The sequence below is a fragment of the Hyaena hyaena genome, unplaced genomic scaffold (genome assembly GCF_003009895.1).
Source record: "Hyaena hyaena isolate Hyena2069 unplaced genomic scaffold, ASM300989v1 scaffold_371, whole genome shotgun sequence".
NCBI lineage: Eukaryota > Metazoa > Chordata > Mammalia > Carnivora > Hyaenidae > Hyaena > Hyaena hyaena.
Window position 1 is genome coordinate 670665 of NW_024081003.1, and position 72089 is coordinate 742753.

General features: G+C 38.7%; 1 protein-coding gene and 1 pseudogene across 2 annotated transcripts; one reads left to right on the forward strand and one right to left on the reverse strand.

The window, feature by feature from the left end:
• Positions 1-19513: 19513 nt before the first annotated feature.
• CDK1 (cyclin dependent kinase 1) lies at positions 19514-39242 on the reverse strand. Of its 2 annotated transcripts, none has more exons than XM_039250509.1 (8): positions 39166-39242; positions 36897-36958; positions 30147-30303; positions 29186-29309; positions 27051-27221; positions 25296-25459; positions 25031-25172; positions 19514-21940 (listed from the first exon to the last, which is right to left on the reverse strand). In XM_039250509.1, the coding sequence occupies exons 2-8, from the start codon at positions 36931-36933 to the stop codon at positions 21842-21844; spliced, it is 894 nt and encodes a 297-aa protein (XP_039106440.1). In that variant the 5' UTR covers positions 36934-36958; positions 39166-39242; the 3' UTR covers positions 19514-21841. The 2 variants fall into 2 exon arrangements, with proteins under 2 accessions (XP_039106440.1, XP_039106439.1); XM_039250508.1 differs by having other exon boundaries at positions 39152-39242.
• A 1621-nt stretch (positions 39243-40863) lies between these two features.
• On the forward strand, positions 40864-40955 carry LOC120244145 (annotated as a pseudogene).
• Positions 40956-72089: the final 31134 nt, after the last annotated feature.

The window sequence follows — 72089 nt, forward strand, 5'->3', positions numbered from 1 at the left end:
TTTTATTGATATATAATTGACTTACAATATTATATTAGTTTCTTTGTGTACAGCCTAGTGATTCAACACTTGTATAATTGTGAAATGATCCCCATACTAAGTCTAGTTACCATATGTCACCAAAGTTAATACACTATTATTGATTATATTCCCATGTTGTACATTATATCTCCAGGACTTATTTTATAATGGGAAGCCTATACTTCTTTATCTCCTTCATCCGCTTTGCCCTTCTTCCCAACTCTCCTCCCTTCTGGAAACTACCAGTCTGTTCTCTGTCTCTGTATGAGTCTGGGTTTTGTTTTGTTTGGTTTGTTTTTTTTTAGATTTCACTTATAAATGAAATCATGGTATTTGTCTTTCTCTGTATAGCCTAATTCACTTAGTACAATAACTTCAAGTTCCATCCATGTTGTTCGAATGGCAATATTTCATTTTTTTTGTGTGGCTAAGTAATATTCCATCCTGTCTATTGCATATAATGCTACAATGAACATAGGAGCATATGCATCTTTTCAAATCAGTGTTTCCATTTTCTCCCAATACCAGATACCAGTTCAGATAGATGAACAAAAGTGAAATTGCTGGGTCACATGATAGTTCTATTTTTAATTTTTTAAGGAACCACCACACTATTTTCCACAGTGGCTGCACCAACTTACATTCCTGCCGACAATGTATGAGAGTTCCCTTTCTTCCTCCACATCCTAGCCAATGTTGGTTATCTCCTGTGTTTTGATACTAGCCATTCTGACAGGTGTGAAGTGATGTCTCATTGCGGTTTTGATTTGTACTGCCCTACGGATTAATGATGTTGAGCCTCTTTTCATATATCTTGTCCATCTCTATGTCTTTCTTGGAAAAATGTCTCTATAGAGCCTCTGACCATAGTTAAATCAGATTGGGTTTTTTGTTAATTGAGTTGTACGAACTTTTTATATATTTTGGACATGAGCCCCTTATTAAATATATGATTTACAAATATCTTCTCCAATTCATTATGCTGCTTTTTTGTTTGATTGATGGTTTCCTTCACAGGACAGAAGCTTTGTAGCTTGATGTAGTCCCATTTGTTTATTTTCGCTTTTGTTGCTCTTGCCTTTGGAGTTATAGCCCAAAAACAAAACATTATTAAAGACCAATGTCAAGAAGCTTACCATCTATATTTTATTCTAGGTGCTTTATGGTTTCAGGTCTTATGTTTGGGTCTTTAGTCCATTTTGAGTAAATTTTTGTGTATGGTGTAAGATAATGGTCATTGTTTTGCCTGTACCTTTCCAGTTTTCCATCACCATTTATTGAAGAGATTGTTCCTTCCCCGTTATATTTTTTCTTCCTTTGTTGTAAATTGACCATATATACATGGGCTTATTTCTGGTCTCTCCATTATGTTCCACTGATCTATGTGTCTGTTTTTATACCAGTACCATACTGTTTTGATTCATATAGTTTGTAATATAGTTTGAAATCAGGGAACGTGAAGCCTCTGGCTTTGTTCTTCTTTCTCAAGATTGCTTTAGCTATTTGAAGTCTTTTGATTTCTATACAAATTTTAGATTTGTCCTAGCTCTGTGAAAAATGCCAATGAATTTTGATAGGAAATGCATTGAATCTGCAGATTGCTTTGGGTAGTATGGACATTTAAAAAATTAATTGTTCTAACCCATAAGCATAATATCTTCCCATTTATTTGTATCTCCTTCAGGGGGCACCTGGGTGGCTTAGTTGGTTAAGCGGCCAACTTCCGCTCAGGTCATGATCTCATGGCTTGGCTTGTAAGTTCAAGTCCCACGTCAGCATCTGTGCTGACAGCTAGCTCAGAGCCTGGAGCCTGCTTCAGATTCTGTGTCTCCCTCTCTCTCTGACCCTCCCCTGCTCATGCTCTGTCATTCTCTGTCTCTCAAAAATAAACAAACATTAAAAAAATTTTTAAATAAAAAATAATAATAAAAAAATAATGATATTTGTATCTCCTTCAATATCTTTCATATATGTCTTATAGTTTCAGTGTACAGGTCTTTCACCTCCTTGGTTATATTTATTCCTAGGTATTTTATTCTTTTGATGCAATTGTAAATGGTATTTTTAAAAATTTCTCTTTCTCATAGTTACTTGTTAGAAACAGAACAGATTTTTGTATATTAATTTTGTATCCTGAAACTTTACTGAACTCATTTACTAGTTCTAACAGTTGTTTAGTAGTCTTAGGGTTTTAGTATCATGTCATCTGCAAATAGTGACAGTTTTACTTCTTCCTTTCCAATCTGGATGCCTTTTATTTCTTTTACTTGCCCAATTCCTGTGGCTACGACTTCTAATAGTAGGTTGAGTAATAGTAGCTAGAGTGGACATTTTTGTCTTGTTCCTGTTCTTAGAGGAAAAGCTTTCAGCTTTTCACCATTGAGTATGATATTAGCTGTGAGGTTTGCCATATATAGACTTCACTATGTTTAGGTACATATCCTCTATACCCACTTTATTGAGAGGTTGTTTTTTTTTTTTATCATAAATGGCAGTTGAATTTTGTCAAATGATTTTTCCTGCATTTATTGAGATGATCATATGGTTTTTATCTTCTATTCTGTTAATATGGTGTATCATGTTGATTGATTTGCAAATGTTGAATCATCTTGCATCCCTGGAATAAATCCCACTTGATCATGGTGTATTTTTAATGTTTTATTGACTTTGGTCTGTCAATATTTTATCGAGGACTTTTGTATCTATATTCATCAGAGATATTGACCTATATGTTTTTGGGTTTTTTTAAATGGTATCCGTGTAGGGTTTTAGTATCAATATAACACTGGCCTCATAAAATAGGTTTGGAAGTGTTCCATCCTCCTCAATTTTTTGGAAGAGTTTAAGAAGGATGTGTTAAATTTTCTTTGAGTATGTGGTAGAATTCAGCGACATAATCACATCTTTAACTATCCACCTTTTTATGCTTAATATTTCCTCCTGATTTCCAAATAATGAAAAAAAATGGATTTGGTGCACACCAGGCAATTTGATTAAATGCTCACAGCAATCCTGGGATGTAAAAATTATGACTATCCTCATTTTCTAAATGAAGAGAAAAGGTTCAGATTAGTTAAATGTTATTCAGCATTACCTAAGCTAAAAAGTAGAAAGGCTGAACTCCTACCACAGATTGATCAGACACTAAAGTTACTTCTTTTTGTCTGTATCTGACAACTTTCAGTTCTCTCTACACTATTGTCACTGCCCACTTAGGGCTCCGTTTTTATTTGGTTCTCTTTCTGGTCCTTTTCCTTGGCATATTAAACCTCATTCATTCCTCTGGGTACAGTGTCTACAAATTGTAGTGGTTCTCAAGCCTAGTTGCACATTAGACACTTGGGGCGATTATAAAACATACCTATGTCCAGAATTCATCCCCCTAATTGCTATTTTAACTAGTCTAGGATGGAGCCTAGGAATCAGAATTGTCAACCTCTTCCCTCCACTCCAGATGTGTGCTATTCAATTTTGTATTCCTAGTGCCTAGTAGTCATTTACTAAATGTTAAATGAATTAATAAATGGTGAACTTTAGGGTAAGGTAGAAGCCAAAATTAATTTTGACAATAAAACAAGAGCCGTTTTGAAAGACTCAGGCTAGGTGGAAGTTGATAAACGCAGAGTCATTCTGATCTCCTCTGGAAGGCTGGAGAAGAAGGAAGCTGCATCCATGTAATCCAGTCCCGAGCCCCACACAATGGAAAACTATAAATAGCGGCCCTGATCACATGAGGGTTATGTAATACAAGGTTCACAGAACACGGCTGCCTTTATCACTCGGGCTTAAGTTGCACTGAAATGGAAACTCAGCTGATGCCCTATGTATTAATTTCTCCAAAAGATGAAAGTCTCCCAGCCTTTGCCCAGACCATCGATTGGCCCATGTTTGAGGCAGGTTGCTAGGGCCTTTCTTGCTAAAGAACCCCTGCCTTCTTCACAGATAACAAGTAGGCAATTTCAGCAGAAGAATTATCTTTATTTGCAAAGATATGGCCAGAATGTCCCCTGATCAAGGGAAAAGGCAGTGCATATGAGCTTTCCGGACACTTGAACACACTGGGTCACAAGCTCTAGAGAGGAGTTACATATGCAGACGTGTGTGCACGGTTCCAGAGAGGTCACCCCTGCGTGTTCCTCCAGTTTTTTGCTGACCGTTTGAAAACCTTTTGTGAAATACACAAATCCACTCTGTGCCATTTAACTCTATTAGAAGGGTTATCATCTTCTATAAAATGATAGGGAATCCTCCTTGCCCAGGAAAGGGATCCCAGCACAACTCCTGAATACTCAATTGAATCTCGCTGCTTGGTAAAGGGATTCTTTGAAATAATTTTTTTCCATGAGGCAAAGGCTAAGTATGTGGCAGTAAAGACTCCTACCATATTCTCCTTTTCCTCTCTGACACACAACTAGCCCTCACTTCCCTGTTGTTCTTGTAGTTGGGCAGGGCCATGTGACTATGTTCTAGCCAACAGAGTATGAGAAGTAGGTGTGCCACGTCCAGACCTGGCCATGCACATTTCTCCATGTGTTTATTTGCCTCTGGTTGGCTAGAATAGACATGCTTCCTAGGGCAACTCTGGAAACCATGAACTGAAGATGCCACAGCTCGGTGAGTCTGGATCCCTGAATGACTGCCTTCAGGAAAACTGTCCTGCCATCCTTCTTATTACCCAGTGCTGCCATCAGAACAAAAAATAGATTTCGAGAGGAACCTACCTGGGTGTCAGATGGTTAAGCGTTCCACTCTTGATTTTGGCTCAGGTCATGATCTCCTGGTTTATTAGCTCGAGCCCTGCATCAGGCTCTATGCTGACAGTGCAGAACCTGCTTGGGATTCTCTTTCTCCCTCTCTCTCTCCCTTCTTCTCCTATTAGTTCTCTCTCTCTTTCTCTCTCTCAAAATAAATATATGTATTTTTTAAAGAAATTATCGTCGATTGTGTTTGAGCCATTATACACTATAGGGTCTGTCTCTTACAGCAGTCAGCCTTCCTTATATAGTTAAGATGTCACCCACATGTCATGACTCTAGCATTAAGGACAGGAATCCCTCATTTGCTTTGGAAGAAAAGATCCTCCAGAACGGCCTACCCCAAAATTATATTGCCAGCTGATCTTTGCCCTCAGGAGGCCCTAGTGATTGATAAGCTCAGATTTCTTACCTGAAGCCAGGTGTGGATGTTTGCAAGGATCATCTGGTTTATATCTACTATAGATGAGCATTTCCAAATTCTATCTCAAAACACATATTCTATGCACAGACTTTAGTAAACACCAGAACCAGAGGAAAAGGATATTTTAAGTAAAATTCATAATATGCTCCAGATGGATTTCTGGAACAAACAAAATTGAAATTTTTATCAAACTGATCATATGTCAAGAAGATAAAAAAGAATCTGTCTTTAAAGATCTTTCTGCAAGTCCAACAATCACACCACATTCCCTAAGTATTTCGTGAATTATCATGGACTAGTAATCCTTTTAGTGAAACACAATGTGTTATTTTGCATAAGCTACCAATGATTTCAAATGATATCCAAGATGCAAGCTAAGGTGGAATGGAGAAAGAAGAAAATAGAACACTTAGATAAAAGTGAAAAATAGTCTATAGTACAGAAATCCACTGTGGTACAGCAGAAAGGATTCCGAGGCCGGAAAGTAGGCAGAGTGTTCAGTGTACAGACATTGGGTTAATGAGAATTTACACTTGTCAGTGAAGCTGGTAGAATACTCTGGAACTGACACATGGGGGACCCTGTTGGGCATCTGTTGCCAAATGTAAATGTCTGGCAATAGAAGAGTTGTGGAAACTCACGAAGCCCAACTGATTTTCCTCCAACTCCAGCTAGGTGAGGAGCAAGGAGTGAAGGGCACTTATCTGGGAAAATACGTGAAAAGCAACTATAGAAAATTTCCAACAATAAATGAAGTGGATTTTCCAACTATGAAGGGGGAAAAGCAAGCTGTTAAAACTCAAGATCTGGACAGGAAGGAAGAGCTTATTCGGTGAAGAAGAAATCTACCCCTCCTTTGTCTGTCAGAGACACAGTCTGTAGGAACTTCCTTGAACTTTACCACTCTGGAAACCTTGTATAATTCTGTCTTTAGCCATCAGGATGAATGTGAATTCAATAACTGGAAAGCTGCCCAAATGAACTTTTCAGCAGAATTTTATATATTTTGAGAAAGGAGAGCAGTGTAGCTGTGACTTTCGAGCAGTGAACCCCCAATCTTTTTTTATTTGAAAGAGCAGGCACATGGCAGAGAGAGAGGGAGAGAGGGAGATAGAGAGAATCCCAGGCAGACTCCCGCACCATGACCACAGAGCCGGACGTGAAGCTCGAACTCACAAACTCTGAGATCATGACCTGAGCCAAAATCAAGACTTGGATGCTTAACTGACCGAAACACCAGGCGCCCGAGAACCCCAAACTCTGAGCATATACATGTATTTATTGATTCATAAAGTACATATGTGAACCACCGTGTATAATACTAAAACATTATATATCATATAAAACATATTCCCAGTAAAAGAAATGTTATAAGGATGCATCAAAATAATATCTTCCTGTGCCCTAAATGGATTGTCATTTACACACCATTTGGATGCCATTACTTTCAATCCTGGTCCTAGAAAAGAGATCTAATCTTTACAAGAGTGATTGTGGTATCAAAAAGAGATGAAAAACTCTTGGCCAGCACTTTAGCTAAGAGATACCTTTACAGAGCTGCCCCCAGTGTGTCTATATGGAAAGTGTAGACTGCATGTTATCTATAGAAGTCTGTTGCCCGAGTAACCAGAAGAATCATGTGGAAACCGAGCTCCTTAAGGGGATAACTCATGTTTTATTTATCTGTCCTCCTCTAAGAGCTGGTAGGGTGTCTTACACTGAGGAGAGGCTGGGTACTCAGTGATGCCTGTTGAACTCAAACATGAATGAGTAAATGAACAGTTGAATGAATATGTGAAAAACATTTTTAAGCCACAGGAAAAACACAAGTAAGGCATAATTCTCACTTGTCAGTGAAATATCTCCATTACTGGGAGAATGCACATCTTCTCCCTAGCCTTCAACTCAGTTAAAGTTCTAGCTTCTCATCAAGAGCTCTTCTTCAAAGGCCTTCAGGGACTATGCAGGTACCACAGATGCCTGAACACCAAGTAAAACAGGGAGAAGTGGTAAATGGACTGGCATGCATAAGATCCTTGGAGGGTGACCATTTTTACCTCTGTTAGCCTAAGTGTTTTCCTCGCTGGGTGTCCAGGGGTTTCGTGACATGTCCCAACTACATTATAAACCTAAAAAGATCTGGGAATGTGGAATGTTTCTCCTTCTGCCCCCACAGTGGTCTGATGGAATAAAAACTAGACTTAGGGTTCAAACCTTAGGCCCAAACTCTCCTGCCTAATTAGCTAGTTAAGGCCTTGGACAAGGCATTAACCCCTCTGATCCTCAGTTTCTTCAGCCAACCAATAAGAATAGCACTCCTTGCCTCAAAGGGATGTTTGGAAGAACAAACAAGACTTTTGCAAACTCAAATGATGTGTATAAATGTAAGGACTTACAGTTAAAGTAGTGAATAAATACCTGTTGGAATGCACTGAATAGAGAGATTATGTAATTCTTTACTCTAGGCCCAGAATCAATATTGTCTCTATTTAAGACTTCTTTTAAAAATAACATATGTAGATGGGTCACCTGGATGGCTCAGTTGGTTCAGTGTCTGAATCCTGATTTTGGCTCAGGTCACGATCTCATGGTTCACGAGTTTGAGCCCCGTATCAGGTTCTGTGCTGACAGTGAAGAACCTGCTTGGGATTCTCCTCTCTCCCCCCTCTCTGCCCCTTTCCTGCTTGTGCTCTCTCAAAATAAACAAATAAACTTAAAAAAATTAAAAACTAAGCTAAACCAAAACAAAAATAACACATGTAGAAAAAAATTTTTAAATAGAGAGCAAGTTAACACATACATCAACACATTACACTGTTATCAGCAATGAGCTTGAAATTTTGAACATTTATGATTTTAAGGTAAATAAGCAAGCATTGATAAATGTTTTTGCACTTTACAGTTTAAAGTATGCTTATTGTATTTGTGTTTTATTAGGACATGTAACACATCTATTATAAAATATTGGGTCCTAAACACTATGATAATTGTCACTGAAATATTTCTGGGTAGTAGAATTACTCTTGAGTTTATTTTCATCTTTGCGTTTTTCTCTATTCTACAAATTTCCTTCAATAAACACAACATACAACCTTTTGTCTTTTTCTGATTCTGAAATATTTCTTTTTTTATGTTTTTATTTATTTTTGAGAGAGAGAGAGATAGTATGAGTCGGGGAGAGACAGACACAGAATGTGATTCAGGTTCCAGGTTCTGAGCTGTCAGTACAGAACCTGATGTGGGGCTCAAACTCACGATCTGTGAGATCATGACCTGAGCCGAAGTCGGATGCTTAACCAACTGAGCCACCCTGGTGCCCTGATTCTGAAATATTTAAAAAAAGAAAAAACACAACCCATGGACTGGTGGCTGATCAGAGATCTCTTTTTTAAGTTTATTTATTTATTTGGGGAGGGGGGGACAGACAGAAGGGGAGAGAAAATCCCAACCAGACTCTGCACTGTCAGCACAGAGCCCAATGCAGGGCTGGATCTCACAAACTATGAGATCATGACCTGAACGGAAATAAAGTGAGAGGCTTAGCCAGCTGAACCACCCAGGTGTCCCTGACCACAGACTTTTTAAATTTTGGTAGGGGGGGAAATGTGGTAGGAGATACAATAAGGAAAAAGTTATCAAAATGACTCAATTTGCAGGAAAAAATCTAATTAAATTAAAACCTGACTTAAAAATTCTTGATCAGGTTTATATATACAATGAAATACTACATGGCAATGAGAAAGAATGATATCTGGCCATATGTAGCAACGTGGATGGAGCTCGAGGGTGTTATGCTAAGGGAAATAAGTCAGGCAGAGAAAGATACCGTATATTTTCACTCATATGTGGATCAGGAGAAACTTAACAAAGGACCATGGGGGAGGGGAAGGGGAAAAAAGTTACAGAGAGGAAGGGAGGCAAACCATAAGAGACTCTTAAAACTGAGAACAAACAGGGTTGATGGGGGTGTGGGGGACAGGGGAAAATGGGTGATGGGCATGGAGGAGGGCATTTGTTGTGATGAGCACTGAGTGTTATATGGAAACCAACTCGACAATAAACTATATTTAAAAAATTAAAAAAATAAAAATTCTTGATCAAACACCTCTTAGATCTGTTGTTTACAAAAACTGTATAATATTCCACTTTGGTGTAAAAACGGGGAAGTATAACAAGATACATTCATCTTTGCTTGAAATGTTAAGGGGGAGGATGGTGAGGGATGTGTGAGATGTAGGAATCCCAATGGTGAGGTTAAGCATCCGACTTCGGCTCAGGTCATGATCTCAGTTTGTGGGTTTGAGCCCCCGCGTCAGGCTCTGGGCTGACAGCTCTGTCTCCCTCTCTCTTCACCCCTCACCACTTGCACTCTGTCTCTCTTTCTCTCTCAAAAAATAAATAAACATTTTAAAAAATTCTTTTAATAAAAAATAGAAAAAAGAAGCAAGACTGTACTTTTTGTTATATTGTTTGAATTTTTTAAATACCACTTGCAAGTAATAACCATTCTAAAATGCAGGTATTAGAAGAGCTCCTGACCTTTGTTTTGGGGAGCCGGTCCTCACAGTGGGTTTGTGCTAGAGGTTGCCATTGCCAGTGGAGAGATAAATGTGAGGGCCTGTATGGCCAGGGAAGCGCCAGGCTGATCCTGAGCTGTTTCCTCAGCCTGCTGAGTAGTCGTGCTTGGATTTATCTGCTTCCTGCGGCTGTGTGTTCTCTGTTCCAACCCAGCATGGCTCTTGCTTGCCAGCTGGCTATATTGAACAAAGCTGGTTACATTTCAGGAACTTGCCCTGTCCAATAAACTTTTCATGCCAGGCTTCGGTATAAAGTAAAAGAAACTAGGCTTGTATTCAACTGAGTCTGAAGTACATTTGGGGTAGAAAAGCCAGGCAGGTGACCCCCAGTGAAGCCAGGCTTTCTCCATGCCCCAGCTAGGGTCTGCAGCAAACACAGCCTCATACCTCCTCTCTCGAGTCCATCCATGTAGTCTAAAGGGAAACACTGAAGTGTGGTTTCCTGACTAGCCAGCTGCAGGCCACTTTCCTGCACATGTACTATCCGGGGGATTTGGGTTGTGGAAGTTTGTCAACACAAGTAGTCTAGTAGTCTAGCTTAGCTCATGACTGGTGGATCTTATCAGTGATGTTCTATGCAGCTCAGAGAAACAATACAACTTTGTGAGAACTATATTAAAATTAGAACTTCTGTCCATGAAGAAAAACATCCACTGAAAAATGGTAAGATAAGACAAAGAATGGGAGAAAATATTTGGCACACACATAACCAACAAAGAATTAGTATGGCAAATAAATCAATAAGAACCAAACAATCTAAAAATAGGTAAACAAGCAATTCACCAAAAGGAAAATCTGAATGGTCTATAATATATTGAAAGAACCTCGGTTTCAAGAAAACAAAACTAAAATTTCAGTGGACTATTATTTCAAACCAATTATATTAGCAAAATTTTAAAAGCCTGACAATACTTAATATGGGTTATATTATAACAGTGGGAACACAGACACTGTTGTTAGAAATGTAAATTGGTAGGGCACCTGCCTGAGTGGCTCTCTGCTGTCAGTGCACAGAGCCCACTTCAGATCCTCTGTCTCCTTCTCTCTTGGCCCCTCCCCTACTGTCTCTCTCTCTCAAAAGTAAATGGATAGTAAAAAAAAGAAATATAAATTGGTGAGAGGCATCTGGGTGGCTCAGTCAGCTAAGCATTCGAGTCTGGATTTCTACTCAGGTCACGATCTCACACTTAATGAGATGGAGCTCCAAGTCTGGCTCTGCCTTGAGTGTGGAGCCTGCTTGGGATTCTCTCTCCCTCTCTCTCTGCCCCTCCCCTGTTCATGCTTGCCCTCTCTTAAATAAATAAGTAAACTTGAAAAAAAAAAAAGGAATATAAACTGGTGCACCCACTTTGGGGAGCAATTGGAACAGAAGCTATGCATGACCTACATATTAGAATGTAACAAGAAAACAAAACTGTCCCAAGTACTAAAACAGAAGGAATTTAATGTAAGGAATTGGTTCCCTGCGGCTTGAAAGCACTGAGTCAAATAGTAGTGAAGCACGGTGGGGGAAGGGGGGGCCAGGGCACCGCTGGAGCCCACTACAGACCCCGGAGCTAGAGGTGACCAGAGGAGCTACGGAACACCAGGAGTTAGTGAGTCTCTGGGCAGAAACTGCGTGTGTGATGAGGGCTGGAGGAGTGGAAGGGACCAAGTCCGAGGAAGACAGAAATGAGCATTCTTTTTTTTTTTTTTTTTAATATTTTTATTTATTTCTAGAAGAGAGAGAGAAACAGCGTGAGCAGGGGAGGGTCAGAGAGAGAGGGAGTCACAGACTGAAACAGGCTCCAGGCTCTGAGCTGGCAGTCAGCACAGAGCCCGACGCGGGGCTTGAACCCACGAACCGTGAGATCATGACCCAAGCGAAAGTCGGACGCTTAACCGACTAAGCCACCCAGGCGCCCCTGAGCATTCTGACTCCTCTCTCATCTCCTTCCCCGCTCTCTCACCAGCACCTCCACTGCCTAAACCCCAAAGCAGGCAGGTGACATGGGAGGCGGGGCGTGCAACACAAGTGGGTCAGGGCCCGGAGATCCGAGCAGAGGAGGGAAGGACAAAGACTGGGCCGGCCAAAAACAGGACAAAAAGCAAAAATCCCCAAACCCAAAACCCCTGCGCACTAGCAGACGGAGACCCATACAGTAAAACTTACAGTGACGTGGTTCACAAAAGCAAAACATGAGAAACAATGGTCTATTAAGAGGAGAGGAATAAATTGTAGGAGAGTCACACAATGGAATATTCCGCAGAAGTGAGAGTGAATGAACTACAGTCACATTTATCAACATGGATGACTCCCACAAAGCCAAACAAAATAAATCTCATTCTTTAATATATGTATAGAGCATGAAAACATGCAGTATGGCAATGATGATTATAGACAGATATGTTGTATAAGGATAAAGAAAAGTTGAAGAAACACATCCTTTGGGGAAAGAAAGGGAGATGTGAACAGGAAGAGAGATTCTCAGGGTTCCATACGTAATAATAATGACACTGGGTGATGGATACATGGGGCAATGTATATTGCTGTTTATAGTTTATATAAAAATATGTCCTAATAATTACATTTTAGTTTTACAGAGGAGCTTGGAGGAGTGTGAGTGATGTGGACCTGACTCTTCTAAGCGGCAGGAAGAGACTCCGTTATCTTGGTTGTGGAGGCAGGGCGGGATGCCTGGAAGAGAAAACCCCCTTCCCGCTGTCTGTGGCCCCTGGACCTGATTCAGTTAGGCAAACACTCAGTCCTTGCCCCTGCGAGCTCTAGACATGCAGGGGCAGCTTCAGTGGTGCTTTCCTGACTGGCCTGTAGTGTTCCAGGTAGAAGTCACGCTCCCTGTCTGCATGTTTCCTCAGGCCTCATCCAGGCACTGGCTCTGTGGCAACCAACACCTTCCAGAGCTCTTCAAGGGGTCCCTCTGCACCCCTACTCCATTAGGCTTGGGTTAGGTGGTAGCATTCCCAAAGCACGGCTCGGCTCTCCAGAGTCACCATCCCCAGATCTCTCTTCTCCATTCTAAACTTTTTTAGTTTTCTTTCTTTGGCTAGATGTAAGCAAGGCCAGCTTCAGGGGATTGTGACCTGTGCAGTCACACAGGACCCCGCACTTCAAAGGGCCCTGTGCTTGGGTTTAATGCTCTGCTGTTGCCCTGTGGAATTTTTTAATGATTTTTGAGCAAGAGGCCCGCATATTCATTTTGCACTGGGCCCTGTAAATTGTGTAGCTTATCCTGGGTGTAAGAGCTGTGGGACAGGTTCCTAGAGCCCTTTCCTTGTAAACCTGCATACCAGATATGGTAGTTCTGACAACTCCTCAGATAGCTGATAACTGTCTTACTGGCCTAGGTCAAAGTGGGCAGGAGTTGCATTCCCATGCCCACTCCACTTATTTACTTGCTAATAATGGGTCTTCACTACAAGGAAATGTAAAGTCCACCGAGACAAGAACTATTTAGTTGTACACTGTGTCCTCATATCCTAGCTCAGTGTCTGGCCCAAAATATATGTTCAGTAAATACTTGTTGGATGGACATTTATAAAATGTTACACTTAATAACTTTATATGAAAATCATATGCCAGATTTTATACAGAGAATATATTCTCAAAGAATTTGCATAATACGATACTGATTTTTCCACAGAAATAAGTGTAAAGCAGGGAGATGCTTTCTCAAAATCTCCAACTAATACATATTTTTGCTTTAATGCTTTGTAATTTTTTTAAGATTGCCACTAACAATTTATAAAATACTTATCTAAATTGTACCATGGGAGTTGTTTGGCCTTCTTGTGACATTAAAGCCCATCTCAAGTTCATTCCCAAATGCCTACTTTTCAGGTCTATTTTTCAGCACCAGCAATGGACCCCCATTTAATGAGTGCTCATATGAGATTGCTTCAGAAAGTAGAAATATTTCAAATGATAAACAGTAAACGTTAAAATAAGTATAGCATCGTAACCACCACCACCTGAAGGAGTTCTAATTCAGGGAGACCACAGTCTGACTCACTCAACAAAAGGTTGCCCATACTTCTGTATTATTGTATTACCAAAGTACAGTGCAGCAACGGCATAAACCAGTTGTACATTTCACCTGGCCCGCCAACCTTAAATTTTCCCAAATTAGGGGTATTTGTATTATCTCAATTTCTACATGAGTTTAAACATAACTGTATATTATTAGACATTTGCATAATTAAATTCACACAAATGCAACCAAAGTATATGTCACTAGGTTATCTGAGTTTTAATTTGTCTACAAACACTGCTTTAAACTAAACGCAATAAATAGTGGATGGGGAATAAGCAAAGAAGCAATGGCTTTGTCCAGCACCAGATGACCTAAAGTGGTTTTGGCAGCAAAGTCTCTTTAAATTAATTTGCTCCACATGGCAAGAGGAGGAAGTAAAATCTCTAATACCTAATATTTAAAGCCTAGACAAAACATTTCAGTGCAAATAGGGAAGTGCTTTATTTACTCTGATCCAAGTCAAAGGTAGTCGGATAATTAGTTTTCTTTAAACAACATTCAGCTTTGCTGACATCTCATTTTCCAAAAGCAGCTGTTAGCCAAATATAGTATTGTTTATTCACTCCCTGGAAGGCTGTTTTTAAAAAGTGCTTCTTCTGGTAAATATGTTGCATCACATAATTGGAGATAACAGGAAAAGTAGGAGTTGCTGTTTGGATTTAAATAAACATATCCTCAAAAGTCCAGTTTTCTGTTTGCGAATAATTCTTTTATTTTTTGCCATCAGGCACACTGAATTGTTTATTCCCTGCTTTGGGGCCATGCTAGGAAATATTCCAAACATGTTAACACACAAGATAGTTCTCTTGAAAAATGATAAAAGAGATGGAAGGCCCTTTACCTTTTCCCCTTATTGTACATGTCAGCTAATGTAGGTTAGCTAGTCCAGTGCCAGAGACTATCTCACACCTAGAACGCAGTTGGATGGAGCTTTTTTTTTTTTAAGAAAGTGGCTATTTAAAAATACCTGTAACATCAGAGTTAAGTCCCAGATTATCCTGTGAAGGGGAGTAGAGAATGAAAATTGCTATTGCTTTTGCAAAGAATGCACTCACCCCTATCATTTACAATGTGTTTGGCTTGCATGTGCTACTTCCGTGGTTGGCCACTTCAGTTTCTAGGAACCAAGAATATATGTAACTTTCTCTGATCTGACTGCTATTTTCTCCTGACTACTAGGGGTTTTCTCCTGCCTAAATACCTTAAAATACATCCTTAAAATACATTTCTTTCCTGACTCCATTATTGACCCAAATTCACTGTCAGAGCCCATGTAAAAGTGTAGAAATCTCTTTAAACTGGAAATCAGAAAACCTAGGTTCTAATTTTTACTCCGTTGCCAAAATCTATGGGTTCCTCCTTGGGGAAAAAAGGATTAAATTGATGTCCAAGAGATCCCATTCAATTCTGAAATTTTTTTACTTCACTAACTAGTTAATAGAATTTACTGCTGAAAGTGGGTGGGTCACACAGTGGATGCCAAAATTTGGGGCAAGGAAGGGTAGATGTTTGTTATTTAGGCTTACCCAAGCTGCTATGAACTTCTAGCAGCATGGCTAATTATGAGCTCCAAACATATCATTCACATCTCATTTGTCATCCACTTCATGAGGTTTTAGATGGATGTTGATGGGCCAAAAACTGTTCCGTGCTTACCTGGGAATTTGCAGTCTTATCATGTTCTGAGCCATTTTCCATTACTGCTTGTGCATGAGAAGTATTTCAAACAATAAGCCAAAAAGCACTTCTAAAACTATGTTCAAATTCTAGCAAGATTTAAGATGGAGCAAATGCTCTGCTTCCCATTTGGATTCGTGAAGCAGTGAACACACTTCATGAAGAACACATTTATATTTTCTTGCACATAAATATGTTTGTCATAATACCAGAACCATTGAGACAAATTGCTATGTTCAGCTGGGAAATGTATCTTTTCTCTCTGTATTATAAAGGATGTGTTATGGTACAATTATTCTTGTGGTTTTATAGTTCAGGGCACTTTTATAGTATAGGAAGCTTCTGTCTACGGAAATAGCATATGCTATTTAATTACTATAAAGCTCTTTGCAAATATAAAGGACTACTAATACCCATTAGCAAATAAATTCTCCAAATGCATTCTGCTTTTGTTATTGCATGATTTCCTTAACAGAGAAATACAGAATGGTTGTGACATCCTATTTCAAGGAAAAGAATGATTGCCTGTAGAAAAGTAAATCTTACAGATTTCTACTCCTGACTAGTAGGTACCCATAATATAAACATTTCCTCTAAGTTTATAGGTTCTTTGAAAGGTCAATAGGCCTTTAATATCAGTACCATTCCACACAACCAGTACTAGAAGCTGCAGTGAAAACTGATTATGAGCAATAGAGAGCTTTTCGAGAAGATATTTAATTACGTATTTATAACCTCAAGGGTGCTTAAATCGAGGGCTCCTTTAAAATTATTCATCCAGTTTTGGGGCGCCCGGGTGGCTTAGTCGGTTAAGCGTCCGACTTTCGCTTGGGTCATGATCCCGCGGTTCGTGGGTTCGAGCCCCGCGTCGGGCTCTGTGCTGACTGCCAGCTCGGAGCCTGGAGCCTGTTTCAGAGTCTGTGACTCCCTCTCTCTCTGACCCTCCCCTGCTCAAGCTGTCTCTCTCTCCTAGAAATAAATAAAACATTACAAGAAAATTATTCATCCAGTTTTGTCTTGGTATTGAGAGCTGAATTAGTCAGGACTCTGAGGTTTAAATAACAGAACCCCAACTCAAACTAGATTAAGCAAAATCAAAACAAAACCCACAATCTCTACACCTACAAGGAATCCTGGGTAGCTCAATTTTAAATCAGCACTGTAGGAACCAGGGATATCATGGTTTCAGAAATCTGTCATTTTCTCCGCTCAGGTAGCTCCAGAATTGGGGGAGGGGTGGAGGGGCGAGGGTGAGATGGCTCAGGCTTCCAGTCATTCTCCCAGGTTGAATGGTAACAGCAGAAAGAGGACTTTATTCTCTCAAGGTCTCTATAGCAAAAAGGATCCTGACGTGTCTTGTTTATTAGTTCATTTGCCCACTCCTTGGACCCATTCCTGCTACTGTGGTATGTATACTGTGACTGATCCCATCTCCATCATCCTTATGAACAAGGAGTAAAGAGCCAGAATTAAGAACCCCAATTGGACCGCAGGCAGTAGTGGGGTTCCCCTAGTAAAAAGGGATATTACTATCTAAAATGGGATAGGAAAATGGACTGGACTTAAAACCAAACCTTACTTTGGTGACCTTGGTCCTTTCAATCTTGAGATGGAAGTTTCTGATAATCTATTAATGAGTGATCTTCAGGCCTGTGGTGTTGGTTTTGACAACCCTGAGCTTGGTGCTCCCTGGCCTCTCAGCTGTCTTGGCTTTAGTTATCTGCCCCCCTTCAATTCTTTCCTCTTAAGCTTTTGAAACTAAATACATGCTTTCTTTCTGAATTTATCTTGGGAACCAACAAGATGGCATGGTAAGAGAACAGGATGAAGCCAAAAGCCCAGTCCTTCCTTGCTCCAGCATTTACTAGCTTTCTGACCTGTGGGAGGTTACTTCGGCAGGTTCTCAGAGCTGTTTTATCATCTGTAATAGGAATGTCCGTTCGAAGGTTGCCGTGAGGAAAGAGGAATGTGTATAAAGCACAGTGGCTGCTCATATGGTCAATTATTACCGAAGGTGAGGTGCCACGACCTTTAGGCAAACATGAAGAATCACGTCTAATGCTTCAAGTACTAGACCAAGAGCTGGATGATGAAAGGGCAAAACATGGCCGCTGCCCTCACTGGACTTGCACTTTGGGAAAGCAGAAAATAAAAGAGGAAACATGAAAAAAACTGCTAAGCCTGCAAAGAAATTACCATGTGCTAGGAACTGCACCCAGACACTCTTCAATCTAGGGTTGCTTTAAGTACCAGTTACTGTGGCAGAAAAACAGAACTGCCCAGTCTTTTGTAATATATTTAAAAGAGGACATTTAGGGCATCCTGGCAAAAATGGACATCTTATATATGCAGGATGCTTGGCAACCCTATCTCTAGCCTGGACAGCCATCCTACAATCCTATTTGTATAATTATATAAATATGACATATATTTACATAAATACTAAATCCTATGATCTCCACTGTACAAGTGAGTTAACAGACTCAGAGACACTGGGTGACTTGTTCAAGGACACAGAAATGGCAGAACAGGGAACCAAGCCCTAATCTCTCTGGCTTTTAAAGCCTGGAGTCTTTACATTACACCATTCACTTTTCTCCACAATGACAATGGAGGGTTTAGGGTCAAAACCAGTACGATCTCTAAATGTATGCCTGACTCTAAGTCAATTTCTCCTTCTAAACCTCCTGTACTTCCTTTACAAACCCAGTATGTTGACCGAATAGCTGAGTTGCTTCTGTTCAGTTCTCTAGAATTCTGAGATTCTAGTTGATTACTCATTAGTTGATTCTCAAAGTGTGGTCCCAGATCCATCAACATCACCTGGGAACTTGTAAAGCATATTCATTGCCACACAGGACATACTGAAACCTGGGAATAGAACATATCTGTTTTAAAAAGCTGTCCAAGAGATCCTAATGCAAACAGGAAAACCAGACCTTTAGTATTCTAAAGAAACACTAGTATAGTGATACCTTTTTTTCTCCTCAACAACTAAGTGCATGACTTGTAATACTTTCTTCTGAAGCTTTTAAGGTATCTTAGAAACTTGAAATTTAGAGGCGCCTGGGTGGCTCAGTTGGTGGAGCATCCAACTTCAGCTCAGGTCATGATCTCATGGTTGGTAGGTTCAAGCCCCACGTCGGGCTCTGTGCTGACAGCTAGCTCAAGTGCCCGGAGCGTGTTTTGGATTCTGTGTCTTGCTCTGACCCTCCCCTGCTTATGCTCTCTCTCTCTCTCTCTCTCAGAAATAAAGAAAACATTTAAAAATTTTTTTTAAAAAAAGAAACTTGAAATTTATACCAAGGCATGGGACTGAAAATATCTACTTTTGCTTCCAAATATTTCATTAAATGTCACCACATGGACTAAGAGTTCAACGTTTGCCCAATACCATTACTATCCCACCTTTGCCTTCTCTTAGATGCTATTATGTCGGAAATAGCTCTCCCTCTTCAAGATCTTTTATTTTTTATCCTTCCATCCTTCCTTCTCTTTTAGTTGTTCAATACTCTATCCATTTTGCCCCAAACTTTTAAACAATGCCCACTCTTCAGTCCAAGCACGTTCCTAATGGTCTGTCCTGTCCACATGCAAAATGACTCCATGGTCCTTATGGAACCTGACTAATTTGAATATGTCAATTATTTTAGAGATGGGACTGAAGTTGACCCTACTATGAAGTACAGTTTGCTAATGCTTTTAAGTTAAAAACGATTTTGCTAATTAAAAATTATTTAAGCCTGTTAAGCCAAGTCCCCAAAAGACCTCTTATTGGGCCGTTTTTATTAACTCAACTCTAAAATACTATATTTTAAGGGGCACCTGGGTGGCTCAGTCAGTTAAGCGTCTGACTTCAGCTCAGGTCATGATCTAATGTTTCGTGGGTTCTAGTCCCGCATCAGGCTCTGTACTGACATCTCAGAGCCTACTTCTGATTCTGTGTCTCCCTCTCTCTGCTCCTCCTCTGTTCACTCTCTTTCTCTATGTCTCAAAAATAAATACATGTTAAAAAAAATTAAAATACTATCATTTTTTAAAAAACATTTAATTTATATGCCATGTCTCCATGTAAATTAAGATTTTATTGTACATTGTGTATTAACCTCTGCATCATTACTGCTTATATATTTAAACTTAAAAAAAAATTTTTTTTAACCCTTCTGTAAAGACTCGGGACAATGCTAACATAGGACAATTGTCCCAGTGCTATGCTCAAGTATATGGAAGTCTTATATTGGTGACAAGATATATAGCTATCTCCCATCTGTCATAATATAGACTGAAACAGAAATAGAACAAATTAAAGATACCAACATGATGCCATGAAGTTTTAAGACAACGAAAACTAAGTATCATTAAACTCATCACTAACTGATAGTAACAGGCTGCATCAGAATCAGAACCAGCCTGAGGAACTTCAGAGCAAAGTTTCCTGAGATACATTTCCCAGTTTTCAACTTCAGAACTGCTCAGGATAGGACCAGAATTAGTCTCAGGTGTTTCTAGTGAACTGACCCAGAGACATGTTCCATTTTAAAATTAATTTGAAGCAACAAAGCACAAGCCAGTTTAAAATATGTGAGATGAGGGAGGACCCAATTCAGTAGCTTTCATCCAGCCACTGAAGCTGACACTTTACACACTACACAAAAGTAGGACACTCATTACAGCAATTGATCACACACACTGTTCTACGCTCTCATTTCCCTGGCCCACAAAATAAGTTCTAAATTGATGACTTATTCACTTCAAACAATTAGATTCCAAGCATCAATCACAGTGAGGTTGGATGCTGGTTCTATGAAATACACTTATCCCCAACCATTTGTAACCTTCATGTATCTATACATTACTGAGACAGAAGCACCAAGAAATATTTACTCATAAGATGCACTGAGTTTCTATTCTACATGGCAAGGAGAAGAGGTTGTGAACTACTATAGAGTTGCAATCCACAATTTGAAAAACTGATCCAGTTGAACACTTCACTTTATAGATAAGAAAACTCAAGCCTGTGGGTATGTCTTTTCACGATCTGAATTAAATCTTTTGTGTGACCTTTCATTTACCAAATTCCCAGGTGAAATCTTAACTCTTTACAATGTGGCCACAAATGACTGCCATCCCTAGATTCTGCACTCTTACTGCAGGCTGGCTTCCAACAAAGGACTAGAGTGAAGTGACCAAACCTCTCATCTTACAAATCCAACTGTCAAAGAAAGTAACCCATACTTTCTCCTACAGAGTACAAAAATTCCAAGACAATATGGATTAGGTAGATCACTCTTTACATATGCAACCAGTAATACAGGAATGCCAATTCCAGCCATAGGTAACCAGGAAGAATAGAGGGTATATGGTTAGACAACAGACAGATGTACACTAAAAATGATCAATCTTTTCGCAGATATTCCTCTTGGCTACAACAAAAAATTTAAATTATGCTCCTTATATAGGAGAATCACAATGAGCAGTATTTAACAATTCTTAAAGTTAGTGATTCTAGCTAAATACTTGTATATCAGAATTTCTAAGGCTAATAAGCAAAACTATGTCAAAATTTGCAAATAGACTTTAAGCCAGACTTGAAAGCCAAGATGAGCAGCTCCTTTGTCTAGTTATTACCTCTGATCAAGGCATAAGAATTCACTTAGACAAACAGCTTTCATAACCTACCTAAAAATAGACTAGTTCATAAATTTTCTAAACTGCTCTTCCCTGATGTGAGCAGCCCTTGATCTTTGACTGTAAAACTTAGCAAACTTTGGCATGCTCTAATGTTAGTTTTATAGGTTACTGAAAACCTCTGTAAATTTAGCATCGTTTCTCAAATCTCGATAGTTTTCTCATTCTGAATGCTTGAACATTTAGGTCACAAACTGAAATACCAGCAGAAAAATACTCATGTTTTGGCCTGTTGTACAGTTACCAGTTGGCAAGAAACTGACAAAATTTAAACAGAGCATAAAAGCATTTCAAACTTTATGAACTATGAATTTAGCACACTTTCCTAAATTTTGGTGGTTCCAACTACAGGAAAACCAGACTCTAAAAGGTCTGAGATGGTTTAAGCTAACTCAAAATTTTTCCAATTCCTGACATCAGTACTAGATTTATACTTTTATTATGGTAACAAATAGTTGTTACAGTGAGATCTATAAACATATACAGAATTATTATATTTAAATTCATATAGAACAATATTTACAATTTTAAGTTACAGTTTTGAAATCAGAAGACGAAGTACAGCTTAAGTTTACAACAAAGAAAGAGAAAAACACATAACAAAAATAGACAGAGGTAACAGTAAAAATATAACTATCTGTTTTTGATACGTAGAAACACTCAGAAAAGCTACATCTTCTTAATCTGATTGTCCAAGTCATTAAAATACGGATGATTCAGTGCCATTTTGCCAGAAATTCGTTTGGCAGGATCATAGACCAACATTTTCTGAAAGGATGGGCGGGAAGATAAAAAGAAGAAAGGTTTTTAAGAAATGAACCATAAAAAAATCTTCAAAAAGCTCTAATTTTTCTACCAATAAGTCATAAGCTAATAATTTTAATAAAAATTACTACTGAATAAACATTTCCATTAGTTCAGTAACATATTACATAAATGTCTCATCCTCTATACTTCAGCCTCTAGCTCTTATTCTTTAAATCAAGATACCTCAATAATCTTTCGGCTATAAATTATGCTTTAAGACACAAGCATTCTTAGAGAGAAATAGTTTTAAAACCAGGACATAAATTTAAGAAAGATACCTAGTTAATTATATTTACTTTGAGAATTAAATGGCCATCTGAGTTATTTACAACATTCTTGAAATGGTGGCAATTAGCTACAGTGGTTTCTAATGTAGCTTCCATCAAGTTCCAAATAAAAACAAAACCAGAGCACAATGTGTTATAAACATAGTTAAAATGACACTAAATGAATGATGGTCAAACAATCTAGGATTAAAGTTAATTCACACATAACCAGAAAAGACTGCATAAAGTTTAGTGTCGATCTTAAATTTTATCTTTAAGAAACATTAATCTTAAAGAAAATCTAATCAATAACCAGGCCAGACATACTTTTACTAACCCTTTGAGCTGCTATCACGTATCTAGCACTATATTAAGTGCTTGACACATGATCCTCAAACAAAGGTAAGTATTTGTCCCTTTTTACAATGAGGCTCAGAGGTTAAGTAAATTGCCCCAGCAATTCCTAAAGCTAAGGAGTGGTAAAGCTTAAATGTGACACCAAATCTGATGTTTTACAGTAGTGGCTCTCATCTGAGTGAGACTCTACCCCTCAGGGAACATTTGACAATGTCTGGCATTTGGCAGTTGTCACAATGGAGAGAAACATGCTACTTGCAGGTATAGGGCAGAGGACTGGCATGCTGTTAACTATCTTAGTGTACAGGATAGATCCTGATAACAAAAACTGACCCAGTCCAAGATGTCAATACTGGCTAGACTAAGGAATCATGATTTACGGTATTTGATTTTTGTTTCATTGACTGAAGTGAAATTCTTTGTATTAAAAAATTACAGAAGCTAAAAAGATATAGAAGGTCTTCTAAGTCAAATCAACAATACTGATACATAAAATATCTGAATGACAGGTAAAGCACTTGGGACTTCACTATAAGCAATTTGGAAATCTGAGCTGAATTTAGAGGCATAATGATTTATAAATTCTGAGGAGCCCAAAGACCAATTAGAAGATTTACAGGATAGTATCACAATATCACATTAGCTGAGATTCATAAAAATTCCATCTAAAAGCTTAAGATTTAGGGGGCATCTGGGTGCTCAGTTGGTTAAGTATCTGACTTCAGGTCAGGTCATGATCTCACCGTTTATGGGTATGAGCTCCATGTAGGGCTCTGTACTACGGTTCGTGGGTTCAAGCTCTGCATCGGGCTCTGTGGAGTTGTGCAACACTGGTGCAGAGCCTGCTTGGGATACTTGCTCTCCCTTCCTTATCCCTGCCTCACCCGTGCTTTCTCTCTCAAAATAAATATACTTTTGATTTCAGCTTAGGTTATGATCTCAAGGTTTGTGAGATCAAGTCCTGGGTAGGTCTTTGCACTGACAGTGAGGAGCCTGCTTGGGATTCTCTCTCTCAGCCCCACCCCCCACACGTGCACTCTCTATCAAAATAAATAAACTTAAAAAAATAAACAAATAAAAGCTCAATATTTATTTATTTTTTTTTTAAATATTTTTATTTATTTCTAGGAGAGAGACAGCGTGAGCAGGGGAGGGTCAGAGAGAGAGGGAGACACAGATTCTGAAACAGGCTCCAGGCTCTGAGCTGGCAGTCAGCACAGAAGCCGACGCGGGGCTTGAACCCACGAACCACGAGATCATGACCTAAGCAAAGTCAGACGCTCAACCGACTAAGCCACCCAGGCACCCCAAAAGCTCAATATTTAAACAGTGTTCTAAAAACAATTTTCCTGAAGCTGGCCTAGGACGATTTCTTTTATATCCTAATAGATTTTTTTTTGGTCCTATTTTTAAAGAAAACAACTATTAGCAGAGAGTAGCAATGTAGTAAACAGGATTTTTATTTTTATAGTTTGTTAATGCTTTATTTATTTTATTCATTCATTAATTTTTTGAGAGAGAGAGAGAGAGAGAATGAGTGAGCAAGCAGGGAAAAGAGGGAGAGGGAAAGAGATAATCCCAAGCAGGCTCTATACTCAGTGCAGAGCCCTAGGAGTGTCTTGATCCCAAGGATCCTTGAGTCATGATCTGAGGTGAAATGAAGAGTCAGACATGCCTCATGGATTTACAAAGAACTACATTACTCCTCCTAGCCTTCCTGATGTAGAAACAAGGCCCAAAGTGAGAAATCAGAGTTCATGCAGTAAAAGGTTTTAATAACTAAAAATATCAAGCAATAAGGAAAAACCTATGTCTAGGATAAACTAAAAATAGTAAACATCTGGGGCGCCTGGGTGGCTCAGTCGGTTAAGCTTCCGACTTCGGCTCAGGTCATGATCTCACGGTTCATGGGATTGAGCCCTGCGTCGGGCTCTGTGCTGACAGCCAGCTCAGAGCCTGGAGCCTGCTTCAGATTCTGTGTCTCCCTCTCTCTCTGACCCTCCCCTGCTCATGCGCGCGCTCTCTCTCTCTCTCTCAGAAATAAATAAAACATCAAAAATTTTAAAAAAAATAATAAAAATAAAAAACAGTAAACATCCAGGACAAAAAGGTAGAAAGGAAGGCCATTACACATCAGCAACTTAAACAATAAAGGTATACTAACCCTGGCCTTGCTTTCAGAGCATCTACAGCTACCTAGGATTAAAAAACCAAACAAATAACATCTAATGCTGAATCCTTCTCTCAAAATCACTAACGTTTCTTGGTAACTAAAATGAAGCTAGTAATATAACAAACATTAACAGTCATAACAGCTATGTGCCTGGCTCAATATACATTGGCTTTCTTTCTATTTTCCAGGTAAAAGAAAGGAACTGAATACATTCAGAATCAATAATGTTGAAATCAGTATAAAGGGTCTTCTTACCGACAGCAGATCCAAGCCATTTTCATCCAAGTTTTTGACATGGGATGCCAGACTTCCTGGTTTCCACTTGGGAAATGTATTCTTATAGTCCTGTAAAGATTCCACTTCTGGCCACACTTCATTATTGGGGGTGCCCAAAGCTCTAAAAAACCACAGCAAAACAAAAAAATTATTAAAGCATACATATAATCTTATTGTTACATACATGTTGCCTTTATTATTTCATTTGAAAATTCTTAAAAGCTTAAATATATGGCAAAAATACCTGAAAATTCTGAAGAGTTGATCAATTTCTGAATCCCCATGGAAAAGTGGTTTCTTAGTTGCTAATTCTGCAAATATGGTGCCTATACTCCAAATGTCAACTGGAGTTGAGTAGCGAGCTGACCCCAGCAGTACTTCTGGAGATCTATACCAGAGTGTCACTACCTGTAACAAAGGAAATTTTTACAATGAATAAAGGCAGTGCATTAAATATCTAAATATAAACATTTATATTTCAGGACTGTCCTTTAGAAAGTTCCATTAATTACTCTGATAATATCGTTTGTCAATTAACTATACACAATATACTAAATAGAAGATACGTATTTCATTTCTATTCATTAGGTTTAAAAACACTATAAAAATATACCAGCTCTTTTCTTGCTTTTTAAATCATTAGAGGAAAAGGTTTTAAAAAAAAAAAAAAATCAAGATAGCATTCACTTTTCAAAACAAAAAAGCCACTTGATAATGAATCAAGGTGGCACTGTACAAATGCATGTATACTGCTTATGTGCTAAAAATAAAAACATAAGTCAGGGACTCCTGGGTGGCTCAGTCAGTTAAGCGTCCAACTCTTGATTTCAGCTCAGGTCAGGATCTCAAGCCCTATAAGGAGCTTCTCTGCCCCTCTTCCAGTAGCACTTGCTCGTGCTCTGTCAAAATGAACTTTAAAAGATAAAAACATAAGTCAAATAATAGTGGTCTAGGGCTAATCTATTATTTTACTCTCTATAATTTGTCACGATGGTAAAAATATCATCTCTAACTTAAGCATCTGTTTAAGTCAATGAAAACCAAAAAATCTTTATACAGCCACAGGAAAAATGATAAAAAGTCAAGACATCTAACCAAATGACCACTGTTCTAAGTTTTGATTTGGAGAGAAGTCTTTGAGCTCAGGGATAGACAACCCCACAGAAGACAGCTTTCCAGAAGCTCTTTACTATACAATTCAATATTCCCTTTCTCTCCAGAAGTAACAAATTTAGTGCCACGTAATCTGTATTAACACTGACAAAACCTGATTAAATCTAGTAGCTTCTAAATGTCTCTGAAACAGTAACCCTTAGGTTACAAAACAAAACAAAAACAAAAAATCCCTCTTCCAACCAATTTGATTGTGTACTAGAGGATCCAATCAGGAGACAAAAACCACACAGGATTTGCATAGGTAAATTTTACTAAGGATACCTAACTGAGAGGGTTAGAATAAAGAGACTAACAAGAAATAATAATTCTTTTTTTTTTTTTAATTTTTAATGTTTTATTTATTTCTAGGAGAGAGACAGACAGCGTGAGCAGGGGAGGGTCAGAGAGAGAAGGAGTCACAGACTCTGAAACAGGCTCCAGGCTCTGAGCTTGCAGTCAGCACAGAGGCCGACGCGGGGCCCGAACCCACGAACTGCGAGATCATGACCTAAGCGAAAGTCGGACGCTCAACCGACTAAGCCATCCAGGCGCTCCAAGAAATAATAATTCTTAGGACTGTAGCAAGAGTAACCCCTTCCTCCTGCAGTGCCTCTCCAGCACCATCCACGGAAATCACATCTGCTGACAAACAAATAGTATTTAAAGGTCTCAGTTAGATTTTTACATAGCATGCAGTGAAGGGTGCGTGTGGAGCTGAGAGGCAATAAATTAATACTGCAGAATGGAAACCTTTACTATTTCTTTCTTGACTTAATGAACAAATAAAGTAAACAATCCAGCAATCACACATACTCGAAAGCACAAAAACCACTATTCTACATACCTCATGTGTATATACTCTAATAGGTATTCCAAAGGCTCTGGCGAGGCCAAAATCAGCCAATTTAATTGTTCCTTTGTCATCAATCAATAGATTTTGAGGTTTCAAGTCTCTGTGCAGAACTCTTCTGGAGTGGCAAAACACAATCCCTTGTAGGATTTGGTACAAGTAACTCTGGAAGAAGAAAATAGAAGTTAGAAACTTAACTGTACCACATAATGATTTTCTAAATAATCTTGGTGGGTTTCTTTCAAAGATATAAGAAAAGTATAATGCAGGTAAACAACTACCACAAAAGGTTTCAGGCCACTTGAGACTAGCAAGCAGCCATTTGAGGGTGGGAAGCCCATTGATATGCAAAGATATTCAGAACTTAGTCTTCTACTATTTTTCATCACTCATTCTTAAGTCCTAATTAGCTTTCTGTACAGAAAGTTTTTAAAACTTTTATCTATATACTTATAACAACTCTATTTTTATTTTGAATAAGGTTTGTCCATCTCTATTTCTTATCATTACATATTCCTTTCCTTTTTGGAAACACTGGTCACAGATTTCAAAAGAAATAACAAACATATAATGATTATATATTTAAATATAAACAACTGTAACATGCTATTTATTAGTTCAGAGAAAAGTATTATACAAGTGTTACCAAGACAATGCAATTGTCATTTGAAGCAACATAAATATTACAGAAATTAAAGTATACATAGTAACAGTATTGAATTTTTATAAAGTTCAAAATTATAAAATAATACATAAAATCAACTGTTGGAACAAATGGCTAACCATATGGGAAAAAAAAATTAAGAGCACTAGTTCTTTATACCAAAATAAAACTTTGATCCATCCACACAATTTAAAAACAAAAGGGGGGGAGGGTATGGCAACCTACTAAAAAATACTGTCAAGTATTGTTCTAACATACATGATGTTTGAGTGATGAATTAAGACATATAAGCTAACATCCAAAAGTCATGTACAAGACTTAAATATATTATAAAAATTATTGGGGCGCCTGGGTGGCTCAGTCAGTTCAGCGTCCAACTTCAGCTCACGTCATGATCTCACGGTTCGTGGTTTGAGCCCCACGTTGGGCTCTGTGCTGACAGCTAGCTCAGAGCCTGGAGCCTGCTTCAGATTCTGTGTCTCCCTCTCTCTCTGGCCCTCCCCTGCTCATGCAGTCTCTCAAAAATAAATAAAAACATTAAATAAAACATTAAAAATTTAAAAAAAATTATTAATGGTATATGCCAGAAAAACAAAAGAAAAAAGGAATAAAGGGAAGGGAATATTATCAACATGTCAGCAAAAAAGAACTGTAGAGAATAGTGAAAAAATATCCTAACAGAAACATCAATGAAGATGTTTATAAATGGCTAAAAAATGAAAAATTATTAAATGAGATAGAAAATGATAATATGCCTTTTCCACATAATGGACTGATAAAATATTTAAAAGATTAATAAAACTAGGTACCAAAACAATAACTGTTACCCACCACAATGAGTAAACTGAGTCTTTGAAGGGCAACTGGCACTATCAGGATTTTAAATGTAAATAAACACCTTCAACCCATTGATTCAAGTTATAAGAACTTATACACAAAGTTGACATACCAGTGTCTGTAAGACTATTAAAAAACTAACAGTGGCTACCTACCTCTGGGAAGTGGTAGGGTAGAGTTAGTATAAAGATAAGACATGTCCACTTTATACACTTCAGTGCTTTTAAAAAAATTATACATTTATAATTTAACTGAAACGTCTATAATAAATTAACCAAAACATTCAAAACCAGAATAAAATAAAAACACTTTGCCATCATTACCTTACCACAAGCCTTTGTTACATTGTTTCACAAATATCTGATGGTCAAATAAAAGACCAAAATAGCCTAGCTTCCAATAATGGAATAAATACCTACTGATTTTGTTACCTCAGGCACTACTTTTCACTCTACAACTAGAAGCACTATCTAGTAATTAAAGGGGTAAAAATCTAATCTAGACTGTGGAAGAAAAATCTTCCTAGTTCTACTTCCTAACACTTTTTCCAAAGATTTTCCCCCAAAACATAAAGAATAGACCTTTTACACTCACAGTGCGTAAATACTAATAAAATTAAGCTTCTTACCTTAACAAGTGAAGATTCCATGAACTGACCAGGAGGGATGGAATCTAAGTATTTCTTGAGATCCATGGAAAGGAATTCAAAGATGAGATATAACCTGGAATCTTGCATAAGCACATCTTGAAGACTGAAGAACAAAACAATTATGTAAAAAAAAAAAAGCCTACCAAATATTTTTTACCTCTCATAAAATAAAACCTCATAAATTTAACAGTGGCTATCACAGAAAGTGAAGCTCTTAAATTTTCTGTAACAACACAAAGTACATACTGTTTTGTGAAAGATGAGATGGTAGCTTCCCTAGTAATGAAAAGCTCACTAAACTAGAATTTGAGAAAAGGACTCTGAGGACAGCAACTGAAAATTAAGTAATATCATATATAAAGAAGGTACTGTCAAACCACTTCTATTACAAAAGAACATTTCTAGATTGACTATTTGTTGCTCAGAGCTTGTTTTTTTCATTGAAGTAAATTACAGAAATAAAATTTAAAATTTACTAGGAACCCTTAACAGTTGCTCACTATCTCCAGTCCCAGAAAAATGCAATTAATTAAACCCTACATTGGCCTGTTAGGAAACATTCCCCAACACCAGTCCAAATACTTAAAAAGAAAAAAAAAGACACTTCTTTTTCATCTGACCTGGCCACCTGTCTTAGCACTCTAAGAGGTCTTCAAGGACCAAAGCTCAGATTGGGATAGGTGATAACAGTAACGGTCTGTGAAAAAGGGCTTTTTTCTCCCTTGGGCGGGTTTACCTTGAATATTCAGCCCCCAGTACTAATCTCTTTATCACTCTGCTCCTGTTTTAACAGCCCATTTTTCCTAGGCCTGGCATACCCAATTAACAAAAATAGGGTTCTCTTCTGCTCAGCAATTAGACCAGATATTAAGCAAATGTAAAAATTTCCACATTGAAATTCACACTTGCGGAAAATGGTTTAAATTCAGATATACCATACCTGACTATATTTGGATGACGAAGTTCTTTTAATAGAGAAATTTCCCGAATTGCAGTACTAGGAACCCCTTCCTCTTCACTTTCTAGTCTGATTTTCTTCATGGCTACCACTTGACCTGTAGTTTTGTGTCTACCCTTATACACAACTCCATAGGTACCTGAAATAGACAAAGTAAATGTCTACTATACAATACCCTCCACAAACTAAGATTTTACAAAATGACTAACCTCATAAAAGTCACATGATAGAAATGTCTACTGTGACCAGATAGGAATTATCATACTCAATGATACTCTCTCATCACTTCCAAAAAGAAACTGAACGTAACTACAACCTATCACATCTATAGATTAGAAATAAAATTCTTGTAGTCATCACAATTTTCCCATACATGTAAAAAACAATTTCCCAGCACATTTTAGTGAAGAAAACAAATCCTCTGCAGATTGGAATTTATCTCCTTTCAAATATCCCATCTAACAATAAACCAGGCATAAAATACAGGGTGAAGATTTGGGCTGAGGAGTTAACAGGAGTCACTGTGACACTTTCAGAAAACTCTGTATAGACTGCTTTATGCATGTTCAAATATATACTCAACCCTCATCTAAAAAAGAACAGGGCTAACATATTTTATTAAATATTTATTAAATCTGGGGCACCTGGGCGGCTTAGTCAGTTTAGCATCTGACTTTGGCTCAGGTCATGATCTCAAGATTCGAGAGTTTGAGCCCAGCATCAGGCTCTCTGCTCTCAGCACAGAGCTTGCTTTGGATCCTCTGTCCCTGCCCCCTCCCCCGCTCTCTCTGCCCTTCCACTGCTCATGCTTTCTCTCTCAAAAATAAACATTAAAAAATATATATTTATAAAGTGTATTAAAGTTCACAATTTCTACTATATAGCAGGAAGGCCTCCCACTCATTCTGAAGTTAACAAGAACACTGATTCAGATATATAGTCTTTTTTTTTTACATCAGAAATCTGTTGGATTTCTTTTTATTATTTTTTTAATGTTTATTTATTTCTGAGAGCGAGAACGAGCGAGCGCATGAGCAGGGGAGGGTCAGAGAGGGAGATACAGAATCTGAAGCAGGATCCAGGCTCTGAGCGGTCAGCACAGAGCCGATGCGGGGCTCGAACCCACTACCGTGAGATCATGACCTGAGCCAAAGTCGGACGCTTAACTGACTGAGCCACCCAGATGCCCCGGGTATACAGTCTTTAGATAAGGAGCAACAGTGTCAATATAAGGGATCCTGGGTAGGGGAAGAGTGGGTACAGAAGACAGAAGGGGCAGTATTAAGGGAGGCGGATTAGTTGATTTTAAAAGGTTCACATAAAGAACACATTTAGTCCCCAGATAAAGTGCTTTTTAAAAATAGGGTGGGAGGGGTGCTTGGCTCAATCGGTGAAACATGTGACTCTTGATCTTGGGGTCATGAGGTCAAGTCCTCTGATAGGTGTGGAGCCTACTTAAAATTAAAATAAGTAGGAGCACCTGGGTGGCTCAGTTAGTTAGGCATCTGACTTCAGCTCAGGTCATGATCTCTCAGTTTGTGAGTCTGAGCCCCAAGTGGGGCTCTGTGCTGACAGATGAGAGCCTGGAGCTGGTTTCAAATTCTGTGTCTCCCTCTCTCTCTCTCTGCCCCTTGCCTGCTCACGCTCTCTCAGAAATAAACAAACAAATTTTTTTTCAAATTAAAATAAACAAATAAAATCTTAAATATAATCTTTAAACTGGGACTGGAAAATTTAGGGAGATCCTGAACCCCTGGGCTAGACATCAAATTTTGCTGAATAACTTATTATTTTTTTGTAACATCAGTATAACTTGACAAGTGATTAGAGAACATTTTCCTAAGGAGATCTATTCCATAGTTTTTACCAGTTTCTCCATAGGTAGCAATATTTTTACAAAGGCTAAGAACCACTATCAAATTATCTACTGGCCTAATTAGATTATTAGGGATGGTTTAGCCAGTGGCAAAAACTTTGTTATATAAACTTTGTTCTAATTTTGTTTTAAGATTTTATTTTTGAGTTAATTCTGACACCAAACATGGGGTCCGAACTCACAACCCTTATATAAATCCAGAGTTGCATGCTCTACCAAGTGAGCCAGCCAGGAGCCCCTAGTTTTGTTTTAAAGAGAAATTCTAGGGGTGCCCAAGTGGCTCAGTTAACCGGACTCAGGTCACGATCTCATGTTTGTTGAGTTTGAGCCCCACATCAGGTTCTGTGCTACTGGCTTAGAGCCTGGAGCCTGCTTTGGATTCTGTGTATGTATCTTTCTCTCTGCCCCTCCCCCATTCACAGTCTGTCTCTCAAAAATAAAGATTAAAAAAAAATTAAAGGAGATCCTGGGTGTCTCAGTGGGTTAAGCGCCCGGACTTTGGTTCAGGTCATGATCTCATGGTTTGTGAGTTCAAGCCCCGCTTCAGGCTCTGTGCTGTCCGTGCCTGCTTCAGATCCTGTGTTTCCCTCACTCTACTCCTCCTTCAGCTTCTGTCTCTCAAAAAGAAATAAACATTAAAAAAAAATTTTTTTTTTAATTCTATACAACAGTGGGTCTTCCTAAATACTGGTGTCGTTTTAAAGACATAATCTGTCTAAAAAGCCATGTTATATTATTTTGATTAAATTTGTATTAACCATGACTCTTGGACAACCAAAGTCATTATATTTTAAAAAAAACCCAATTTTATGGATCTTCACAACCATGTTTAAAAGTTGGTAACTTTCTGTATACTTATAACCTTTCCATCTTTTGGACATAAATTATACTTGTATCAAAAAACACAAAAGTCAGAAACACAAACATCTGACACATTGTTAAAGCAGACTCACAAAGACTCATCATTTGCATAATGTAGTACAACAAGCAGTTAATTGTAAATTCGAGATAATTTTTTCCCCTAATATTCTTTGTTTCCTTCAAGTGTACAACCTCATCGAGGCCTAAAATTTATTCATAACAACTAATTAACTTATAGCCAACACTTAGTATTTACTTAATTTTAGAAATCACAAGTGCTCTGTCTCTCTGTCTCTTTTTGAACCATTACCCCTCTTATAACTGCTGGTACAGAGCTCTAATTAAACAGACCAGAATGATTCTACTAGGTCATCATCAAAAATTATTTATAAGATGCATGGTAAGTACTCTGAAATGAATTAAACATTATTAAATTTTCAAAAATGGTAGTTACAGTCAAATTATGGAGACTCTAAATGCTAAGCAAAAAACCTTTAACACATTTGAAATGAAATGCAGGATACTGACCAGATCTTCAGAAGATACATGCAAAAGTATTAGAAGTAAGACAAATAGTTGGAGAGAGGGAGGGAGGCAAACCATGAAAGACTCTTGAATGCAGAGAACAAACTGAGAGTTGATGGGGTGGCAGAAAGGGGAAGGGGGGAGATGGGCATGGGATGAACGCTGGGTGTTATATGGAAACCAACCTGACAATAAACAATTTAAGAAAAAAAAAAAGAAAAGACGACACATCTGCAGCCACTCTGGACAACAGTAGGAAGGTTCCTCAGAAAGTTAAAAATAGAACTCTCCTACAACCCATCAATTACACTACTAGGTATTTGTCCAAAGAATACAAAACTGCTGATTTGAAGGGGCACGTGCACACCAATGTGTATAACAGCAGCACTATCAACAATAGTCAAAGTATGAAAAGAACCCAAATGTCCATCAACTGATGAATGGATAAAGAAGATGTGGTACACATATGTACAACAAAATATCACTTGGCAATGAAAATGAATGAAATCTTGCCATTTTCAACAACGTGGATGGAACTAGAGTGTATTATATTAAGTGAAAGAAGTCAAAGACAAATATGATTTCACTCATATGTAGAACTTAAGATACAAAACAGATGAACATAAGGGAAAAAGAAGGAAAAATAGGACAAAAGCAGAGAGGGAGGCAAACCTCAAGAGCCTCTCAAATACAGAGAACAAACTGAGGGTTGTTGGTGGGGTGCTAGGTGGTGGGAAGGGCTAAAAGGGTGAAGGGTATTAAGGAAGACACTTGCTGGATGAGCACAGGGTGTTATATGTAATTGATGAATCAGTAAATTCTATTCCCCAAATTATTATGACACTACGTTAACGAACTTGGATTTAAATTAAAACGAAGAAGTAGTAAAGCACTTCACTACAACTTACTTTACACTGGTCAAAAGAAAAACAATATGCTAAAACACACAGATAATAAAGTAAATGTGGCAAAACTAACATCTTGGTAAAAGGTACTACAGGTTCATTAAATTTCTTTCAACTTCTCTGTATGTGTGGAAATAAAATAAAAAATTGAGGGAAAGAAATTTAACTTTTCAAATCAGTACTTTAATGTCAGAATTTGACCACGTATCTGGCAAAAAGCAAAAGAATGTAGTGTGTGAAAGAGATCTTCTAGGCTTTAAATTATTTGTACAATTTATTTTTCAAAAACAATGTCCACCACGTAACCCAAAACTGCCAGGCACTGGAGTAGTCAAGACAATCCAAGGCAGAAAAAGAAACACAGGAAACAACACTAAGGAAAACAGATGTTATTATCAAATATTTGAGTATCTCCAATAGTGCTGGATACTACTGCCAGGCACTATTCCAACAGTTGTGAACAAGACAAAATCCCAAACCTCATAAGGCTTATTTCCAGTGTAGCAAAGAAAAAGGACATTAAGGATAACAAAAAGGAAACTACAAAATGCACTTAGACTAGAACAATGAGATGAAAGAGAAGGCAGCAGAGTGGCTTCCAGGGTGAAAGAATTGCCATTGCCAAAGGTCCAGAGGTCAAAGAACAAGGCATATGTGAAGACAACATGCAGAAGGATTGGGGAGGCTTGTAACTCTCGTAAATAGACCACCTTTGAAATTATGCTATGAACCGCTTCTATCTGTAGTAATAATTACAGTACCTTTCTCAAAAGTCAAATCTGTAGTCTCCTACGTGTTAGGAGTTCCAGAGTTTTAAAGAAAACCACATTTACACAAAAAGAATGCCTCTTTTTATTCCAAACTAAAAATCAGAACTCATTAAATTCTCTAGAGATTTAAGAAAAACTCAAAAGCAGAAACCATTAAATCCATTAATCAAACTTATTTTTAACTCAGAAACAAGACTAACTTAGTTTACCAGGTGTTAATAAAGTATCTAAGGGATTTTTTTCAAAAACCATATAACATTTGTAAGTTAAGAACAAGAATCAATCTCTAACCCAACCACCACCCAAACTTATCATTAGTATCTTACTAAATTCTTTCCAGTAACCTGCCCTTGGCTTTTTAGTAGTACTCCTTGTACAAGTACAGTTTTGGAGAACACTAAAAATATACTAGTTGGAAATGTCCCTCAAACAGAACCTACATATATAGGGGTGCCTGTGTCGATTGAGTGTCTGACTTTTGATTTCAGCTCAGGTTGTGTATTTTTTCACAGTTCCTGGAATTGAGTCATATCAGTGCAGAGCCTGCTTAGAATTCTCTCTCCCTCTTTCTTCCCCTCCCCGGCTCATGCTCTCAAAAATAAAAAAATTTGAAGAAATTAAAAACAACAAAAAAAAAACCTACATAAGTTGGACCCTATAGTACAAGTTGTACCATTTATTCCTGTAGAATTTAGAATGTTAATACCAAGACTTTTATATAGAAACAGATATTCTTCGGGTGCCTGGGCGGCTCAGTCGGTTAAGCGTCTGACTCTTGATTTCAGCTCAGGTCATGATCTCAGGGTTCATGGGTTCAAGCCCTGCATAAGGCTCTGATGCTGGGAAAGTGGAGCCTGCTTGGGATTCTCTCTCCCTTGTGCTTCTCCCTCATTTGCATATTCTCTCTCCCTCTCTCTCAAAAATAAAACTTTAAAAATTAATAAAAATAAACTTAGATATTATGTTGGGGGGAAAAAAAGGCAAAGGGTTATTTTTACCCATCACTTATGCCATATAAACATTCTTTAAAAACCTTAATCAGGGGCGCCTGGGTGGCTTAGTCGGTTAAGCGTCCGACTTTCGCTTAGGTCATGATCTCGCGGTTCGTGGGTTCGAGCCCCGCGTCGGGCTCTGTGCTGACTGCCAGCTCAGAGCCTGGAGCCTGTTTCAGTCTGTGACTCCCTCTCTCTCTGACCCTCCCCTGCTCATGCTGTCTCTCTCCTAGAAATAAGTAAAACATTAAAAAAAAAAAAAACCTTAATCAAAGTACTCCAGAAAGGGAATGAATAATTATATACAAGAGTTACTGGTTCTTAAGTATGTAAACATGACAGGTCATTTAAATCTAGGGAAACGAGATAGAAAACTTACTTAAATTGGTTTAATACCCTATCACACCAGCTTAGAAAGTTTAGGTAAAAATATTTATCTTAAAAATAATTGTAGGGGACTAAAAGTATACTCTTAAACCTAATTCTACTTACTGCCCTAACCTCTCCCAACACACATAGGAGTGATCAACAGTCTTCTCAAATTACAAATATTGTTTTAAGTGTTTCAAATTTAAGATTATTGGGGGAAGAGGTTGCCACGTAATCATATCAGAATAATTTCAATTCTCTTGAATATGGACATTTTTGTGTTTAAGTTACCATGTAGAGAACATATAATAAATGCACATTAGCACAAGAGACCATAAAGATTTGACTTAAATATTTACATGTCTTCATGTCACAGATGTTATTAGCATTACTAAATCATTTTTTAAAACTTGTATGTTATTAAAAACACTCACCTTCTCCAATTTTCTCTATTTTGGTATAGTCTTCCATAGTTAATCAGTAGATAGGGTAGATTCTAAAATGAGAGGAAAAACTAATTTGATCACATGATCACATGTCACTAACTCAAAAGGTGGTTTTAAGTTTATAATGAGATACAATGTGTAAAGTATTTTCCACAGTCTCTAACACAGTATTTATTTTCTATAAATATTAGTTATGTTAAAACAACACAGGGGCACCTGGGTGGCTCAGTCAGTTAAGTGTCCACCTTTGGCTCAGGTCATATCATGGTGAGTTGAGCCCCAGGGCAGGCTCAGTGCTTGCTGACAGCAAAGAGCCTGCTTGGCATTCTCTCTCCCTCTCTCTCTGCCTCTCCCACACTCATACTCACATGAGTATTCTTGCTCGCAAAAATAAATAAACATAAAAAAAAAAAAAAACTTACAAAGGAAAGGACTTCTGCAATTAAGATTTTCCCACCTTTTTAAGCTCTTAAAATATCGAAGTATTTGTGTATCTTAACCAGTGTATTACTTGCTTCTTCCAAACAAATTAACACTCAAATTCAGACATCAACTTATCTATAAGTCCCAAACAAAAACCAAAAGTATGTTTTCTTTACATAAGACCCCTAAGAAGTACCAGTGTGTGCTACTTATACACCCAAACATTTTCACAAATAATATTTGGCTGAATTTGTATTACTTTATATTTTTTTGAAGATAATTCAAAAAGAACAGTTTTTAAAGACACAAGTAGTGAGATGCCTGGATGGCTCAGTCAGAAGAGCGTGCAATTCTTGATCTTGGGGTTGTGTGCTCCAGTCCCATGTTGGAAAGAGCACATTTCTCTCTCACTCACACTCACACACACACACACTGGGTGCAGAGATTACCGAAAAATCTTAAAACAAAACAAAACAAAAAAAACACCAGTAGGGAGCTAATGTGGTCACACTGCTCACCCATTAGCAAGACTGTTTAAATGTCAGCTAAAATGCTGACAAGGAGACACTCAAGACTTCACAGCTGAGAAGTTTGACAATGAAACCTAACTTCAGAAGCCCAAAGCATAATTATCTTTTCTAACACACTCATCACTGATTAAGATCATATATGTAAAGATCACTGAGTAACTTCTATTTCTCACATTCATCTTCAAAATCATTCCAGAAGTAGAGACAAATCTTTGTAACTGAACAAAAAAATTGCATATTGCTATGAGTGCCAATCTTAAATATTTTTATTTTAATTTTACAAAATGGCAATAATTAGGGTAATTGCCTTTCCCACAATATCCAGATTTAATTAATCTAATGAACAATAAAATTGTTGGGCTCTCTTTGAACAAATAACTAAACATTCAATTTCAGAGTTGGGTTTAATTACCCTCCCTCCATTTTCCTGTTGTAACAATTTAAAATAAAGGATGCAACTTTAAAATGTCTACGGAATGACTCCTGGGGCTCCGTACTATTAGCAGCTCGATGGAAAATACCAATGGCTTTATCTCCTATGCACAGATATCTCCAGGTCTTTAAAGGAAGCGGAACGTGCATATTGCCAACTCTAGTATTAAATAAAAATACTAACACACATTATTTATATCTATATCTCGGCATTTCTTAGCTTTCCATTTTGCATTGTACAGAACAGCCACCAAGCATTAAAAAAAAAAAATACCCTCTGGCTCTATGCCTCAGGCCAAGTGATTTTAAACGCCTCGGGTGCACACGGGCCGTGGGCACCAAGGCAAACCCGAGAAGGCCCACTAGTTAGTTCTTGCGATCCGTGTCCCAGACCAGCCCGGGTTTGGGAACCCGCGTGGGCTTCAGGCCCAAGTGCCGTCTGGACTTCCGCCCCTGGAGGCCAGAGCAGGGCCGAAGACGGAGCCTGGCATTCCGCGTCGTCGAACCAATGCAAGGGTCTGGCTTCAGCCGAGACCCGGAAGCCTCTTCAGCCAGGTCGGCAACTTTTTCCTGGAACAGCCGACCGCGACCCCAGAATGCAACTCCGAGGCCAAGGCAGCCCCCTCCCCAATGTACGTCCGCCAGGTCTGGGCTCCCGTGAGCCTTCCTGGAAAGCCGGCGCCAGGCCCGGACGCCCGAATGAAGGCCCGGCCCGGCCTCCACAGGCCCGGCCCGGCCCCGCGCAGACCCCTGCTGCCCAGCCCGGCCTCCTAATACCGCCCGGTTCCTCAATACTCCTTCTCTGGAGCCTACGAGACGGCCCCCGCCGCGCAGACTCCCCGTAGGCATGACCCCGACCTCAGCAACTCTACCCGGCTTATTATCCCGCGACGAAAGCGGCTGCGGCTACCACGTCGGCGTCGCTCCCGCCTCAACTTCCAAGGGCCAGCTTTGGAGTTAAGTGCGAGCTGTTTCAAACTCACCGCGCTAAAAGGTCCGGAGCTCACCAATCAGATAGCCCGTAGACTTTCAAAGGAGCCAATCGGAGCCCAGCCACGCTTGGGCGGGCCTTCCCGGGTGGCTAAAGCGCGAAAGAAAGTGGAAACGGCGGCCGGAGAAAAAGCAGGAGGGCGGGCGCCAACTGAGTCTGAGCGCAGGCGCTTTCATTCAGAGTGTCGTCCTACTGTTTCTAGTAGTCAGAAATCTACTGTTCACCCTGGGTCCTGTATTTCCTCTTACAGTATTGGCAAAATAAAACGTATCGCACTCAAAGTGATTCTACATTTACATTCAATTTCCATTACTTTCATTTACAATACTTAAAACTAGTGTATATTTATGTTTTTCTAAGTGGGTGATTTTCCAGTTAGGCCAAAAGAGGAGGAGCACATTTCACATACATGTATATTGTATACATGACCGTATATATATGTAGTCTACACATATATATTACTTCACTTTGTAAAATGTTTAATGTTTTATTATTTAAAATTATATTTATTTAAAAATTAAAACCAGGGGCGCCTGGGTGGCTCAGTTAGTTGAGCGTCCGACTTCATCTCAGGTCATGATCTCACTGTAAGTAGGTTGGAGCCCTGCGTCGGGCTCTGCGCTGACAGCTCAGAGCCTGGAGCCTGCTTCGGATTCTCTGTCTGCCTCTCTGCCTGCCTTTCCCCTGCTCATGCTCTGTCTCTCTCTTTCAAACATAAACATTAAAATTTTTTTTAATAAAAAAGTAAATTCACGTCATCATCATCATCATTAAATACACACATATGTACATACATACATACATAATTAAAACAGGGGCGCATGGGTGGCTTAGTCAGTTAAGGGTCTGACTTAGACTTGGTGAGTTCGAGCCTTTCATGGGCTCTCTGCTGTAAGCACAAAGACTGATTTTGGATCCTTTGTCTGCCTCCCTCTCTGCCCCTCCCCCATTTGCTCTCTGTCTCTCTCAAAATAAATAAATAAAACGAAAAAAAGTTAATTAAAAATTTAAAATTAAAAACAAAATTTTACATTTTTAAGTTTTAAAATATTTTCACATCATAATTTTAGTTTTTTAAACACAAAAATTCACAATTCCATGAAAGAAAAAAGAGAAATCTAAGTTATATTTTAAATAATCCAGTATCCAAAACTATCTCTTTCATTGCCCTCCACCATATCCTTAAGAGAGATTTCTGCACCTGAACTTTCTTTAGGTCTTATTAAAGAAAATAAGAGTAAAATAGAACTAGGAATAATAAGAGTTCCTTAGTAAGGATTTCTCTTTGGCCTACCCTTAATGGGATGTAGAACTGTGAACTCTACAAATATGTATTAGAAGATTCAGACTTCGGGGTGCCTGAGTGGCACAGTCACTTGAACGTTAGACTCTTGATTTAAGCTCAGGTCAGGATCTGGGGGTATGTGAATTCAACCACCAGGTAGGGCTCTGCACTGGCAATGAAGAGCCTGCTTGAAATTCTGTTTCCCCCTCTCTCTCTCTCTGCCCTGCATGTACACCTTCTCTTTCAAAATAAATAAATAAACTTTAAAAAAAAAAAACATAAAACCCAGATTAGATGCTCTTATAGGCAGCACATACACTAAAATTGGAATGACACAGAGAAGATTAGCCTGGCCCCTGGGCAAAGATGACACATTCCATATTTTAAAAAGAAGAAGCAGCAGTCCCAGATTAGGGTAAAGAATAGAGGTTGTACATCACATGCATTTAAGTGTTTAGTACCTTTTCACACAGTGAGCAGCACCTGTCATCTGACACTATTTGTGGTACAAATGTACAGCCTTGAAAATTTTGTGCTCCTAGGTGACGGAGTCAGAGCATGGTATTCACAGTGGAGGTAGGGGATTGTGAAATCTCTGCCTGAACCTAAGAACTTTTAAAACTTATTTTAAAAATCTTAAATTCACATTTTAAATGAAGACTGACTACCCCAGAGAAGGCTCTAGGGAAGAAGACTGTTCTCTGCCAGTTCATGGTACTGATTTTAATGAGTGCATGTATATATATTTCTCTCTGGGAAGCCTCAGCAAGGCATTCATTTTATAGCATCTAAAAACAGCTGGTAATTCATTATAGCCATTTTACATTCAGCATAAAGAAGACCACAAGCTTCTACAGCTGTGATGCTAGATTTTTCAATTTAACTCGATTATCTTTGTTTTTAAAACTTCAGGGGGTATTGTAAATTCATGCTATCATTGCGGCAAATACAGTTTATTAATTATTTTGGCCAACTTATATTCAGTGTCTCTAAAGGTCTTTCCAGACACAAAATTAATCAATACAATTCCTGCTCTAGGTGGTGAAAGCAGAAGAACACATGATTACTTAGAACTGTATTCTGGCATTTATGTTGTAATTTATGCTATAAAGTGAAATGAGAACATAAAGTGGGAGATTACGAATTTGAACAGAGGAAGGGACATTTATTGGAGAAAGAATTGTGGGGCAGGGCTTCCAAGCAGAGGAAATTCCTTGAGGAAAGCACTGAAAGTCAGCCCAGGTAATTCAGTGCTGCCATTGTAGGATGGAGGGGGTCTGCAGGTGTTAATCAGGGAAGGGAGTTTGGAATCAGAATCCTGAAGAGCCTGAACACTGTTGTAAGAGGCTACACAGGAGAGGAACACAACTATTTCAGAACCATTTTTGGGGGGCACCTGGGTGGCTCAGTCGGTTAAGCGTCCAACTTCGGCCCAGGTCATGATCTCACGGTTTGTGGGTTTGAGCCCCATGTCGGGCTCTGTGCTGACAGCTAGCTCAGAGCCTGGAGCCTGTTTTAGATTCTGTGTCTCCCTCTTTCTCTGGCCCTCCCATGCTCATACTGCCTCTCTCTCTCTCTCTCAGAAGTAAATAAGACATTAAAAAAAAAAAGAATCATTTTTGACATGCTATGAAAAAAGAACAGAAGAGGATAGGATGAAAAGGCATGTGATCCAAAAAATTTCATATTTATATTTTGGTAAACTCCAAAAATTTTTTATAGGAAAAAAAATCTGTTGGCACTACATATGTGTATTTTGTTTTATTTTTAGAAGTAAATATTACTGTGGACTGAATTCTCTCTCTGTCTACCCCAAATTCATATATTGAAGCCCCACCCCTCAATGCAATAGTATTTAGAGATGGGGCCTTTGGGAAGTAAATGAGATCATGAGAGTCAAACCCTCCCTATGGGATTAGTGCTCTCGTAAGAAGAGAAAACAGAGAGCTGGGTCACTCTGTCTCTCCCTTGCATAGACACAGCAAGAAGGTCCCATCACCAGAACCTACCAAGCGGACACCTTGATCTCACACTTCCAGCCTCCAGAACTGTGAGTCACCCAGGTTATGGTATTTGGTGATGACATCCTAAGCTGACTAAAACAAGTATTTTTTCAGATAAAATGGTTAAGAAACATTTGCTTATAAATACACAAAGTACCCTGGAGGGAAATGGAAGAAACTAAAACTCTGTGCCTAGAAGAGAAGGAGTGCCTGGGGCACAGAGTTGGGATGGCAGACTTTTTTGTCTTTTGAAGTTTGAACCATGTGAGTGTATTATCTAGTTCAAAAATGAATGGGTGGGTGTTTGGGTAGATAAATGGATGAATGGATGGATGAATAAAGGAGGCCAAGGCCTCTTTTAGCTATTGGATAAAATTCATAGAAGTTGCTGGAAAACATACCCAGAAGGAGAAGACTGATCTCCCTTTACATAATTCAGAAAATAAAATGGTAGAAAAAGTAAGACATACGGTTTCAAGATCCTTTAATCACAGCTGAAGGCATGGAACTGTCATGGATATTCTTGAGTTAGGCATTTTTTTAAATTATAAAAAGTATGTGATTTTTTTGTAAGAAATTCAAACAATTCCATAATAAGAGTTTGTCATATATAATCTTCATGTTCCCACCCTCATTCCTCCAACAAAAGAGACAGGGATCATGGTAAAGATGTTGGTATCCATACTTTAAATCCACATGTGTCAACCAATCTCAATCTGTCATTGGAAATTCATGGAGTGGGCATGGGGTGGGGAGGAGAAATGTATTAATCAACCATTGAGGATCAAAGACAACACGTGAATAGTGTGTCTTCCCAAACAGGTGGGGAGCAAATGCTTACAGTGTGATTGGTAAAGGCTGCTCTGTGCAGAGCATGGTAGTTACTATGCTCTGGAGTAGTTGTGAGTATGGTGGAGGGCAGAGGGGTCAGGCAAGGCCTCACCACAGAGGTGGTTTCTAAATTGAGTCTTAAGGAAAGGTTTGCCAAGCAGAAACATGCATGAGAAGAAATTTCTGGTCCATTGAAAAGAAAACAAACAAACAAACAAAGACATGTTTGGTGGATTGAAATTAATTCAGTATTTCTGAAACATAAATGGAGTTTAAGGGATTGGAGAAAGAGTCAGAAAAGTGATGCTATGGAGTCAAGCAATATCCTTACCTGGAAGGACCTTTCAGTGTCCTGCTAAAGGATTCAGATGGAGGATGGAATTGAAAAAAAATTTTTTGAGTAGGGAGTGACATAGTCAGAATGAAGAATGTGGGATTAGAAGGAAAAGTCACTTAAGAGGAGACCTGAGGAGCGATGATGAGATAGCATCAGAACCAGGAGACCAGTGGAATGCTCTGCATCTATCCGAACAGGTGCTGAAACCAGGGAAGTGGTGGTCAGTTTGAAGAGGAGGAAATAATGATGAGATATTTTGAGGAGCTAGGACAGTAAGGCCTGAGGGATGGACTGGGTGTGTTGACCAAGGGAGAGAAGATCATCAATGATGACCAGGGTATATGCTTGACAATGAGCTGATGCCACTATCTTTCTGGAGAGGGGTAGAGGGGCACTTATGGTGGGGTAAGTGCCCATTTGGGCATGTTGATTGTCGGGTACCAATATGGGATCCACGTGGCTTCAGTATCCAAAGGCAGATCCAAGTTCCATGAGGCCTGAAGTATATATCATTTGGGGGTCCTTTCAAAGAAAAAGAATGCTCGATTAACTGTGATAGGGAATATATTTTGAGAATAAGAAATAGTAAAATTATAAAAGTTTAAAAGTACCATAAAATCATAAAGTTCATAGAAAATTATATTTTTATTAATTGCCTGGCACATCCTTACAATGCGTTTTGTGCTTACAATTTAAGGGGGCAACAATTTTTGGAATCTATATTTTCAATGCTTATCCGTCCTTTCAGCTGGCAAATTCCGTATCTTAGTCTCTTTATACGAATCACAGCTTTGTAATATTTACTATGAACAGAAAAAAGATAATTCAGTCTCTTCTTTAACATGGTTAATCCAAGCTGGCTTTTTGTGATTAATTATTTCAAAACAGTTTTTATGACTTGTTACCTCATTATTGATAACATCATGTAGATCTTTAGACTTTCTATCAAACTCTAGGGAACACTTGGTCAGTTTCTTTCACATGTTTGTATTGACTGCTCTAAGCTTATGTCCTACAAACATAGATAATATGCTAAATTCTAATTTGTATGATTCTAAAGAATTCCAGATTCCAAAAACTTGTCTGATGCATTTATAATTGTTCATGCTGTGTTAATGAGTGTATTCCTGACACAAGGGAAGTCCCATTTGGATAACATTATGATATAATTTTACACATGTCCAGATTAGAAGAATTTCCCACAAGTTAGCTTCTCCTCTATGATCTGCTACCCACTTACCACCCATTCTGATAAGATCTCAGACCCTATATCTTTATCTCCAGATGCCAACGGAGTCCACAGAAAGGGTAGAAGGAGTATTTACAGAAGCTGTTGCTATGTTAGGATCGCTGGCAATGACTTGGAAGTGCTGGAGATAAATAACTAGATACCCCTAAGCCTCAACTAAATGTATCCTCCACTCAGGTTCCCCTGAGCCAAAGCCCCACAATGGTTCTGTCAGTGCTGCTGGTTGGGGGGCTGAGGGGGGGATGCAACTGGCTGGAACTTGAACTAGAAAAAAACAATAGCCTTACAGAACTGTGGTTAAACTAAATTATTCTATACATTTTTCAAAAACATAGGATTATGTTTACACCCCTCTCAGAGCCCTGGAAAGGGCCTGTTATTTAAGGCAGGATCCTGACACTTAAACTTCATTAAATACATGGTGAGTCTAACAGGTTGCAAACAATTTTAAACATAATTGGAGCCAGGAGAAGTAATCAGCGTTGTTGAAATGATCAGAGCAGTTGTTTTACTTGAATCTCTGAGGTGTTTTTGATATGTTTTTATGGATTCTTTAAATTTTATCGCAATACTACTTATACCTAAGATAGTCCCTTCTGCCAGAGCTAAAAACTTACAGAGGGAAGTACTTCTTTAAATCTTTATCTTTGTAAAATTGTCCCCGTGAACCAGGACCCAATCTCTAATCAGTAAGTTAAGGAATTAATATAAAGTTTATTTTTAATGGTGCTAAACAGATGAAGCTATATTTTAATTCAATAAACTCATCCAAAATGATACAGGCCTGGGGTTTCACGTTTTGAAATATTCTGCTTCTTTTTAATTGTTTTCTATAGTAGAAAAATTCCAAAGAGCAGAGCTGCTACTGTACAATGATACAGATGAAACATAGTTTATTCCTTCTTCAAAAATGAAACAGCACAGGAAATTAAGCTCTTTCAGTTCCACTCACCAAATAGTTGTGTGTTTTCTGTTCACCTGACATGATTTGGAGGCTACTAAAGACACAATGATGAATTAGACTATCTGTTTTCTTTGAGCTTGAGAGGAGAGGCCAAGATAAGAAAAATACACCAAACGACTATCCTTCCTTTAGGCTACCTAGTTAAACATCTTCCTTCAGCCCATACTTTGAACCAAGTACTAAGGCAATGCAAGTAAAGTGACGTCACATCCAGATAAGACAAAAAGGAAAGATATCTACTATTCCCACATTTGATAACTATATGGAGCCCTTATTTTGTCCCAGGTACTGGCTTAAATAATGGGCATACAAACAAGAATTAGACCCAAGTCTGCCCTTCACAGCTTCAGAATCCAGATGGGGAAACATGGAAAAAGAAAAAAAAATTTTTTTTCAAAGAGGAAAGTGTTTTATTCAACAAGACAAAAGAACAGCTTCTTCCTACTCTAGGGATCCTATTCGATTCTTTCCACAGCTAATTCCAAACCACAGAGTCAAAATGAGAAGTGGGAGCAAAACCAATGAAGTTACATGGTCATAACACAAAGCCCACCAGTAATGGCTACACCATCACAGCAGGTAAAAGTTTAGGGAGGAGACTTTGTGGCCTCTAATCTTTTTAAATCCTGATTCTGTGGCTTTGGGCCAGTCACTTTATTTCTTTGTACCTCATTTACTCAAGTGAAGATGATAATAGTACCTGGTTGTGTCATTTTGGTATAAAATGGGGGGGAATCCATGCAACATTTCCTGAGATCCAGGCCTAACCCATAGTAAAATACTTCACATGTGTGATCTTCCCTAATCGTATCGATCACTATCTCTCACAGTAATTGCTGGTGGTGAGTAGTGGGACAGAGACTTGAATACATGGCTTGGGGTCACAAGAGAGGTGGGCGAGGAGATTCTGGGGGAGGCAGATAAGGCTTCATTAATGCTGTGACCTTTACCTTGGGTTGGGAAGGGAAGCTGATGTTTTAAATGGGAATTGAAGGAGAGTAGCCTGGGTGTGTGTAACGGACAGCACAGTGTCAGAGGCACCTGGCAGGCAAGGAATTGATGGAGGGAGCTTGGTAAAGCCAAGCAAAGTGTGCATTTGAACCCGTTCTTGAAGTACAAGCCCAACTTTGGCAAAGAGAAATGAAAGAAGGGAGTTAGTGGGAATGACTGGGTGGGAAACATTCTAAGCAGAAAGAGGAAAACCAGGGAGCAGATTTAGAGAACATCCAGCACTGGGATTTGGCTGGAGGGTGAGTGAGAAAACATCAGGTAAAAGGACAGAAGAAGGGAAGGGAGAGTTGGATCCCTGTTGTGAATAGTTTTAGAAGTCACTGTGGGGAAGTTTACCTGCAGTAAGTACTTCACAAACAATCCAAAGGGAAGGACTGAAGGTTTTCTGGTTTAACTGAGCAGTGGAGTGATAGGATCCCATTCATAATTTAAACTGATTAATCTGGCAGTACTGCACAGAAAGGACTAGCGTGGCAAGAGAGAGGTGTAACAATGCCAGGTGTAAGAGAATTCCCTGCAGAAGTTGATCATATCTAACACTGGGACCAACTCTATAAAGCTGAAATTTATAAATCTCTACATACACGGTGAATTTGTAATCTGGAGGCGATGCTGTAAAGACATTATGACTATGATTCCACTAGAGGGTAGTAGAGACAAATTGGTAAAATAGATGAAGCTGTTATCTTTCCCACCTGCTATAAAGCAAGTTTTTTTTTCCTGGTCTGTATTTTATAATGGTTGCAGCTTAATTCAGTTAGCCCATGACTGAGAAAAATATGACAAGTACATTTAGTGGGTTGTGGTTCCAGGCAAGTTAATAAATTCAACGTATCCATTTTTAGAAGGCAAAAATAAAGCTGATTGGCCAAACCAAACAACGAGTTGGCACTTAGCCTTTTTAAAATAACCAATATCTCATTATGGCCTTGAATGGAAATGCTTTTTTTATTTATTTTAAAATTTTTTAAATGTTTATTTATTTTTGAGAGAGAGTGCGCGCATGCACGAATTAGGGAGGGGCAGAGAGAGAGGGAACAGAGGATCTGAAGCAGGATATGTGCTGACAGCAGAAGCAGGATGTGGGCCTCAGACTCCCTAACTGTGAGACCATGACCTGAGGTGAGTCAGCCGTTTAATCAGGTGAGCCATCTAGGAGCTCCCCATTGTTTTAAACTTAATATTCCTCTAACATTATTTTGTTATAAAGAAATAATTCTATATGAATAAGTCATATACTTGAAAACACTTGTTATGTTGTAATAACATTTTTTATAATAACAGAAATTTAGAGCCAACCTAGGAGTCTAATAGGGAAATGGTTAAATAGGTAAATTATGGTATTTCCCTTAATCAAATACCATACACTCAGACGCGTACACTGTGATTGCAAGTTTATAAGAGCGTGAACTTATACTAAAAGGAAATAGAAACAGATTGTTCTCTTAGTGTAATGGGTTGTGTGGTCATTTAAAAGCATTTTCATTCAACTAGTTTTATGTTGTTTTTATGATCACCACACACCAAAAGGGATAATATGCTGCCACTAACATTTTACTTATAATTTCAAGGTATTTCCATTTAACTAATACTTTTCAAATCTTCACAGTGTAAAGATTACTATATATTAAACCTTTAATCAGAATATATTCTTCAATTACCTTTTAAAAAAAGGAAGGGAGGGAGGGAGAAAGGAAGGTACGAAAATGAGACTTCTAGAACGTACCTGCTATTGTATCTACAAGCAAAATATCTCTGGAGTCAATTATAGTATTTTAAAAGATTTATGAATCCCTTCCTCAACAGCTTCGTAAAAGGAAAGCAAAGAGGCTAGCCGAGCAAACATTTAAAATGGAATTTGTCCATATTCCGATGCCAAATAGACATGTTCAGTCATGAAAATATCTAACTTGAACACCCTTTTCCATTTTTAAAAACATAAACTCCAAAATTAAAAATAAACTCATCTTCATTCTAATGACTTCTAAACACTTGTAACAGCAATAGTCATAGAATTTATAAATTATACAACATTAGAGTGGATGGAGGCTTAGAGATCATCTAATGAGAAATGGACAGTGTTAAAGCAATAAGTGTTTACATTTCCCGGATTTTCACAGCTTCACATACTTATTTGTCTTGTTAAGTTCTTGATAATAAGCACTGTAACTTTGTCAGCATGTAGGAAATATATATATGTATGTACTGATAGATGTGTGTATAGATAAAGTAAGTCAATTTCAATGTTTCAGTATGGTAATAATAGCTACTTTTTATAATATTCAGACATGCCATGAGCTGTGCGGAGAACTTTAAGTGCATTATCTTTAAAGATGGAACAGTGCTATTGTTCAGATAAGGAAACTGAAATCTAGAGAAGTTTAATAATCTGCCCAGTGTCAGACAGCTAATAAGAAGTAGAATGGAGCCTTGAACCCAGGATTTTCTGGCTCCAAAGCCTAGCTTCTCTACTCTCATGCAATCTTCCACTTAGATGCAATAAAATAAAAATATACTCTAAGATGATAAATTATTGGAAATATTAACACTAATTTTGTTAAATAGAAGTTACATAGTCTTCTTGTACTGTGTATCTTCATGATAATTTCATCCCCATTAGTGTCTCCCTAAAGAACAGAAGAAATGTATCATTTTCTTTAAATAAGAACGTGATAAAACAAGTTTGAATCATTCGCTAATGGTAGAGTATTTAAAATAGTTGTTCATTATTATTGGAACACCACAATTATTAGCCTCCTATGAAAGGGATGAAAAATTCAGAGCTCACTCTCAAATAGTTGTAGGTCCAACTTTGCTTTCATCACTAGAATGTTCCACTCGAGATAAATGGCTATTTTCAGTGTTTCTGGGGGAGCAGGCTGGTGTTGGCCTATTAACACAAAAGTGGAATAATGTAATTCTTGGTTCATGACACAGTCTCATCCTTGGTGTATTTATGGCTACCTTTTTCCATAGAATTACTAATTTATATAGCAATAATGTAATAAGCATTCATGAAAACCATAACCATAAAACCAAACTTTAAGACTGAGACCTTAATAATACTTCACATGTATGTGATCCTCTTGACACTCTCATTTTCTGCTGACACCGCAACCCCAGGTAACTGCTATCCTTAACCTTCATTCGTTTGCTTGTATTTTTATTTGTTTTTATCTTCTGTATGTGGTGATAAAGAGAGTGTGTTTATGTGCTTCCCCCCAACTTCTTATTTAAAATTTTAAACGTACAGGGGCACCTCGATGTCTCAGGCAGCTGAGCGTCTGACTCTTGATTTCAGCTCAGGTCATGATCCCAGGGTCATGGGATGGAGGCCCAAGTAGGGCTCTGTGCTGAGTGTGGAGCCTGCTTAGAATTCTCTCTCTCTATCTGCTCCTCTGTTTCTCCTCTCTGCTCCCTCTCTGTCTCTTAAATAAAATAAATAAAAAATAAAAATTTTAAACCTACAAAAGAAGTTGAGAGTAGTAATAACAAAACCGATAAACCCTTCCTAGATTCACCAATTGTTCTTATTTGTCCAAATTTGCTTTTCTCTCTCTTCATCCCTTCCACCCCCTCCTTCCTGAATTATTTATTCTCTAATAAATTATAGACACCATGACTTTACTCCAAATGCTTCACCATGCATCTTTTAAGAATTACATTTTCTTTCATAACCAAAACATTTAAAGAAAGTAACACTAATTCCATAATGCTTTTTAATATTTTATATACTTTCAAATATCTATATTTTTCCCCAAAATGTCTTTTCAAGATTAAAAACAACACCCTGAAATACAGTCAAGACATTGGAATGTATTTATATCTCTTTAGCCTATTTTAACTCTGCTTTTTGTTTTATTTTGCTTTTGATGATACTATTTGTAAGGCAGTTGTCCTCAGACAGTGTCCACATGATAGATGTGATGGTTTCTTCATTGTGTCATTTATCTTGTTCCAATATTCCATGTATTATACAATTTTTTAAAATGTGTATATGTTTTTGAGAGGGAGAGAGCGAGCGGGGGAGAGGCAGAGAGAGAAGGAGACAAAGAATCAGAAGCAGGCTCCAGGCTCCAAGCTGTCAGCACAAAGCCCAATGCGGGGCTCAAACTCATGAACCGCGAGATTAAGACATGAGCCAAAGTCAGATGTTGAGCCCTCCAGGTGCCCCTTCCCTGTATTATACAAAGTACCTGCTGTAATTGGCAGTTAGGTCTAGAAGCTAGATTGAATTCTGGTTAAACCTTTTGGGCAAGGATACTTCACAATGAGGTTGTGCACTTCACACTGCGTCGTGTCAAGAGGGACATGATGCAGGTTGCTTCTTTCATTTAATTGATAAGTTTTTGCTCTTTCCATTTTAAAGATATGTCCACAAATTCTTTGATAACTCTTTTGTTCAGGAGGTAGATCTTAATTCCCTGCACTCAGCTGCTGTGCCGTGCAGACATCACTTCCATACAACACCCAGTACTCATCCCAACAAGTACCCTCCTCAATACCTATCACCCATCCTCCCCACCTCTATCAACCCTCAGTATGTTTTCTGTATTTAAAAATCTCTTATAGTTTGTCTCCCTCTCTGTTTGAAACTTCCCTTACCCATGGTCTTCTGTTAAGTTTCTCAAAATTCACATATGAGTAAAAACATATGATATCTGTCTTTCTCTGACTGACTTATTCCACTCAGCATAATACCCTCCAGTTCCATCCACGTTGTTGCAAATGGCAAGATTTCATTCTTTCTCATTGCCAAGTAGTATGCCTTTGTATATATAAACCACATCTTCTTTGTCTTCATTCATCAGTTACGGACATTTAGGCCCTTTCCATAATTTAGCTATTGTTGAAAGTGCTGTTATAAACATTGGGGGTAAAAATGTCCCCATGAATCAGCACTCCTGTATCCTTTGGATATGTTCCTAATAGTGCTTTTGCTGGGTCGGAGGGTAGTTCTATTTTTAACTTTTGGAGGAACCTCCACACTGTTTTTCAGAGCGGCTGCACCAATTTGCATTCTCATCTATTTTATTTGTTTTTGAAGAACTGGTGTTTGGCATTCTATTTTATTAAGTAATCTTTAAACCAAATGTGGGACTTGAACTCAAGAGTCTCATGCTCTACAAACTGAGCCAGCCAAGAGGCCCTGGCTTTAACATTCTTTATTAATTTTTGTTTTATTTTTTAATTTCTGCTCTTATATTGTTTTTTTCTTCCTAACTCATTAAGTTTTAGCACCTGGTCTTTTTATATATAGATAGATAGATAGATAGAGTGAGAGCAAACAAGCAGGTGAGGGCAGAGGGAGAGGGAGAGAATCTTAAGCAGGTCCCACACTGGGCTCACTCTCATGACTATGAGATCATGACCATGAGATTATGACCTGAGCCAAAATCAAGAGTCAGACACTCAGCCAACTGAGCTACCCAGGCCCCCCACTTGATCTTTCTAATCCGAAAATTAATATCTCAAATGTCCCTCATATGTATACCTGAAACTAATATAACACTGTATGCTAATTATACGGAAATTCAAAAAACAAAACAAAACAAGAAAATCATCCCTCATCATATCACTACATCTACAAACTTTGATGTGTAGTGTTTTAATTTTTTGAATCCATGGAATACACTAAAAATAACGATTTAAATGTCTTTGCTAATTCTAATATCTGTGTCTGTCATACTTTGTTTTTAGTTCATTTTTTTCTTCAATATTGGTTGTATTTTCCTGTTTCTTTGCCTGCTTGATAATTTTTTTACTATGTCAGACATTATGAATTTTACATTGTTGGGGCCTAGATATTTTTGTATTCCTATAAATATTTCTAAGCTTTGCTCAAGGGTGCAGGTAAGTTCCTTGAAAACAATTTGATCCTCTCTAGGACTGCTTTTACGGTTTGTTAGGCAGAACCAGAGCAGTGTTTAGTCTAGGACTAATTATTTCCCGCTGCTGTGGCAAGGTCCTTCTGAGTAGTCTTCCTGTTGTCCCAGAAATTATGAGGTTTTCTAGTCTGGCAGGGCCTGGGTGAGCACCTTTAACTCTTTAATTCTTTTGGGTGGTTGTGTTAGGGTTCTCCAGAGAGTCAGAACCAGTAGACTGTATATATGTGTTATTAGACATAATAATAATACAACTATATAATATAGAGTAATATTATAATAATACAACCAATAGAATGTATATATGTACTATTGTATATATTATTATTATGAATTATAATTGTATTATTTAATTTTTTTATTATACTACCTATTTTATTAATGTAAGGAATTGGCTCACATGATTATGGATGCTGAGAAGCCTCAAGATCTGTAGTCCGCAAGCTGGAGACCCAGGAGATCCAATGGTGTAAATTCTAGTCTGAAAGCTGCCAAGCTCAAGACCCAAGAATTGCCAGTCTTTCAGTTTGAGTCCAAAGCCAGAAGAAGACCAATGTCCCAGCTTGAAGGCAGTCAGAGAAGAGGAATTCTCCTTTGGCGGAGGGATCTGCTTTATTCAGTGTACTGATTCAAGTGTTAATCTCACCCAGAAACACCCTCATAGACACACCCAGAATAATGTTTGATCCAATACTGGGCACACTCTGGTCCTGTCAAGTTAACACATAAAATTAACCATCACAGTGGTTCTTGTCCTGCCCTCTTAGGTTTCTACACATGCATGTGATGTCAAAACTCTCCTGAATTCCTGAGGGGCACCCTTTGCAGACTTCTAGGCTTCTCTGTGCATCTCTCTCCACCCTAGGCTTTGGTCCTGTGAATGTTAGTTTGACTCCCTGGAACTTCAGCTTTGCATCTTCAGTTCAGGGAGCCCACCTGGCTCTGCCTGTGTCTCCCCTCCCTACACCACAGACTAGAAACTCTCAAGGCCGAAAACTGGAACAATCATTCGGTTCATCCCATTTGATTCCAGTCTCTCATGGACCACTGATGGCCAGCGTTTTGAAAACTGTTGTTTCATGTATTTTATTTGTCTTATTATCCTTTCAGTGTTTGAGGTAGGAAAATAAATTCAGTGCCTTTTACTCCAAGCTTCAAAGCAACCCCTAGTGTTCTAGGTTTTATTTTTAAACTTCCTGTGTGATTTTCCTCTTTAACTCAGGGTTATTTAAAAGTGTGTTCTTAAAATTTTAAATATATAGGACTTTTCATTTATCATTTTCAAAGTACATTTTTTAACAAAACAGAAAACCTCTTTTTAAATTATATTTGATCTTTGAAATTTATTGATGTTTGCTTTATTGGCCCAGTACAGGGTCAATTTTGTAAATGTTCCATGTGAATTAGAGGAAGCTGGGTATTCTCTGATCTTAGATATAGAATTACATATACATAAAATATGTTTTTTATCAGACTTTTTAATCACTGTTGAATTTTTGACAGCCACACCTATCAATAGTTGGGACAAATGTGTTGAAATCTTTCTTCTGTACAATAGTTAGATTTATCACTTTCTACCTGGAATTCTATCAAATTTCGCTTCATTTTATTTGAAGATATTTTATTATACATTTAAATATTTGGTTATACTATATCTTCTTGGTTAATTAAAACTTTCATCATTATATAGTAACCATGCCTTTTTCCTAATAATACTTTTGCTCTTAAAGTCTATTACCAGAAATTTTTCATGGAAATTTTATGTGAGAAATACATGTACTTTCAAATTTTCTAGTGGCTGCATTGAAAAGGTAAAAAGAAAAGAAAGAAAAAGAAAAAAAACAAAGATAAAAAAGAAAATATATAAAAGGTAAAAAAAAAAGGTGAAATAATTTTAAAAATACATTTATTTAACCCTATGTATTAAAAATATTATCAATTAGGGGCACCTGGGTGGCTCAGTTAGTAAAGTAACCAACTCTTGATTTTTGCTCAGGTCATCATCTCATGATTCATGAGATTGAGTCCCACATTGGGCTCTGCTCTGACAGAGCAGGGACTGCTTTGGATTCTCTGTCTCCTCACTCTCTCTCTTTCTCCGCCCCTCCCCTGCTCTCTCTCTCTCTCTCACACACACACACACACACACACACACACACACACACTCACACACACAGACGCACACACATGCACACACATACGCGCTCTCTCAAAATAAATAAATATGTTTTTAAAGTCATTAATTAAACATGTAGTAGAAATAATTATCAATGAGATATCATACATTCCCTATTTTTTTTTGTGGTAACTCTTTGAAATCTGGTGTGTTAAAACACTTATGGAACATCTCAATTCAGACTAGCCAAATTTCAAGTACTCAGTAACCCCATGCAGATAGTGCCTACCATATTGGACAATGTAGGTCTACATAAGAGTACCAGCTTTATTGGGTTACTATTTGTCTCTAGCTTCTTTTTTCATTCTTTTACTTTAATACATTCTGTAGTCATAAGCCCTATGTCATAAGCCATATGCATTTTTTTTGTGGAGTTTAAGACATATATAAAATCTGGCATTTAAACTGCTTTGAAATCAGTATTCACCTTATAATCAATGCAGTGTTAACAATTTCTGTCATCCAGATGGTATGTGCACCATAGTTGTCGTTGCCTGAACATGCACAAGAGTCAAAAGTACCCTTATCAGGGCACCTGGCTGGTTCATTTGGAGGAGCATGCAACTCTTGATCCTGGGGTACTGAGTTCAAGCCCAATGCTGGGCCTAGAGGTTACTTACAAACAAACAAACAAACAAACCCATGTCAAAACTTAAAAAATGGATGTCAGTGGCTCAGAATCAAATTTCAAGAGAACAAAGTGGGACTTTCTTTTAGCCCCTAAGAACCATATGGTTGAGGAAAAGGAGTGGAGATTGTATGAATCAAGCATGTTTGGCAATTTTTACAAAGTAAGAGTCAACAAAATAGACAAAAGCTGTCCTAAGAGCCCAGAACAAGTGGCTTTCAGTCTGTTTTGGATTATTATAGGCAGTGTTGACTCACTAATGCTCTTGATGGCACAAACCATAATATTGTAATGGATATTGATAAATAAAAAGGTGATTTGTGAGGTTTGAGTGGATGTGATGAAATTTTAGAAACACTTTAATCAATTGATTTTGCTTCTATCTTACTTTTATATGCACATATTAGTTATGTATGATAAATTACATGTCTAAATAAATCTAAAAGAGCTCTTTAAATTAACATAGAATAAAATCTAAGTGATTAGAAAGCTTTTGTCATAATTTAATTGATAGCATTTCTTTTTTAACTTAGATTTATATAATAAAACATACATTTTAGATTCAGTGGCATGTTAGATTTGATTAAACAAGGTTTCTAGATTTTGCTTTTGCTTTTATACAATATGACAATCTCTTTTAGTTGCCAAGTTCTGTTTACTTATACTTATTATAATTATTAATTATTAAAATGATCTCTTTCTATAATCATAGTTTATTCTTCCAAAATGTTCTCCCTTTACTGTGCTTTTAATCCTCTCATTATATATCTTACCATTTTGGCATGTTCTCACATGACTTTAATGTCTAGAATATTAAATTTGGGACATTTATGGATACTCTGTTCTCTCTACTATTTAGATATAATGGTGGGCAGAATAATGGCCTCCCAAAGATGTCCACATCCTGATTCCTGAAACCTTGAGTCTGCTTTGGCCTTACATGGGAAAGGGAACTTTGCAAATATGATTACATTTAAGGACCTTGTGATGGGGAGATTATTCTGAACTATCAATCTAATCAACTGTCCTTAATAAATGTCCTTAAAAGTGGAAGGAGGAGGTTGAGAGTTATAGGAAAATATGACAATCTGGAAGGATGGTTAGAGGGATGCCAGATTGCTGGCTTTGAAGATGGTCTACAAGCCAAAGAACGCAGTAGCAGCTTCTAGAAGCTGGAAAAGACAAGGAAATGAATTCTCTCCCCTGGAACCTCCAGAAAGGAATGCAGCCTTGCTCACACCTTGATTTTATTCTGGTGAGACTTGTGTTGTACTGTCAACTGACAGAACTATGAGGTAATAAATTTGTGTTATTGTAAGCCACTATATTTGTGCTAATTTGTTACAATAGCAAGAGAAAACTATTACAGTTATTTTAAGGTAAACACAAACTTTACCAAGTATTTGAAGATCTTTATAGATCTTGCATACTTTTCAGACTTGTTTCCTTTTATTTGTACTTTATCTGAAACAGTTTTAAGGATGGGCCTTTGTGTTGCAAATATTCTGCTGACAATATTTTTACCAAGCTCTTATATTTCAGCTGTTAAAAACTTCTAGATCCCTAATCTTATTCCTTTTAAAAAATACATTTACTCTTTCTGCAAGATTTAGAATATGTTTTTCATTTGATTTTCAAAATTTCAAATGGATCCAAGTGAAGTTTTTCTTTTTATTTTAGGCCTTTATGGGACTTTTGATTCTAAGTCTCTCATTCTTTGAGTATTTTGAAATCTCTATTATTTCTTCAAAAATTTGTTCCTCCCTATTTCTATTTTTCTCTATTTTGATGACTATTTTTACCCTGATGTTAGCAATTATATTCTTTTTCTAAAGTTTTTTTTTTAAAGTTCATTTATTTATTTTGAGAGAGAGAGAAAGAGAGAGCCCGCACACACATGCGTGGAAGTGGGCGAGGGTGGGGGGTGTGGAGATTCCCAAGAAGGCTCTATGCATCAGCAGAGGTCAAACTCATGAACTGTGAGATCATGGCCTGAGCCAAAATCAAGAGTCGGATTCTTAACTAACTGAGCCACCCAGGTGCCCAGAAGATTTTTATTTTTAAAAAATATTTAATAAATTATCTCCACACCTAACATGGGGCTTGAACTCACAACCCTGAGATCAAGAGTCACATACTCCAGTGACTGGAATAGCCAGGTGCTCCAAAATTGCACTTTTTCATATCATTGGCTTTATTTTTATATTTTCTTTTGCTTTTTTTCTCTCCTTCTTCCTTTGTTGAGAATTCCTCCATATGATCTTCCAATATGCTAATTTCCTCAGCTGGATTCTCTTAACATTTATCCCATCTAGTATGTTATTTATCTCATCTATTGTATTACCCTATTACCCAAAACAATTTTTTGCCCTTGTTTTTCTTTTTGAAATAGTTTCTTTTTTTTTACTATTAATATTTTTTCTTCTTTAAAATTTTTTATTATTTTTTTATTTTATTTTTTAAAAAATGTTTTAATGTTTATTTATTTTTGAGAGAGAGAGAGGGAGACGCAGAATCCCAAGCAGGCTCCAGACTCTGAGCTGTAAGCACAGAGCTGGAGACAGGGCTTGAACTCACAGACCACGAGATCATGACCTGAGCCAAAGTCGAATGCTTAACTGACTGAGCCATCCCCAGCACCCCATTTGTTTAGTGTACGTTTTAGTTTAGTGTACGTTTTAGACATAGATTTCATATTCTTTGTTGTTCTAGCACATGCTTTTGAGAAAATCTGTAATCACTTATGATTTTTCATTCTAAGTAGGTATCTGTTCAGTTTAGCCGTGCTGAGAAATGCCAAAATCCGTTCCTGACTAGGTGCTGGGAAGTGGGATCCACTCCAGAGGGAAAAGCCCAGGCACCAGAAAATCACAATTACATTTCTCTCTCCGTAACAGGCAGGATGAATCTGCTTTCCATGGAAGTACTCCTACACTGGGTCACAGAGCCTGGGGAGTATTGATGGGGAGGGGTAGGGAACCAATCACTGTTTTCACTGCTCTTCACCTCCATGGTCCCTGTGTGCTGCTCTTTGGTCCCACATTTCCCCTTGGCTTCAGATGACAAGAATACAAACTATGTCAGCCTGGAGACAGAGACTGCTTATCTCTGAATCCACAGCGACAGGCCAGGGTAGCACATGGTGAGGGGCCAATAGGTAATTTTATAGTGAAATCATGAAAAATCAGATACGAGTGGCACAAGGGTGGTATTTACATACTGATTACAAATACATATCGGATAGTTAGAAGAGAATGCAAATAGAAAGTAAGGCTATACAGGGAATTTGAAAAAAAATTAAGTTCATGAGATTCTACAGGAAAAAAATTTGTTTGTTATTCATAGACACAGAAAAGTCAGACAAAAAAGTACTTATAATTTTATGTGACCTCTCTGAGGCATTCAATATTGTTGGCGTGACTTTTTCTTCTGAAATGGTCTTACAACAGCTTCCTTGTGGTAAGTGGTTTTCCTCTTACCCTGTGGTTTCTGCTTCCCCTTGTCTTTCACTGGCTGTCTCTTTCTCTCCCTCATGGTTCCCACAATTTGATCCTGGGGACTCTCTTCTCACTTTCTTTTCTTTCCTTGCGTGGTCTTGTTGAACACCGAGGTCAGAGATACCACCCATAGAATGGTGACGTCCATGTGCACATTACTGCTCTGCATCTGTCCTTTGAGCTCCAGGCTTACTACCCTCTGGGGAAGCTCCACCTGGAGTTCTACTGGCGTCTTAATCTCAGCCAAGCACAGTCTCTCCACCTCTGCCCACTCCAGAAGTTTCAGTGTTGATCCTAATTGACCAATTTTCGTCCCCAGCCACACCTAATCCAACATGTCCTTCTACTGTTCCCTTTATTTCCATTCTCACTGCTACTTCCTTGATGATTGGGTTCTCATCAATTGTTAAGTCTACGATTTCAATTACTGCCTAGCTGTTGATCCTCCCTATAAGTCTCTCCGCAAGCTCCACAGCCATGTGATGACTTTCCTTAAAATTATTCAGGAACTTTCCATCACAGGGATAATAAAGCCTCAGCCTATTAGCATGCTACTCCACTTTCATCACAATATAGTCTCAGTCCGTCTGATCTATCGCATCTCCTGATATCCCCCCATGCTTCACTCTGTGGTCCTGAAGGTTCAAATAAATTGCAATTCTTCAGAACACATTACTATTGCTTTCTCTCTGTCTGATATATCTACCTGCCTTGTCTACACTTTGTTGAGTGAGAAGGGCCAGCCAAGGTACTAATTAAGAAGAGAAGAAAGGTCTCAAATTTAACTGGTAGAAATGAAAGCAATAAATTCAGTAATAAAGAGAAACTTAAGGTCATTCAGAACAGGAGAGAGAGAGAGAAAAAGAGAGAGCGAGAGAGCACAGTTTTGGTGGTGGGAGGCTAGGAGAGGAAATAGAGCTATTAGTTCGAGTTTCATTGCCTATTATCCAGTTCTTGTTAACCTGGCAATGGAATTGTCGTCCTATGGTAATTGTACCATAATGAGACAGCCGACATGTAAATAAGATAAACAGTAATTAGGGATCTTGAGCTACTTAACATTTCTTGGAAGCAAGTCAGGGGATGATTTTGGGAAAAGTCTGCTGTAAATAAAGAATGAAGTCATGGAAGGAAAGAAAATGGTTTATGTATATACAGGATTAACTTGAAGCTGTGCTGGGGAGAGACTTCTGGTACCATACACCTGCGTTTTCCCAACTATTTTTGGTCAGAGTCCGTGTAAACTCATATAGTGTGTGGTTATAAATGTCTTTCATAGTCTAATCACATCTTTCTGTTTGGAGGGACACCCCAGAAATCAAGAACCTAGGCAGGGAAATGATAGACATCACTGGGTACCATGGGTTAGGAAAAATCCAGGCAGTTTGCTCTTCCCATTCTTTCATTACTCAGTGCAGAGGGGACTGTGGGGGTGGAGAGGACAAGGTCAAATTTATCCAAACCTATCCTGGGGATTAGAGCAGGGAACCAATGTATAATAAACTTGTTCCAATGATGTCTCCCCCAAATGTAACCTATGGTACAATTTTAAAAAAGAAAGCTGGAGGGAATGAAAAATAAGAATTTTACATACAAAAATGGTATCATCTCCAACTTCCTGCTAAATGGAAAAAAATAAAATGCAGAACATGAGTATACCAACCTAGCTTTTGTGTAAGAAATGGGAAAAATGAGAATATATATGGAGTGTTTGCTAATATTTGCATAACAACACTAAAATTTTACATAATAACCTAATTATTATTGTTTCCTGTGATGGAAGAAAATGGGAAATGAGATGAACAGACATAGGTGTTAGCAAGATATCTTGATTATGGTTTTTCATATTGTTTTGATATTTGAAATATGCAAATGTTTTATCTATTGAAAAAATAAAATAAATTTAATTGTAGCTGTGTATTTGCTACCTTCTAGAAATAAGTCAGAAAGAAATTATCAGACAATTAATGGTCAGACTACTGGGGGAGAGGGAGGCAGGAGAGAGAGGGAAATGTTCATTACAGTGTTGTTTCTAATAGAACAAAGAAAAATAATCCAGACAGACAAGTAACTGCATATAATAGTATGCAATTATACAATGAACACATGGAACTGTCAATTGTTATGATGCAAATACATATTTATTGACAGTAATAGGGGCAAAACATGATACAAAATAGTATGCATTAGTATGATCTCTATATGTGGAAATAAAACATTGTGGAACAATGCGTACCAAATGTTCATTTGAGAATACAGGTGATTTTAGTTTAAACTTTGTTTTCTAATGTGGTGAAGTAATAAGAACTTTTTTTTACATATTAAATAAATAAAAATCTTTTAAAAAATCACCTTTCATAGTCCCGCTCTCTCCTCATCGACATTCCATATTTTATACTATTGAAGTAATGGCAGCGGCAGAAACACTGACCTTTATTATTCACCACATGCCCCAGGCGTTGTTGTAAGTGCTTTAGAAGGATTAATTAATAATCAGAACAGCAATAGGAGGGAGGAGTTATTATATTTCCATTCTACAGTAAGGATCTTGAGGCTTTCTAGAGTCGGTACTGGCCACATGGATAATCATCAGTGGGGAGGGTCAAGAGCCAAAGCACTCTGTGTCTGGAGTTTATGACTTCATCACTGTGCAATCGTCTCATGCCTTTATTGGGTTTTATCTCACATTGTTATAACTGTATGGTTTTGACACCCTTGGCACTGTCTTTAATCTTTGGTTCCCTGCAAAGTAGCTCAGCGCCTGGTTTTTAACACACACCAAGTGTTTATTGGACGAATGAACAAATTTATTTTAAGCTGGAGTAGTTGTTTAATGTTAGCAGCTCTCTGGATATTATCTGTTGTGGCAGTTTCTAATCCCATTGGTTGGTCCCCTTCGATATTGCTACTGTGAATTCCATGTTTTTGATAGTTACACATTCCTATACTGTAGGACTGAGGAATAATTTTTATTCTATCACTCAGCCTGTCAAAGAAAAATTTATAAAACATGTATTGGTACCTCGCATGTAGCAGGATCTGTCCTAGGCATTGGCTGCACAAAGATAATAAAAAGATAGTTGTGAGGACCTCATAGGCTGGGGCAAAAGGCAAGGAAGTAGATGTCCCCAGTCATCACACCTTTACAAGGGAAATGGAGGGATACACAAGTCACCAGAGAGTCATCCTAGAAGACTTCCTGGAGGAGGTGGCAGTGACTAAGCTGCGTTTTAAAGGATAAGTAACAATGAAGTTAAGAATAAGTGTGGACAGAAGCAGCATAAGCCAGGCAATCCTTTAAGAAGCTTGGTGTCAAGGCAATCCCTTTAGAATTTTGAGAAAAGACTTCCCTGATAAGAAACCTAATAATTTATATGTGGATGGATCAATTGGAGTAGTGAAGAGAATGGGGATTTAGAAATTGTGTGTAAGGAGAAGTGTGTGTATGTGTGTGTGTGCGGGCACACATGCATGCAGACATGCAAGACTGTGTGATTGTGCAAGATCAGAGGATAAAGGAATAGTTCCATTTAGTAGAAAAATTAAATCTTATTTCAGATCACATCTTTGTTTCCTGACATTCTTAACTGTAATTGCATTAATTGTGACAAGGGCAGTACCCTCTGTGCTGGCTTAGGTACAAGAATTCCTTTCCTTGACTCTAGTAGCCTTGTGCAGTCAGAGTAATTTCCTCATTATTACTCATTACTCAGTGATCAGGAAAAAAATTAACAAGCTTCAAAGTAGGTCTATTTTTTATCCAGAGAGAATTTTAGCCCTTGTGATTTTATCACACCAAAGAAGTATATAACCAAGTATATTCATTTCTTCTTTCCAACTCTAAAAACTTCTTTAAAAACAAAGGGAGTAGCTGTCTCATCCTTCATGGTCTCCAGAGGTCTAGAAGCCAAAGCAAAATTTCCACCAAAAAATGCTCTTATAGGAGACCAGGTGGGGACCCAGGAGAAAATGTCCCAAAGGAAGACTATCAAATCTAGTTTTAAGTCACCCAGTTACAAAAAGAATAACAACCTTACAACTGCTGCAATTACAATTTACATATTGAACACCATACCCCAAATTTCTTTATCTTAACTAGTTTGTGAAGTGGGGGGATTAATTAAAAGTTAACTAAATCACAGGCCATTTTAATTAAGTGGTTAAAAAACAATTAAGACAAACTTAGAAACCTTACACAACTCTAATTAGAAGAGCAGTAAAAATCAACAAAGTAATCTAATAAATTTGTGTTTTATCTGCAAATCAACAAAATAATCTAATAAACTTCTATTTTATCTGCAAATTTTTACATCATCACTACCTAATTAAGTGGACCAAAAAAGGTGGGGTCAGATATTGATGTATGATGTATGAGCAATTTGGAGGAAAGATGCCAGAGATGAGTAAAATCAGATTTTTATTTCTTCTGTACCTTTATTGAATTGTATTCAAATCTCTCTTAATTGAACATCTGGTAGCCTTGGGTGATTCTGGACGGGAAGTAGATAGATCTTTATCTTTAATACAGAGTGCATTCTTGGCACATGTTAAATGCAAAATAGTAACCTCTTAGATCTCTCATCACACAAGGTCATGGAGAAGTTCATTACAGGGCTCCTTTTATAATGAACAGATGTGACTTTCACTGGTTAAATGATGAAACAGTATTGGTGATTCAGGACGGGTGTAATTTGTGTTTGGTGTTCAGAGTGGATAAATAACACTTTTTCCATCCTAAAGTTATATGTATCCTCTGGTCCCACCCTCTTGCAAGTCTGGAGTTGCTGATGGGAAGCCCTGTGGAGTTGCCCCCCCCCCCCCCCACCGGGAAAGGACTAGGAGAAGGTGACCTCCAGATGGAGAAGCCTGGGGGCTGTCTCTCTGACCTGTTGACTTGATTTTCTCTTTTTGAGTCCAGCCACCTGTCTTTACCTCTGTCTCTGTCACTACCCCCAGGCCTCTCAACCACTACTAATTGTTCTCAGTCAGTTTGACTCACTCTAAATAGTCAAAGGTACAACTTTTGTTGCATGCAAACATGAGGTGTTTACTAGGAAGACAGATACCCAGGGTGTGAGACTGAGATGGGGTCTTCCAGGGCATCTTACCCTGGAGTGGGGTTTCCTGATCTAGGCACTGTTGACTTTTGTAACAGAGTAACTGTGGAGGGTCGTCCTGTGATGTGTGGGCTGTTCAGAGCATCCCTTGCCTTTACTCATTAGATGCCAGTAGCAACCCTGCATACTGTGACTGTTAGAAATATCTCCATATTGTCGGGGCTCCTGGGTGGCTCAGTCGGTTAAGCATCGGACTCCTGATTTTGGCTCAGATCATGATCACAGTGTCCGTGAGATGGAGCCCCACGCTGGGCTGTGCTGACGGCATGGAGCCTGCTTGGGATTCTCTCTCCCTCTCTCTGCCCCATGTGTTCTCTCTGTATCAAAATAAATAAACATTAAAAAAAAAAAAGTCGCCATGTGAAATGCGCTCCCGCTGAAAGCCACTGTCCCGCCAAGTCCCTTCAGGTATAAAAGCGTTACACCTTATCTCTTCACATTTCACACCTGACCTAAAGAGGAGAAAGGAATCTTCCTGGGCTTCACACCCTGCTATAACTGAACTGAACTCAAGCTGCTCCAAAGGGAGGCTCCTAAGCTGTTTTCCAGTGAAAGAAATTTCTGCTGGTGTCATCCGGTCATTTGTCAGTTTTGCTTGTAACGATTTTGCTGCTGGGAATCCATTTTTCTTTCCTTACTCTTTTGTTCAAAGACAGAATGTAAAAAACAAAAAGTTTGGATCTTTGGGCTACTGGAAAGCAAGACATTTTTTCTATATACTCCATGTTTCCCTGCCATACTGATTGAAAATGTTCTTGCTGTCACCCAAAACCACACTCCTGAATCTTCTGGAATCCTTTCCACTGTGTTATCCACACTGTTTAATCCTTTGTCAATTCCTTTTGTCCTGTAAATCACCGTGAAGTCAGAGTTCTCTACACCAGCATACCTGTGAAGAAAACACATCCTAACCTTGATAATATCCATGGTCAATTTCTATATGGGAAGCAAGCCCTGCTCTCACTCTTTTCTCCTGCCCATCCACCTCCATCTGGAGAAGTCTGGCTTTATCTTAAGGAAGCGATTCTTATTTTAGCTTACATCAGAATCACCTGGAGGGCCTGTTGAATCATAGATTTCTGACCCCCAGCCCCAGGTTTCCAACAGGATCTGGAGTGAGGCCCAATAATTTGCATTTCTAAAAAATTCCAGTGATGCTGATGCTCTTGCTCCAGACACCGCATATCTTGAGAATTGCTGCCATAGGTGTGATGGCAGAAGAAAAAGCCCTCCAAATAAATCTGATAGGGGCAGGATGCCCACTATCAAGCCACTGCATCTCACTCCTCCCCTCCAACAAATCAGTGTTTCTTGACAAGTTCCATCCCACCAGCAATGCCATCTGAGCTTGAAACGAGCTATGAGAAAGTTCCAGAACTCAGGGAACAAAAATGGGCTCAAAAAACAAAACAAAACAAAAAACAAACAAAAAACAGCACTGCAATTCATATACATTTCAGGTGCTCAAACACGTGAACTTCCACCTGGGCTGGCTTTCAGATGGGTGTTTTGCCATACTACTTCCATAAAAGAAATAATATTTGCTAACTTACAAACTTATGGACATGTATAAGTAAACTAATTACATTCAGAGTTCTCTCAAGAAAGAAAGGAGAGAGCATGAGGCGTGGTGTATGAACATCTGGGCTCTAGTCTGGCAGGATAATCTAGGCAGGTTACCTCGTGGCATTTTGCAAATACTCAGTTTTCTCATCTCTAAGACAAAGGCCCTAGATCTCTTCTGAGAGGGCCCTTGTAGTGCTATGATTCTAGAAACACCTCCTTAGGAAGGAGCCTTTGCAGATCCTGGCCCTAGGGTTAGCACACACCAACGTTGCTGTGCAAAGGGTCTGCCTGGTCTCCCTTTCTAGGCTCAAATGTGTCTGCTGTGCCACACCTAAAAATGAAGGATTACATGGCATTGTTTTTAACTATAACAACTCTGGTAGGCAGAAAAATGGCCCCAAAAGATATCTAGACCCTAATTTCTAGAACCTGCGAATATTACCATACATGGTCACGGGAAATTTGCAGATTTGATTAAGTTGAAGGATTTTGAGATGGAGATATTGTCCTGGATGATGCATGTGAACCAAATATAATAAGTGTCCTTATAAGAGGGAGGCAAAGAAAGCTTTGATGAAGAGGGAAAGAAGAGATACAATGGTGGGGTGATGAAGCAAGGAAGGTTGGCAGCCTCTAGAAGCTGGAAAAGGTAAGAACAGGTTCTCCCCTAGAGCCTCTAGAAGGAACCTACCTGCTGACACCTTGATGTTAGCTCCAGAGGACTCATTTCAAACATCTGCACTTTGAAACTGTAAGAGAAAAAACTGATGCTCTTTGAAACCATTAAGTTAGTGGTAATATGTTACAGTAGCCACAGGAGACTAATACACGAAATTTAGACCAGCATGACGCTCTCCTAGTTCCCAAATTGGAAGCTCTTGACAGAGCTGGCCACAAGTGGTAACTGGCAAGCTTGTTCCAATGCATCGAGCTGCCTGCTTTTTGACATTAGAGCTGCCTTTCTTTAGTTAATACAGTTTCATGATTCTCTATTCAAATTGCAATGTCTCTGACAGGCACTCTGCCTTAGTCACTAATAGGCTTAGCCCAAGACTTGGCAGACTGTGGGTACTTCCTAAATATTATTATAGTTGACTGCCAGCTGAGTGCAAAGCACCATGAGAACAGGACCTAGAGCTGGGGGGAGGGAGAGGGAGCTGTCCGGAAGGAAGTAGAGTATTCATCAAACTTACTTCCTCAGGTCCTTGTGTTCCTGGGAAGCCCACTGTAGGACCAGATATATATCATCTCATCAAGGCCCTAGAAAGATATTTTTGTTGCTGTTGCAAGGGAAGCTGCACAATCATTCATTCCTGACTCAACCATCGCTCCTGTTGCCACAGTAACCCACCATCACTTCCAAATACAGCCTGTGTCCAGAACATTTTGGACCTTCTCAGGCCAGGTTGTCCCTGGCAGCTGACAGCCCTCTCCCCCAGGAGTTCATGATGATACTAATAATCATGAGAGTGCTGATACCTGCTTATGGAAGGCCTACTCTGTGACAGTATCTTTGACTCTTACAGCAACAATGCAATATGGGTATTATTACACTATCTTCTTTTACACAAGTTAACTGAGACTCAGAAAAATGAATTGTTTTAACTCAAATCATACAGGTGATCACTGATGGAGCCCACATTCAAATCAAGGTCATCCAGATGCCAAAGTCTTTCCATTTTGTTGCATTGTTTCTGACTGCAAGAAAATGCACCCCAAGTACTTAGCACAGTGTTTGGCATATAGTAAGTTGCCAGCCAAGCAACCCCAGATGCCTGATGGCCTAGGATCCAGCAGATGAGGGAGCCTCTCGGCATTTCCACACCTATGTCCCTGGAGAGCTTCAAAGCCACACAGACGCTCTTCTGCTTCCTCATCTCCCTCGTTCCATTTAGCCCACTGTTTCTATCTTTACTTTTTTTTTTATCATTTCTTTTTTTTTTAATTTAATGTTTAATTATTTTCGAGTGAGTGAGACAGAGCGCGAGCAGGTCAGGGGCAGAGAGAGAGGGAGACACAGAATCCCAAGCAGGGTCCAGGCTCTGAGCTGTCAGCAGAGGGCCCGGCACAGTGACATGGGGCTTCAACCCATAAACTGTGAGATGGTGACCTGAAGCGAAGTTGGACACTAAACTGACTGAGCTACCCAGGCACCCTAATCCCACTGTTTCTAGGAGCTACTGCCCAAAGGGGAATGAGTGGGGGAAAATGTATGCACAGAGAGACCCTTAGGCTGAGCCCCTCATCACTTGACATCCTGCCAAATTAATTCCCTTTTCTTCTTCTCTTTAATGGTTGCCCATAGGCCTCAATGCCTGCATTAGAGGCACAATGTTGAAAATGTCCACGTTCTCACCTCTAGCACATACATTCTGCTGTCTGGGAAGCAGAGGAGGTAAAGGGCGGTGGAATTGGGGAGAATGTGAGAGAACCGTTTCCTGAAAACAAGCATCTCTTCTTATTTTTCCCCCAATCGTGGTACTAGAATACTTCAGGATTGGCATGACTTAAGGAGAAGGTATTTTCACGTGAAGACACATAGGATTTTAATTGGGACAAAATGTTCTCATTGCAACGTGGAAAAACAGGTCCCTGAGATATCTGAGCAGGCTAGGGAGGCATGTGGCACACATCATCCCTTTATCTTCATCTCTGACTGTGGCAGACATCACCAGCTGATCACAGTACTTCTTCTCCAGACCAATCAATGGGAGATGACGCTTTGGAGGGCAACCATTTGGCATGCCTAGAATATGTCATGGCTTTGAAGATGGGGTGCTCTCTGAACTATTCCTGAGTTGTGAATTCACTTACACAATTTCTGAATTCTATTCATCCTTTAAAGCACACATCCAACCCTACCCACTCTGGGAAGGCTTCCCTAACTATACTGATGTTTCTCTTCTGTAAATCCCTCTTCTGCTGATAAATCCTGGGGATAATCCAGATTTTGTGGGGCCTGAACTTTGACAACAGCTTTATAAAATTTTCTTTAAAAATTTTTTTTAACATTTTATTTATTTCTGAGAGAGAGAGAGACAGAATGAGTAGGGGAGAGTCAGGGAGAGAGGGAGACACAGAATCTGAAACAAGTGGGGCACCTGGGTGGCTTAGTCGGTTAAGTGTCCAACTTTCACTTAGGTCATGATCTCGCGGTTTGTGGGTTCGAGCCCCGCGTCGGGCTCTGTGCTGACTGCCAGCTCAGAGCCTGGAGCCTGTTTCAGTCTGTGACTCCCTCTCTCTCTGACCCTCCCCTGCTCACGCTGTCTCTCTCTCTCTCTCTCTCCTAGAAATAAATAAAACATTAAAAAAAAAAAAAAGAATCTGAAACAAGCTCCAGGCTCTGAGCTGGCTGTCAGCACAGAGCCTGATGCTGGGCTCAAACCCACAAACAGTGAGATCATGACCTGAGCCAAAGTCGGACGCTCCACCTCCTGAGCCACCCAGGCACCCCAACAGCTTTGTAAAATTTTCTATAGAGAAAATGGAAAGAATTCAGTTGACCTGAACTTGTTTAGAAAAGTTTGTATTGGTTTTATAATAATTATTGATAATGTCCTGTAAATTTTCAGGTTGTTCTCTACTTTAGGAAAACCACTATCAATTTTCTTTCATATATGAACTCTAAGATTTCAGGGTGTTTCAAGCTTCCTGTGCAGTGTCTAATCGAAAATAATCTTATAATTGATGACACTCATTGACTAGATTGTCCTCGATGTCCTCATACCTTTAAATGTTATTTCTAGGAAGGATACATCTATATATCTAAAAGTGTTGTGGCTGACCCATCATGTCCTGGCAAAAAAACCTCGGCAGATTCCATGGAGTACTGTTAGGAATGTTCCAAGCCTTGTGCTCTCTCTTTCCTGCTTGTTTAGAGAGCTTAGAATGCATTGCATATCTTAAAAATATCTCTAGGATTAATCTAGTAAAATATCTGTGAGAATTTGAAAATGTATTTTTTGAGTTTATTTTTTTAATGCTTTTTTATTTTTGAGAGAGAGAGAGAGAGAGAGAGAGACAGAGTGTGAGCATGCAAGGAGCAGAGAGAGAGAGACAGAATCTGAATGAAGCAGGCCCTGGGCTCTAAGGTGTCAGCCCAGAGCACAGCATGGGGTTTGAACCCACAAACCGTGAGATCATGACCTGAGCAGAAGTCAGATTCTTACTGACTGAGCCACCCAGGTGCCCCTAAGTTTATTTGTTTTCAGAGAAAGGGGGAGGGGAGGAGGAGCAGAGAAAGGAAGAGAGAGAATTCCAAGCAGGCTCCACAATGTCAGTGCAGAGCTTGACATGGGGCTCGAGCCCAAGAACCATGAGATCAATGACCTGACACAAAACCAAGAGTTGGAGGCTTAACTGACTGAGGCACCCTCAAAAATGTACTTTTAAATGAATGAATGTATAAATGAATGAATGAAGAATGTAGGTCCAAGCATCTCCACATATTCTGGTTGCTCTTTTCTGCTATATTTCTTGTACTAATGTGTTAATGCCGCAATGTGTCTTATTTAACTGAATTTCAGGCTTATCTTTGAGCTGCTGGGATTAAAGTCTTGGCAAAATCACAGAATGGTAACATTGGAAGGTACCCTAAAGATTCACAGTTTAAACCTTTTTCATATTTAATGGAGGTAACCAAGGCTGGAAAAGTTGAAGTTATTGTCCAAGGAGTCAGAGTAGTGAAGGGGTTCAGGACAGACCCCTCCACCCCCTCTGCCCTTGCCCTGGGTGCACCACTTTGGCATGTGGTTTATTTTGAGCTAAAGGCACTTGAGACCTAGTGGGCTCACAAGAAACTTTGTCCCTCATTTAGCAACACAGAAGAATCCAAGTTGGAGGTCTTTCCCAGAATAAGGGTTATTAGCAGAGATAAATTTTATCTGAATGACCCATCTGTATGGCAGGGCAAACAGCTAATTACCAAACATCTGTTCTTCTAATCACACTGTGAAATGCATTCCTTTACTCTGAATTCCAGACCTCTACCCCCATCTCCTTCAGAATGACATATATATCTCATTCTGCCTGCCTGTCTTTGGCATTTCAATGTCTATGTGGATTCCCCATATGTATGCCTTTAATTTTTATTTTCTCCTGTTAATGTGTCTTCTGTCAATCAGATTCTTTTTTTTAAATAGTTTATTGTCAAGTTGGTTTCCATATAACACCCAGTGCTCATCCCCACAAATGCCCTCCTCCATGCCCATCACCCACTCCCCCTCCTCCCCACCCCTATTAGCCCTCAGTTTGCTCTCGGCATTCAAGAGTCTCTCATGGTTTTCCTCCCTACCTCTCCCCCACCGTCCTTCGTTAAATTCCTCCTAATCCTCCTATGTGTGCAAACATATGGTATCTGTCCTCTGCCTGACTTATTTCACTCAGCATAACACCCTCAAGTTCCACCCATGTTGCTACACATGGCCAGATTTCATTCTTTCTCATTGCCATGTAGCATTCCATCATATAGATAAACCACATCTTCTTGATCCATTCGTCCACTGATGGACACTTAGGCTCTTTCCATGTTTTGGCTATTGTTGAGAGTGCTGCTATGAACATTGGGGTACATGTACCCCTATGCATCAGCACTCCTGTATCCCTTGGGTAAATTCCTAGCAGTGCTATTGCTGGGTCATGGAGTTCTATTGTTAATTTTTTGAGGAACCTCCACACTGTTTTCCAGAGGGGCTGCACCAGTTTACATTCCCACCAACAGTTGTAGGAGAGTGTCCATTTCTCCACATCCTTGCCAGCATCTAGAGTCCTCTGATTTGCCCATTTTAGCCACTCTGACCAGTGTGAGGTGGTATCTCAGTGTGGTTTTGATTTGCATGTCCCTGATGAGGAGGGGTGCTGAGCATCGTTTCATGTGTCTGTTGGCCATCTGGATGTCCTCTTTGGAGAAGTGTGTGTTCATATATTCTGCCCATTTCTTCACTGGATTGTTTGTTTTTCGGGTGTGGAGTTTGGTGAGTTCTTTATAGATTTTGGATACTAGCCCTTTATCTGATATATCATTTGCAACTATCTTTTCCCATTCCATAGGTTGCCTATTAGTTTTATAGATTGTTTCCTTTCCATGCAGAAGCTTTTAATCTTGTTGAGGTCCCAATAGTTCATTTTTGCTCTTGATTCCCTTGCCTTTGGGGATGTGTAGAGTAAGAAATTGCTGCGGTTGAGGTCAAGGAGGTTGTTTCCGGCTTTCTCCTCTAGGGTTTTAATGGTTTCCTGTTTCACATTCAGGTCCTTTATC

What these genes read in the sequence shown, in the direction of transcription:
- CDK1 (XM_039250509.1), bottom strand. Translation starts at nt 36,933, where the DNA reads ATGGAAGACTATACCAAAATAGAGAAAATTGGAGAAG. An exon ending in AATAGAGAAAATTGGAGAAG is followed by an intron (nt 30,304 to 36,896) that starts GTGAGTGTTTTT and finishes TGTCTATTTCAG; the next exon opens with GTACCTATGGAGTTGTGTAT. An exon ending in CGTCATCCAAATATAGTCAG is followed by an intron (nt 29,310 to 30,146) that starts GTATGGTATATC and finishes TTTGTTCTTCAG; the next exon opens with TCTTCAAGATGTGCTTATGC.